Below are 72,089 nucleotides of genomic sequence, written 5' to 3' on the forward strand. Positions count from 1 at the left end.
TCCTCCTTCATTTACTTTCTGCGTGACTCTGTGCAACTCATTTAGCAAGGCATTGCCTTTAAAGAGGAGCAATTACATCCAATAAACTTACCAAATCAGCATATAGGTAAACAAAGTATAGTTAAATAAACATGCTGTGGGATTCAATAAACTCTGTGTAAGCTTGCGTGGTGCGCAGCAGCAGTTGTGATTACATATTCATGCCGCACACTGCATTTAAACATAAACAAGCACAGGTTCATGGCTGGCAACACTGTGACACAGTAAACACTTTTTTAAACTGTGTAAAGTAACACAAATAGCAAACTCGTTTGCAGTAGAACAAACTAGTTTAGCAGGATTGCACAGAATGCCACAATGATTACCAGGATTTATCATATACTAATGTATATGGTCCAAACACAGTACAGAACAGTGAATACAGTGTATACAATACAGAGTACTGTAGAATCCCATTTCAGACATTCTGCACAAGTGGCAAAAATGATCTGTAAGGGTACATGGATTGCCATTTAAAATAAACAGTCAGGGGAAGTGTGTGTATTGAATAGGGACACACAGGTGAATTGTAGGAATGAATACAGGGAATGACGACAGGTGAAACATAGTAATGTAAAGCAGATGATGGCATGTAAATGGAAGACAGTTGCAGCAGGAACACTAAGCACATATCAACATGGTACAGTATGGACTGCACAGTGAAAATGTATATTATGTGACTGTCAGACAAGGTGACATAACAAAGGAGCAGATGTCTTTGTGAGATAAGCATCCTGACATGAACAATGGAGAAGAAATCTATCAGGGATATTATATGCAATCGTGGGTGGGTGCATATTGTGAAGCTGTACAAACTGTTTTTTCCTGAATATGGGTGTAATGTCAGTAGAGGTCTCCAACAAGTGGGACACAGTTACAGGCTTATGGACAACAGTAAAAGAAACATGCACAATCATGGACAATATCAGAATAACACACCATTAATCCCATGTCTCTGACACAACATGTGTGATTCTGAGTGATCATAGATGATTATGCATGAACACATGTGTACAACTAATATGACATGTCAGAAATCTATGAGGGTAATCAAGCACACCCTCCTGACACTGTAACATCTGCTGGAAGTGTTAGGAGAGACACTGCTATACCTGTATGTGAAGGCCAGTTGACTGGTGTGCATGGCATACATATATATATATATATATATATATATATATATATATATATATATATATATCTATATAGATAGATAGCGCAATCCACACTGTCATGAATGAATGCAACCCATGCCATCAATGTTGTCAAACAGCTATGTATGTACTGTGTGCATCATCAGAACAGGTATCACACATGCATCTAGTGTAAAACCTGGATGAGTGTTCTGCACCATCAGACAGCAATGTTTATGCAACAAAAAGCTACCTAGTTATGATGTAATTTGAATGTGACATTGTCTTGACAAAAAATGCTATCAAATATTCAAGCTCACTGTAGATACACACACACACACACACACACACACACACACACACACACACACACACACACACACACACACGCACACACACACACACACACACACACACACACACACACACACACACACACACACACACACACACACCAGTTGACTGTAGTGAGATTAAAACTCCCACCTAAGGACACAGACTAGAGAACTCAGTATTTTGCACAACCGACACAGCACAAGTCTGACTTTTACAAGGCTGCAGGACAACTTATAATGGATGACATCAGCACTGGATGTTGTGAAGATGTTGACAGGTGGATATGCATGAAATGGATACATAAGCATTTGAAAGTGTCAAATATTGGCAAGCTATGGGATTGGAGTAGCAGCTGCAGGATACACACATACTGTTTTGACCTCCCAGTTGACTACAGTGAAAACAGAACCTCAAGCTATCTAAGTACACAGACTGCAGAACACAGTACTTTCTGCCTTTCACAAGGCTGCAGAACAACTTATAGTGGATAACATCAGCAGTGAATGCTGGAGTGAAGATTTTGGCAGGCCAGCATGAAATGGATGTGCAGGTATGTTCAACTGTCAAAACATTTCAAGCTCTGTGTGTGACCAGATTGATGAGTGTGCAATGCGCATTATGTGGTGGTTGTGTTCCTTTATGCAGGTATACTTTAGATGACAGCTTTACTAACTATATGCAAACAGGTGTCCACATTACTACAAGTCTGAATGAAAATCCTAATGTGTATTGTTATTCTAAAGATGTGCATGGTATATCACACAACATTTCTTATTAATTTATGTAGTGTAGTTGATATACTTGTGAGAAACCAGGGTTGCAGTGCATGGGGGGGGGGGTAACACATAGCTGCATTGCAATTTGTGATGTATTCTTAGATAAGGCCATCATTTTTTTATGTTTCCACATGTAGTTTCATGGCATGAAGACTAAATGGACAGTAAACAAAACTAATATATGCTATTATTTACTTTGCAGAGTGCAACGACAAGCTGTGGGTTTGCATAATGGCTGGCAAAGTGCTTGCACATGCAGGATACACATTTCAACTGCTTTCCCTGTTTATGTGTAGTTCAGCAGTGTGCAAACATGAGGTTCATTGCTAAAATTGTGAGAGTTAGTACTGAGTGTATGAAACACACCTGCTGCTTAGCTGACCCTGTGACAGTAGGTGTAAATGCATTATCACATTCCTTTTCAGCCCAGATGATAGAGGGCTCAAATCCAGTGTATGTACATCACCAGACACCTGCAGCAGCTGAAGAGACCTCAAAGGTTTCTCATCAAGAAAAATCAGGGGCACCAACACATGACCTACATGGACAAAATGAAGGCTTTGTCACTGTACTCTGTATTGTATAGGTTGCTGAGGCAACTTGTGCCTTGTCTACAGAGTAGTCGGACCCTGCCCTAATGAAAATGCTGTACATCTGCAAGTCAAATGGGATAAGATTCACTCACTCTAGGGATCTTACTCTAGCCTGCTACATTAACAGGACATGCTGGAGAGACAGATATATTTAACAAAACCAGTACTCAAGAATGAAGGAATCAGGCTGTAAACACTGAAAAGAATTTTAATAACCAATAGTTTAAGCACTTTCATCAGAACAAGACTGACTTCTTCAGAATCTGGTTACAACATACAAATGCAGGCTCATAACCCCCCCCCCCCAATTAATTACATGACATTAACTCAATCAAACAATACACATTTAAAGCAAAATAAATCAAATACTTTATTTCAAAAAAATAATAATAAAAATATTTAAAAACATTCTACCTAAAATGTCTAACTTATATGACAAAAGCATCGAAGTACTGATTATTGAAATAGATTAATTAAGCCCAGAGAACTCATTTGCCCATAATTTGAGGTGCCACAAAGTCTCCATCTCCTCAATTAGATCTTCCCAACGCCCACCTCTAGGGTTCCTAGTTATATTGTCAATCCCAAAAAAAGACAAAACTGTGCTCAGGATTTTAATCTGTGTTTAAACAGGGACGTATTTCTGTCCTTCTTTCTAATACATGCCATATGCTCATAAATTCTTGCTCTAAGTTTATGATGGGTTTTTCCCACATAAAAATGTTGACACTGTTGGCATTTAGCCAAATATTTCACTCCCCTGAAGTTACAGCTGCAATGAAAAGAAGCATAAATGTTGATTCCATTAACTTGAACTTTGTCACCCACTAGAATGTATCTGCATTGTCCACAGCAATTACATTTAAAGGTGCCCCCTCTTCCTGTTAGTAGAAACCTGACAATCTTCTTTCCCCTCAAGCAATTTTTTAAGGGATCTACCCCTCCTATATACAATAACCGGTCTTGATCTAATAACCAGACAGGTTCCCTCAAAACAAAAAAATACTTCCTAGTACTTTCTCAATATACTTGTTATAAGGTCATGCTCTCTGGTAAAAGTGGCAATGAAAGAACAAGAATATTCCTCAGTTCCAGCTGTAACAATCCACTTGTGCCTGGGTTTGAGAAGTACTTAAAAGGGGAAACACCTCACCACTCTCTATCTTGTGTAAAACCTCTTATTATACTTCAAAAATTAAAGACTTAGGGTATCCCCTAGCAATAAACATAGCTTTCAATTTATTAAACTCTCCAACCAATAACAAGTCACCAGATATCATACAGGCCAACCTAATATATTGTCCCTTAACTATGCCCCTCTTTTGTTTGTCAGGATGATTACAATCAAAATGCAAAAGGCTGTTAGAATATGTAGGTTTTCTGTAAATATTACTAACCAACCTATGCTTAAAATAATCCTTGCTCAAACAAACATCCAAATAATTAGTTACATCCCTATTATAGCTGTAAATAAATTCCAAAAACTGTAGTGTTGTTTAAATATTCAACAAACTGTAGGCATCAATTTCATTGCAATCCCATGCTATAAAAATTTCATCCAAAAATCGAAAATATAATTTCTAGGGGACAGGTGCAAATTGTTCAAAAAGATATTTCTTCTCCCATTGTAATAGTACCACATTAGCAAATAACAGGGTACAAGAGGCCCCCATGGCCACACCTTTTCTTTGATGAAAATACTGCCCACCAATGTACACAAAATTATTGGCTACCACAATTTCCTTGAGAGTAGATAGAATGTTAACATCATTGTTGCTAAACAAACCTGTTTCATACAAAAAAATCACTAAACCATTCTAACCCCACATCATGGGAAATTACATTAAACAGGTTCAATGCATCAATTTTTATAAAACTTAAATTGTCAGAAAACTCCACTCCCAGCAGTTTGAAAAGAAAATCCCAGGAGTCTCGAGACAAATGTTCATATTGTTCTTAAACACCTTTTACCTTAAGGTTGATGTATTTAGCCAAATAAAGAGTTTTTAAAGTACTTGAATTAACAATGGGTCTCATAGGTGGATCAATAATTGATTTGTGGATTTTTGGGATTCCAAAAATTGAGGAATACAGGGAAACCTAGTATATAAATATGTATGCAAAGCAACATCAATTTGCCACTGGTCAAACATATCCTGTAACCAAATATCAATCCTTCTATAAGCTATATTAATATAGTTAAGGAAAGTCTCCTCGTAGAATTTGTTATTATTAAAAAATTCAAACATATTGTTAAAATAATCAACTCTATTCATGACAATGACCACCCCCACCCTTATCAGGTTTCATGACCCGAATATTCCTATAATTTACCAGTTTATTTAATAATAACCTTTCACTGGCATTTAAATTACCACACATCTTAATATCAGAACCATTCACCATTCTCCTTAGGTCAAACTCACATAGTTGTTCAAATAAAATTAAAGGCAGAGGCAGGGGAAGAATAAAAATACTGTTCCTCCTAATACAGTCACCGTAGTTCTCCCAGTCCTTACCATTGAACAATATTTTCAAATTAAGTCTCCACACAAACAACTTTAAAACCAGCAAAATACTTTAAATTTTGGTACCAAATCTGGAACAAAGTTCATACCTTTACTCAACAAATCCGTGTAACCTGTCCCAAAGTTCTTGGAAGCATAATTAAATAACTTAAAATCACCAGTGGTATTGAAAACAGTAACGTACACATGATTCACAGTTGTTCTCCAAGTGGGCAATACTCACATAGTCCTCACAGTTCAATAATTCCTGCTCCGTTGCTGATTCTGTTTGTGTGTAGTAAAGCAGTGTGCAAATGTGAGGCTCATTGCTAAAATTATGACAGTTACTACTGAGTGTATGAAACACACATGCTGCTTAGCTGACCCTGTGAGAGCAGGTGTAAATGCATTATCACATTCCTTTTCAGCCCAGATGATAGAGGATTCAAATCCAGGTCTATGTACCTCACCAGACACCTGAAGCAGCTTCAGACACCTCAGAGGTTTCTCACTAAGAAAATTCAAGACCTCCAGCACATGACCTACTGGACAGAATGAAGGCTCTGTCACTGTACTCTGTATCTTATAGGCTGCTGAGAGGAAACTTGTGCCTGGGCCTACAGAGCAGTCTCAGACCCCGCCTTAATGAAAATGCTGCACATCTGCAAATCAAATGGGACAAGATTCACTCACTCTAGGATCTTAACCTAGCCTGTGACATTACCAGGACATGTTGGAGAGACAGATACATCTCCCAGAGATTGCCACTCCTCTGGAACAAACTCCCAATTCACGTAAAACAGAGGTCCACAATGACCTTATTTAACTTAGACAACTGAAAAGGAGACCATACATTTATCCTGGGGGGTGTCATCTATGTCCCTCTTGGATAAGGGCAGTTAGTGCTGATCATAGACTTATGCTGCAAATATAGACCATACAACTTGATCAATAAGGGAACAAGGGTATAACATGGCTAGGCTTATAAAGGCCCTAGAGCCAATAGCCTAGTAACCTCCTATGAATCTATGAACCAAAACGTTTAAATAAGTATTGATAATGCAATTAAATTTTACTTTACTCTATCTTCACTATGTGTTGCTGCATTTTGACATAGGGAACTGTGTTTAAGCAGCATTGAGCAGACTTAACTGCACCACAGAAGAGCCACTGGCTATCATTTGGCATTGGTGCTCGATGCCAAACTCCACACAAACATAGAGGCCAAAAAGTGAAGGGTCCATTGGTTTGCTTGGTACTTATGTGTGTTGGTGTGATTCTATTTTTCAACCAGATTATGGGTGTTAACATGGGGTCAATAGGAAAGTGGTGAAATGGGAGGCAAGCAGGGAGAAGAACAAAGGGAAAGCAATATAAGAATGTGCAGGAAGGAAGAAGAAAAGAACCACGGCTATCCAGTAATTCAACAGCGTAAAATGAAAATATGTGCAGAATATTTATTTATTTATTTATTTATTTTACATTTGTTTACCGGGCTAGTCTAACTGGATACATGTCCATTTTCAGTAGAGGCCCGGGGAGAAATGCTCCTAGGTAAATACAGCTAAATTAACAAATTTCTGTGAGTTAAGCATATAAACAAAATCAATACAAAAAATACAAGCAAAAACAGACTGATTTACAGGATAAATTCTAACAATTCAAAGTAAATTGTCATTATAGAATTCACTCTTAACAGTAGATGCAGTTCATATGGCAGAACCAAAAAACAATTGTTTTTTTTTTTTTTTTTCTGAAGGAAAAGAAGGGAAGATCAGAGTTTAGGGTGACTATAGAGCTAGTCAGGTTTGGAACAGTAACATAGCCAGTGAGATTTGAGATATACTTTCAGATTGTTTTTGAAAATGGATAGTGAGGGAAGTGTAGAAATGTCATTTGGTAGAAGATTCCAGGCTTTCCCTACTGTATTTGAAAAAAGAGAGTCACCGGCCTTGTTGTTTGTTTTGGTAGAACTAGCTAAGAGTTTATGTGAAGACCTAAGGGAATCTAGGTTCTTGTAGGGAGTGATTAGTGTGGATAGAGCTGGTGTTTTGGATGGTGTGTAAAGGGTTTTGTGAGCTATAGTTAGTTGATTGAATTTGATTAGGTTCTGTAGTTCAAGCCAGCCTAGCTGTTTTAAATTGAGGCAATTGTGGAGCTGAAGTTGGACTGTCACCTCCACAAAGAGGGATGACAACAACACAATCATGTTGTGTAGCCAATTGGACCAATCAAGTATGCAAAGTACACACGTGTGAAATGGAGGGTCATGTACGGGATGATGTATATATATATATATATATATATATATATATATATATATATATATATATACATCTGGAGTAGGCATACACCAATGGTGCAGTGCATGATCCTACACACCAACCCTGGCATTTCCTGGTGGGTGATGAAATTACTACATCTGCCACTACTCCCAGAAGGTAACACAGCACCAGCTGTGAGGGTAGTACTACCTGAGGGTGCAGGTAGTACAGGACCAGCAGAAGCAGTACTGCCAGGTTAAGTCCCACATGTGCTGGGCGTCAGTGCTGGAGGTTGTAGAGTGGAGGCAGGCTGACAGACTTGGGCTGGCCTAACTCACTCTACTGTGAAGCATTTAGTGATTTAGGTTCATAGGTAGGTACTAGGCTATCTGCCTGAGGGCATTTATAAGCCTAGCCAGAGTGTGTCAGTTTTCGCCGCCCCATTGATTAATTAACTGAGCCTCTGTCAAGAAGATCCAATGGAGTGATCTCAGGGGGGTATTTTCTGTTACCCATCCACTCGTCAAGGTTTCTCTTGAAGAGTGTTAGTGAGGGACTCTGCCTAATGTAGTTAGGAATTTTGTTCCAAAGCATGGGGAGTCTCTGTGACAGGAATCTATCCCTCCAGCATGTTCTATTTATTGTTGTGGTGAGGCTTGGCTCCATAGAGCGAGTGGCTCACAGTGACTTGGATTTCTTTAGGTGGAGCATGTCCATCAACTCTGAGTTGGACATGGCTTTGTAAGTCAGGCAGAGATCACCTCTGAGTAAGCGATATGCCACTACGTACAGCCAGAGTTTTTCCAGTCGGGCTGCATAGGACATATGTTTGAGGCCAGTAATCCACTTGGTGATGCATTGTACTCTATGATGGGTCTGATGAGTGATGAGTAGAGGGGCACTATAACCTCTTTATTTCTAGATGTGAACCCTTTAGTAATTAGATGGGCTACATAGAAGGATTTCCTAACTACTTTGGCAATATGGTTGTCAAAGGAGAGATTACTATCTACCAGGGTCCCCAGATCTCTTATTACCTCTTCTGTATTAAGGGGGCTGCCACCTATGTAGTACTTCATGGGTGTTTTGTTTTTCCCAAACGGGATGACTATGCACTTTTTTGGCATTTAGCTTGAGACCATGACTTTGACACCAGGTGTCCATCTCAGTAAGGCCCTTTTGGAGAATGTCCGTGTCAGCTGGAGAGTCAATTATGGTTCCCAGTTTGCAGTCATCGGCGAACATGGTTAGCTATAGTCCTCCTGTGTTTGCCTGTACTTCTGAGAAGTATATGCTGAACAGTAGGGGTCCCAGGACCGAGACTTGCGGGACGCCAATTGTGACTGGTTTAGAGATGGACCTGGAGCCTGCTATTCTTACCGTGTGAGTTCTGTCTGTAAGTCATTTGGCAACCCATCTCATGACGTAGGGGTTTATGTCAGCCTAGTGAGATTTTCTATAATTCCCGAGTGGGGAATGGTGTCAAAAGCCTTGTCGAGGTCAAGGTAGGCTGTGTGAACCACCTTCCCCTCATCTATGGCCTTGGTGACTGTCTGGAAAAAGTCAACCAGGTTTAGTAGGCATGATCTGCCCTTAACAAAGTCGAACTGTGTCAGGTCAAGTGTTTGGAGGTTCCCAATGTCTTTGTTAATGAGTTCCACGATGATGCACTCCATAGCCTTGCAGACCAGGCTAGTCAGGCTTACGGGGCGATAGTTACCTGGGTCAGTTGTGGCACCTCCTTTGTGGAGCAGAATAACTGTTGCTGTGCACCATTCTACGAGCACATAGCGTGTGGAGAGGCTGAGGTTGAACAGTGTGTTTAGGTGAGGAGTTAGTTTGTTCTGTAGTTCGTGCAAGATGCAGCCTGGGACACTATCTGGCCCCATTGATGCTGTACTTTTGGCTTTTGAAAGGGCTGTTTTCACCTGTATGTCTATGATTTCTGGGACACTGCACTTTTTCGGTATTGTTGTGGGCCCTTTTGGGGGTGAGAGGGGGGTGAAGTTTGCACTGAATCTATCTGCCAGGATGTTGTCAATATCAGTAGGTTCAGTATATTTTGTGCTATTTTGCACTAGCTCAGAGCATATCTGTGAGTTGCCACTTCTTCTTGACATAGCTAAAGAAGGCTTTGTGGTTATCTTTTGAATCCTTGGCTATTTTTCTTTCGAAGTTAACCTTGGATTATTTTATGAGGGACCTTAGTTACTTACTGATACTGATTAGGGATGTCTTTCCTTCTTGGGATTTGCTTTTTTTTCTGAACTAGTTTCTTCCTTCTATTGTATAGCCTGTTTATGGCAGGGGGCCACCAGACTGGTTTCCTTCTCTTAGTGGAGTGAGTCTTGATTTTGTTAGGGATGGCACGATCCATGCATCCTTGTAGGTGCTCATAGAGTGCATTTGTAAAGGTTCTTGCATCTTGGAGGACACTGTTATCCTTTAGCTTGAGGGCTGAGAAACTTACCACCTCTGTCTTAAGTAAGGTGAAATTTGCTATAGAAAAGTTTTTCACTGTGGTTTCCTTGATTGGGGGTGGTAGTGTGGTCTGGACATCCAGAGTGATTAGTTTATGGTCTGATCTAACCAGTGACGGGTTGACCTTCAGTGTGGAACACCTGTCGCCCATGTTGGTGATGACCAGGTCCAATATGTTTTCACCTCTGGTAGTGGAGTTTAGCAGCTGATCCAGGGCATTTGAGTTGATAAATTCCAGGAAGTGCTGGACATAGGAGTTTATACTTGAGCAGTTTTCCCAGTTAATGGTAGGGTAATTGAAATCGCCCAATATCAGGGTGTTCAGTAGGACCTTCATGTTTTCTAGTGTCTCCAGAAAGGTGGAGTGGTGGTCCTGGGTCATGGAGGGTGATCTGTAGCAGGCCACAATTTGCCTTGCAGTTTTGCCCGATATTAGTTGCATGTGAATGATCTCAGAGGTATCATGCTGCGCCACTAACCTGGAAGTGTAGGTATCCTTGATGAATATAGATACACCCCCTTATTTTGTGTTTTGTTCCATGTTCTGTTGCTGAAATGTGTGGTATGAGTTGTAGCCCAGTAGTGCTGGGGTGCTGTATGGAGTCTTGAACCAGGTTTCAGTTACTGCACAGATATTGACGTTTTCAATACTGAGAAGTGCTTCAAGCATGTGCATTTTGAGATTTAAACTCCTGGCGTTGAGTAGCATAACCCTCATTGTTTTATTTGTGCTGTTTACGGAGGTGGGGTTGACTTTTGAGCCTTTCCTAAAAAGGCACTATGGGAGCAGCAAGAGCCTTGGTGAGTATTCGAAAGCCTAGGGGTGACAGGTGCAAGCCATCTCTTGTAAAGCAATGAGGCTTGTCAAGCATGTCATCCCAGGCTGACAGAAACTGGATCCCCTTTGAATGACACCAGAAGCTTAGCCAATTGTTGAAATTGATAATTTTTTCTTTATACTGCGGTATCGTTCTTGGTGAGGGCAGGATGCTACTCAGGATCAGGGTCATACCCATCTGGGCTACATGATCAGAGAGCTCTTCCATGTCTCTTTTCATGTAGTCCAGGGAGGTACGTCTCAGGTCATTCACATCAACATGAACAATGACAGAGTCATATTTGTACTTGTTCTGAAGTGACCTGTGTGCTTGTGTTATGTGGCAGATTCTGGCTCCCGATAGGCAGCTAACAGTAGCCTTCTCCTTGTCCAGCCTAGTGAGTGGGACATCAGAGTCCCTGACTATAGTCGCCTATTATTAGTGTGCTAGGTATGTTATTTCGCCTTAAGGGCTGTGATTGTGCGGCACACTGATTTTGTGTTTTATGTGTTGTCTGGTTTGTGATGGGAGGTGCAGGTTTTTTGGGGTGTCTGCTTTGAAGGTCTCTGATGCTTTTTCAGGTTTTTATTTAGATCCTCTGAGTATGATTTTGTGTATTTATGTGTATTTTTTGCCAGTACTGGTTTAGTATGTCTATGTGAGGCTGGAGGTGTGGTGCAAGTGTTAACCTTCTCCTCATGACTGTCTGTTCCAGTCTTGGGTGGAGAGAGCTTAGCCTCCAATTTAGCTATATAATTGCATATCTCGCATATGTTAATGTTTTGTGGTAGGAGGACAGGGTTGTCTGTGTACATGAGGCAGATGTAACATTGCCTCAGGATACCCAAGTTTACCAGCTGGACTGAAGAGTATACCTGAAATTGCCCTTGGGTCATGCCTGAATAGTAGGGTGAGCTGCGTAGTCGCTTGGTTGGTTAGGGGTGAATAATGAGCCTTGCCCTGCTGGGCAATCAAGTGTTGGGGTATATTAGTGCTTGCTATTAGGTCTGAGCAAGTGCTGGACTGTAGGATGCTTTTTAAGTGCTTAGGTTGAGAGTTAGACTACTTTCAAGGGAAAAACTGAAGAGGAGACTTGGTGGAGCCGGGAATAATTTAGCCTTAGCTAACCAGCGCTGCCGGACATGTAAAACCATGCAAACGTGGTTTTTACAGCAGGGAAATAAAAGAGATAGAAATTATCCCAAATTAGCCTATAAACTACTAACTTCTGGGCTAGAACCACTCCTCCAGGGACAGATGGCTGCTCAAAGCACCCTCTCTCACAGGTGAACAGAGAAACCTCCTTCTATCTAAGTAAGGTATGTAAGATTTGTTACGGATGGATGACATGGAGACATTTTGATAACATATAATAGAAAATAAAATAGGTATAAGGGTTGGGGTGAGAGAAAAAAAGATAAAATTAGTATCATCATATGTGACATAAAATGCATTATCACAATTATACCACTATTTTATCTGTAATATTTTATTTAAGTATATATCCTAACAACTGCAAACTGTAATTATGGATTGCTCAATGTAATCCTTGCAATATGCCTGTATTGCACAAAAGCTTAGTCCAATTATACAGATTACAGTTAACAGCAGGGCCTTTATGCCACTTGTACAGAGTTTAATTTATGTAATATTATTAAAGAAATGCAGTATTGTATAGTTGTTACTTGTGGTATTTGAACCCACAACCACTGACTACAGTCTTGCACTTGACTCCTAAAATTGGTTTCTGTTACAGACTTATGCACACATACTTGCTTTTACAGTTAGGATATGCATGCCATGCACACTTTACTACCACTGTATAGAAAACCAACAATCTATCTTTAACTTTTTAAGCTACAATAATATTCTTGTGCTACATAGATACTGCTTGCTTCCCTCAGTCTCTCCAAACAATCAGCAAGAGCCTGCTGATTCAACTCAATTTCACTATAAGCTGTGAAAAGAAAAGAAAACAACAGAAGAGCAGTGTGCATACCAGTTTTGCTTATATTTAGCTTTCTGTGTATTATACATTATCTTTATTAGCATACTTACACAACTATGGGATGTCACTAGTTTGAAACTCATCCAACCACTGGTTGATCATATCCCTCTAGCATATTTTTAGGTCATTGAAATTGTACCTACATTGTTCTTCAGTGAATGGGATGCCATTCACACTGGATACAAACTTGGCCAGATTATTCCAAGCCTCAGTCTTGTACTGGGAAACAGAACAGTCCCCCTCCAGAAGCCTTTGGCTATGGTGCTTTACCAGGAGTTCAATAAATATTCTGGACTCCTGACCACCCCACCTTTGTGCCCTAAATTGGGCATCTTCCCCTCTGACACTAGACATTTTTAATCCCAAAAGGAGAGCAATAGCAGATGATGATTTCCCACCTATTCCTGTTATCGCATTTATTAATAGTGTGCAAACCCGAGAAATGATGCCAACCACGTTTGTATGATGTTAAATGGAGAGCGACAGTGCTAAGTAGGTAGGAAAGCAATTTTTGAAATTGGGAGGTTAATCTGACACTTGACATTAGTTTGAGGGGGTGTCTGCTGCTGTACCTGTTAGGTGATTTAACTTTGCAGATATGTACTGGGGTCATAAATGTCATGACCTGACACATTTTTGGTTTGCTTTTATATACTGAGAAAATTGATTCTTATAGTGTGGGATTCAACCTAAGCATAAGGGACTAATACATTTTCTTCCACAGAGGTGATTTTCCATCTTTGCTACAGAAGAAGTGTTTCTCAGATGTAGTCATGAATCATTAATAAATACAGATGATAGTTTGAGGTGTTAACCATGTATGTGTCTGACCTGACAAGGTCCTTCTATATAGATTCATTTGTGTATGTGTCTTATTTAAATGTGAAGGCCATCCAAGTCCAGACTGCAGAATTATACGTATATAAACATAGTAGACATTATACCATCAGTCATACATTTGAACCTTCAAAACACAGTAAGGGTTTCTTATCCCTCGTACATATAATTCATTTCAGCTCCACAATTTATAATGATGTGTAAAGTGTTATAAGTGATATTTAATATTATGTAAAAAAGAACAACAGTAGAAATGTCTGGAATTTACTGTATTAGAATCCAAGACCATGTGTATGGCAGGCTTTCACTTACACCTGTTGCCACAGGAATATTGAAATAGCAGTTTTATATTTTCCTGTTCAGTACTATAAACTGGACTGCCACAACAGTAAAAATATATTGCACTTGCTGTATTAGATCCCAGGACCATCTGTATTGCAGCCATACATTTACAGCTATTGCCACAAAATGGTTATACAACAGTTGCCTAATTCCCTATTCATTCTTCACTTCTGTGTGATAACCACTGCACAACACAGCTCAACGTGTTTGTGCAGTGCCTAACAGCATTATTAGAATGTGTCCATTTTAAATTGTTGACTGTCTGCATTTTGTCTGTAGGTTTTTGATGGTTGTAGATGTTGGGGAAGCTTGCTAACTGATGCACAACGTTGCTTAGTGGTATTGCACAATGGAAAGCAAAAAAGGCAACAATGTATCCTTTATGAGATTAACATTGTCTATACCCTGTCTTCAGGTGTTCTGTCTGCTTCCTGTGTGGGCCGCTTGTCCAAGTTTGTGCACTGCTAAGCATCGTACAAATGAAATAAGCACAGCTAAAGCTGACATTCCTTGTGTTTCTCAATTTCCCTTGTTTGTGCTAAGCTGCTCACCATGCAAACACTGGAATGAAAAAAAAAGAAGAAAAACACAAAAAAAAGGGAAAATTAGGTGAAATGAAGAAAAGAAAGCTATTAAATAAGCCACACAGGTCTGGATTTGAACTCACACTCCAATGGACCTTATCCGTCTTTACCACATAAACAGCTTTGTAGCACATAATTAAAATCATTGTGCATACAATCAACTGCAGCATTATCCACAGCACTAACAAACCATATGCCTGTTGTTTGTACATGTATTACTTGAAGAAATGAACTGTGTGATCACACAACCATGTCTGACTATTGCTTACATAAATGCAGCTTCTGTCTTAGATTAGATGTTTGTTGCCCATGCTTGTCTTATCTAACCAGTAATCTATGATATGCAGTCTGTAAGGTATTTTATATAATTGTCCTTAAAATGTGTGTGGATATTAAATGGTGATATTATACAGCTGTCAACAAATGAAGGGAAGGTTGGATGTTACCGACGAGAAACTGAGAAATGTATACTGCTTACTTACACTTAAAACCTTGGTACAATTTCTTCTACACTTTGTAAGTCTAACCTGGCTAATACACCCACTGGAGGTAAGGAAATCTGAACTGTTGTTGTATTTTCCTTTTCTTTACTAGTAATCCTTCACAGTTACAACCCATTAGCAATAAACACTGAAGGAATGCCTGGACTATATTTATATCTGCTACACAGATCCATGTATTTGGGATTCAGCAATTCTAATGAGTTCACACCTCATTTGTATATTCACAGCCCTGAATCTACACCATAAAAAGGGAACCATGTAGCTTGGCAACCTGAAGATGAGGAGACTTGTTTAGGTTGATAACACAGAAGAAGATATTACTTTGGGAATTATCTGCACAGAAGACTACTGATGTTGATAAGGTATACTTGCATTCTTCAGGTATGTACGGCATATGCTGAAATCTCAGTAAGTAACATCTGTTAATATACATATATATATATATATATATATATATATATATATATATATATATATATATATATATATATACATACATACATTAGCAAATGCTACTTTATCTGTATGCATTTCTTAAAAGTGTGCTGATAGCACTGGCATGTTTGTTAGGACATTTCACTTTCTCAGATACACAGCCTTATTAACTCTCATCACAAGTGCTAATGTTACAATGGTTTTTCTCTGTACTATCTTCTATAGTTATTTCCATGAAATGTAAATTTTGTATATTGTCAATAACACAGGGGTGTTAGCCTTTTAGGATTGAACATAAATACCTCTAGCAGAGTGCTGGCCACAGGTAGACATGACTGGCAATAGCTTAAAATGGAATGTTCTGTGTTAAATCTATTCACATGTTTCAGGAGCAGCTTATTTGATAGCACTTTTAGCATTTCACTTATGGTTTGTTAGCAAAATGCATCACTTGTCTGCTGTTTTGTGGGAGCAAAGTTACATTTCTTTTTTTGGCACAAGCAAGATTTTTGCAATTATTGCTCTCTTTGTTTTGGATACAACCTTGCTTTGTGTGCAATTGCAATATGTTACAAACATGCAATTCCTTTTTTATATTTGAATATCTTGACTGTTTTATGATTCTCCAGTGTGTGATAGTGAAATTCTACCTTTTATGTGTTATATTGAAATAGGATACTTATGTGTATTATCCTTCTGTTGTGCTTTATGTCACCCAGGCAACCCAATCCCTGAAAACTCCTCTTCAGAGATCCTGAAAATTAAGTCATTATGCAAGCATTTAGGTGTCATAGTGCCTTTCTGCTTGAGATGGGACATGGTGATATGTCAAGCAGAATGCAAATTTGGCAACAGATAGTTGCTGATGTAAACACATTATTTTCCAGAGCAGGGCATATGATCAGGTATAACACAGGGCCACTGACATGATTTCATTGACATGGAGGAGATCAGTTGCAGTGGCCCGTGATCAGATGGATACTGGGGGGACCTGCTAAAGAGACACCACTCACAGCAAATTAAGAATTCCTGTCCACTGTCAGGGATCCAGACATCTTACTGGAAAGTGCACAATAGTATGTCATTGACAGTGGTGCTACTGTTTCAGGGAGGACATGTATGTCTCAGGAGGAGGTTGCAGGTAGGCTTACCTATCCCAATTGTTAAATATTTCTTGTATAGTAAATATTGACAGCAATACTTAAGTTCTGGAAGACCCATAAGAACACACATGCAACAGTTACATGGTTCTTCCATGAAGCGTAAAGCTCATTTTGTTATCACTGGCCATTTTTACTTCATCCAAATGTCTGCCTGCTTCTCTTTCTTACCCGCACTCATTGACGTTTTGTGTCAGCCTAGGCTTCCTGAACACCCCCACAACATACTGTGTAAGTGATGATAACTGTCTCATAAACTTGTATTCTATCTTTTGGATTCAGGGATAAATAACATTTGTGTCTGATGCTTAGGGTGCATAGCTGATATATTGCTTAGTCTATCTGCATTTGTGATGTTGTTTGAGAATTGTAGGTTTGACATAGTTATGATCTTAGAAAGTTCAAAACATTTTTTTGCATTAGTATTTTTAATAATTTTCTGAGGGTTGTGAAATCTGAAACTGAAATATGTCTCATTACTTTCTAACTTGCCTCTTTAATGATTTTCCAGTATAAAAGTATGAAGCCAAACTGAAGATGTCCGGTGACCATCAGTACTTTTGAGAGATATGAGTGTGTGAATCTTTGATGTCTGAGGCCCTCTACTTGGTAGAGGACACATGTATGCACATAAGTGTCTGCTGTCACATATTAAACTCATTGCTGTACAAACCACCCACATTTTACTTGTTTACAGTACCCAGTAACAACATGCAAGGATATGCCATTCATTCGTATTATTACACAATGCACGTAGGATTCAACACTTACCTTGTAAAGACAGCAGTTGCACCTGTTTTAGTTCAGGGCTGACTCTGTCTGATGCAATTAGGTAAAGGTTGTGAGCATTATCTGGCATCAATCTTACTATATCTGTGTGCATAGGATGAAGGTTTTAGTCCCTTAGGTGGCAAGTGAGTGTGCTATGCATTGCCTCTTAGTCACTGTGAATGCATATTGAGCATGCCTACGTCTGCCTAAACCCACAGCAGCTGCTGATTCCCCCGCTGTCTCTTCATCTGCATGTGGCTGTGGCAACCTTGCCATTGGTGGTGGGATGTGTGCCTCTTCCCCTCGTTGATCCTGCTGAAGCTGCTTTGTCAGGATGATGTTGTGAAGCATGGCAAAGATGGTGGAGATTTCAGTACATGTACATAGATTGTACTGCAGGGCATGTCCAGATGTATCTAGGCACTGGAACTATGCCTTCAGCAGCCCAAACACTTGATCTATGATATTTCTGGTTTGAGAGTGTGCCTCATTATGGCATTCTTCAATGGGTGGGTGTGCATTTTTGATGGGCATCATTAATCATGGTTCCAGTGCACAACCTGGATCCCCCAGTAAATGACCCTGTGGGACAGCACCCTTAGTGAACATCTGATACAGTTGGGAGGTGTGCCAGATATGTAAGTCATGTTAACTGTCTGGGTTGCCAGCAAACACATTCAAGATGATTCCCTTGCCATTACGTATCATCTGGCAGTTAATACAGAGTGGAAGCCCTTTGTATTTATGTTGAGCCTTCCCAGTTTCCCGAGTGGTGCCTTAATTTCTATATGTGTAAAATCTATGGCACCCAGTACTTCATGGTAGTGTACTACATGGTAGGACTCCTACATATTTGTATCCTTATCCTCAAGAGTACAGGGTAAATATATTTGGTCAATGGCATGTTGGAGCATAGCATTCAGGAACTGATGGAGGGTCCTGGATGCTGATGCCTGTGACACTTCCAGCATGTCCCCTGTTGGACTCTTAAAGGTTCCTGTAGCTAAAATTCTAAGTGCTACACATACCTTTGTCTCCACTATTATGTGTTGCCCTCAGTTTACCCTGGGTCTGAGTTGAGGATGACAGAGGTTATAGAGTTGCTGTAGTGTGTCTCTATCCACCCTGTAGTGCTCTACAATTTCCATCTCATGCACATTGTGGTAAGTTAACCGGGGTCTGAAAACTCTTCTCTTTCTTGGCTGTGGTCTATTAGCAGCAGCAGCACAGACATCAATCTGTTGCACATACACATTAATTAAAGCAACAGCATCCCCTAACATTCTTTCTGTATAGACTCCTTTCTGTGGCTGTATTCCATTAGGTTTTAGAATTCACAGGGAAGACCAGCACCGAGTCGACATGGTTGCTTTATAGATTGTTGAATAGCTACTCCAACTTTGATTGGTTGATTAACATACAATTCAGCTGCTTAGGTTGTAGTTAGCATGCCACGGTGTTTACCATGGTCGTGTGGCTCTACACACTGTGTACAGCCTTTTACTGAATACAAAACAGTGCACTACCATATGTGCATTGCACTGCTGCATGCACATGGAGCTAGTGGACCACATGGGCTTAATTGAAGCTGCCCTTTCATCTATCCTTGAGAAAGCCAAACTGCTTTGTCCAGTCGTACAATATTTTTAATAGCATAGTTTATGAAATTCAGTTATACAATCCACATCTGTACAAGCTGGATTACTTAGCCTGACGGGTCTGTTATTCCAACAGTCGGTTGACCATACCTCTCAACTGTTCAGATTGTTTGCAGAATGTCCAAATTTTGACTCATATTTTTGGTCTATTCCTCTTAAAATTTGGGTTTTCTGGCAAATCAGTGAGAATTGGCATCAGAAAATAATCACAGATGCTTGCATTTCAGACCTCATACTCCTCAGAAAATTCATACTAATGCAAAATCTGTCACTCTAGCAACTTTCTAAGTTTGTAAGACCAATATGTAAAAACTGCCTCTATCCCCCCATTAAATATGGCTTGTTCCACATTTATTGCTCTTAGAGGTTGAGAGGTTTGATGTTGCCAAAACAGTTTGGCTGGGGTATAATATTTTATGTTATTAGCCATAAATATTATCTCTAAGTAAAAATAAGCTGTCTCAACATTTATTTGTCCCTTTTCCAAACCTATTGTTCTAGGTCCTAATAAAGCTAAAAATAAAAATAGCTATCTTGCATCCAGTAGGATTTTGAATTTATTAGATTAGGTATGAGTTTTATAGTATGCATTAATGAATAAAAATAAAAACGCTGCACAACAATTGAAAATCAGAAAAAAAAAACAGTTACATAAGATCCAGGATGTGTAGTTACGTATGCAATGTAACACTGGTCAGTCCAAACAATCAAGTTCCTTTTATTTTTACCAATAGTCCATTTTTAGCAGATTCTTCTCGTTTAAGGGTCTTTGTTCCTTGATGAGAACTGGCAAATAGCCTTGTATTCAGTATCCACTCGCTTTGGGAACTCTAGAATATGAAGATAATTTCTTCCACATCAGTGTTGACTCCCCTGTAGGCAAAAAGTCCTATTCAGCTGCAAGCTGATTTTGTTGAATACCTTTCTGGCAAAGGTCCCTCTTCCTCACTGTAAATGGATCTTCCTCTGTGGGATGGTCAAGTCCTGAATTTATAAGATATAAAGTACAGTCTTTGGTTAGTTTTTCATTGAGTATGGAAGTATAACACATCTCCAACAAAGCTCTTTCAGTGACTGTCTGTGTGTGATAGGCAGTGAAAAGAAGTCCAAGTATGACTAGAAAAATAAGCATAGATGAATATCTGAAAATCTGTGCATGTCATAAGTATATAAATGTTTTCAGAAAGGGAAGGCTTTAGAATTTTCTTTGTTCTATATCTCCATTAATGGATTCCAGCTGTTACTACATAATTCTTTTCCAGTGTCAACCTTTGGCACAATTTGTTCATCTCTCCCAGGTTTATTTCTTTAGCTATGAATTTGAGGTTGGAGACAAGAGGAAGTACTGTTTCTGCAAACATTACACTTTCAGTCACATTTTGTGAGTTGTATTTCCCTTTCTGACCTCTTGACAATTTAATAGAGCAGAATTGTATCCAGTTTATATGACAGCTTTGAAAATACCATTCCATACTAAGCAGGTCTGTATGAATTTTGCTTATGCTGAAAGCAGATGTTAGGCAGACGTCTAAGAGATGAGGCTATTGTTTTCTGCTAAGAAACAAGTCTTAGGCTGCATGTTTCATGCACTCTGCCTTTCTGTGTCTCTGCTACACACTGACACATTATAGATCAGGGGATTAGCAAGACTAATTCACAGCAAATTATGAAGGCACAATCAATAAATGCAATCGATACAGAGTAGAAATGCCACAAAGCAAGCAAAGACATCTGGATATGGACAATCTTCACAATAGAAAAAAAAAATAAAGAAAACAAAGAGGAAAGTAGAAAAGAGGATTAGTAATGGAGATGTTAAAGAAATAGAAACTGAAGCTATGGATTACCTGCAAAGTGCAGGATTTAATGTAGAAAATCAAAATCCAACTCAGGAAAGATCACAGCATGATGAAACAATGAGTTTCCAAACTAATGAGAAACAGGTGGAATGGGAAGCATCTAATTACTTGTGACATGAAGATATTCTGGGCCATTCAACAGGAAATCATTATAAACATTCAGCTGTAGTTAGACAGCAAGGGACAAAGCAGCAAACAGTGGCAACTCTGATGCAGTCAATGTTGTGGAGCGATAGACAGGTGAGTTCCCATATGAAAGAGCAACGGATGACACAGGATACAGATGAAGAGAATATGTCACAGGAAGATGTTCTGGAACTTTCTGTAGAATGCCTGCAGGAAATGGAGAATAAAGAATTTGCTTTCAGTTTAGAAGAAAATGATCTAAGAGAAGAGTTGCTTGATTTAATAGACATAGATAGACATATTAAATTAATGAAAGAACTAGATTACAGAAAGTCAGTAAGACCTAAAATGTTAGAAGTCTGATAAAACAAAGGAACACAGTAATCAACACTATTAACAGAAATCCATGTTCATAGGTTCATAGGTAGGTACTAGGCTATTGGTCCTAGGGCCTATATAAGCCTAGCCAAAGGTACCCTGGCTTTTGCCACCCTGGCTTTCGCCACCCAAGAAAATTATTCTCCTGTGCCACTGTCGAGCAGATCCACAGAAGTGATCCCTGGGGTGAATTTCCTATCTCCCATCCAATCATCAAGATTTTTCTTGAAGAGTGCTAATGAGGAGCTTTGTTTGATATAGATAGGTAGATTGTTCCAGAGTATGGGAAGTCTCTGGGACAGGAATCTATCCCTCCAGCATGTTCTGTTTATTATGGTGATGAGGCTTAGGTCCCTAGAGCATGTAGCTCATAGGGATTGGGATTGCTTTAAGTGGAGCATGTCTAAAAGCTCTGGCTTTGACATAGCTTTGTGTGTTAGGCAGAGATCGCCTCTGAGTAGGCAATATGCAATGGAGTAAAGCTGCAGTTTTTTGAGACGGTCTGCATAGGGCATCTCTTTGTGGCCGGTAATCCTCTTTGTGAGGTATTTCTGTGGCCTTTCCAGTTGTTGTCGATGTCTTGTGAGGTACATACCAAAAGGGGCATTGTACTCTATAATGGGTCTAATGAGTGACGAGTAGAGAGGAACAATGACCTCTTTTTTCCTGGATGAGAAACCTTTTGTGATGAGGTGTGCCACATAGAAGGATTTCCTGACTACTGTGGTGATGTGATTATCAAAGGAGAGACTACTGTCCACCTGTGTCCCAAGGTCTCTTATCACACTCGGTGTTAAGTAGACTGCCACCTATGTGGTAGTTCATGGGTACTGAGTTTTTACCAAAAGGGATGACAATGCACTTTTTGGCAATGAGCTTGAGGCCATGGCTTTGACACCAGGCATCTGTCTCAGTGAGGCCCTTTTGTAGGATGTCCACATCTTTTGGAGTTTTGATTATGGCTCCTAGTTTGCAGTCATCTGCGAACTTCATTAGCCAAAGACCTTCTGTGTTGGCCTGTACTTCAGAGAAGTAGATACCAAACAGGAGAGGACCCAGGACTGAACCCTGTGGTACTCCACTTGTCACTGGTCTGAAGCTGGATTTGGAGTCTGTTACTTTCACAGTGTGGGTTCTGTCAGTGAGCCAGTTGGCAACCCATCTTGTGACATAGGGATTTATACCTACTTTAGTGAGTTTATCTATAATTCCAGAGTGGGGGATGGTGCCAAGAGCCTTGCCGAGATCTAGATAGGCTGTGTGAACCACCTTACCCTCATCTACGGCTTTGGTGACTGCTTCAAAGAAGTCTATCAGGTTTAGGAGACATGATCTGCCTTTTACAAACCGGAACTGGGTGGGGTCCTGAGTTTGAAGATTACCAATGTCATTGTTTATAAGTTCCATGATGATACGCTCCATAGCCTTGCAGACCAGGCTCATTAGGCTAATGGAGTGGTAGTTTCTGGGGTCTGTGGTGGCTCCCCCTTTGTGGAGTGGGATAACTGTTGCTGTGCACCATTCAGTGGGCAAATAGCCTGAGGTGAGGCTATGATTGATCATGGTACTTAGGTGGGATGCCAGTTCATTCTGTAGTTCATGTAGAACACAGCCTGGGATGTCATCAGGTCCCATGGATGCTGTGTTCTTGGCTTTGGATAGTGTGTTTTTTACCTGTGCAGCCGTGATTACAGGAACTTTGCATTCTTCTGGTATAGAGATGGGCCCTTTAGGGGATGACAGAGGGGTAAAGTTAGCACTGAACCTATCTGCCAGGATGTTGGCAATATCCGTTGGTTCTGTATATTTAGTGCCATTGTGCTGTAACTCAGAGCAGATCTGAGTGTTGCCATTGAGATTCTTGACATAGCTATAGAATGCTTTGTGGTTGTCTTTAGAGTCAGTGGCGATTTTGTTTTTATAACTAGCTTTGGAGGATTGTATGAGGGATCTCAGCTTCTTACTGAAGCTAACCAGGGAGTTTCTCCAATCATGGGATTTTACTCTTTTTTGCAACAGTTTCTTTCTTCTTTTGTAGAGTTTGTTTATGGCAGGGGACCACCAGATTGGCTTCCTTTTTTTGGAGGATAGCATCTTGGTTCTGTTAGGGATTGCACGATCCATGCACTCATGTAAGTGCTTATAAAGTGCATTTGTGTAGGATTCAGCAGTCATACCTCTATTGTCCGTCAGCAAGGGTGTCGTGAAGTTTGCCACTTCTTTCTTAAGAAGCGTGAAGTTGGCTTTGGAGAAATTTTTACTGTGGTTTCCCTAATGGGGGGTGGGGGAGGGATGTGGATGTCTAGGGTGATTAGCTTATGGTCGGATCTGACCAACAAGGAATTCACCTCTGGTGTGGATCACTGGTTGCCCATGTTGGTAATAACCAGGTGTAGGATATTGCTGCCCCTGGTGGGGGTGTGGATAAGTTGATCTATGGCATTGGAATTTATGAATTCCAGAAAACGTTGAGCACAAGAGTTGGTACATGAGTAGTTTTCCCAGTTAATGGTAGGGTAGTTGAAATTGCCCATTATTAGGGTGTTAGGTTGTACCCTAATATTTTCCAGTGTATTAAGAAATGAGGAGTGGGAATCCTGGGACATGGTGGGGGATCTGTAGCAAGCTACAATTTGGATTGCGGTCTTGCCCAGAGTTAGTTGCACTTGGATATGTGATATAACAGAAGTACATAGGATATATTACTGTGCAACTAAATTAATAACAGGTAAAGGTTTAACACAAACAAAAAAAACAGGGCAATAAGGGAAAAGAAGGGAAGAAATCGAATGCCATTATGAAAGCATCAAACACAGAAAATTATAAACCAATTAAGACAAGAAGTGTAATTTTTAGAACAGTACAGAAGAGAGAACAGATCAACCAAAATACTTAGAAAGATAGACATGATAAAACAATACGCAGTATCAGAACAGACCATGATCTATAATACACTATTGCAAATAATAAACTAAAGATATCAGCACAAGCAGAAAAAAAAATTAGAGGAAATGCCAATAAATATGAAGATATGAAGAAAAGTACAAATGTGCAATTAACTGATGACCAAAAAAAGTTTTATTGAGAATTGATAAAGCAAAAGGAATATAAGCACCACCAACAAAGAAGAAATATACACATTTTGTTTAAATATCTGTGAAGACCCTGTGGAATATAAAACAAATGCTGAATAGATAGAAGTAAAATAAACAGTAAGATGCTGAAAAATATGGGGCATGAAGTAATGACCAGAGAAATTGAAACAAAATTAAGAAAAGCTCCAAAGTGGAAAACCCAAGTCCAGATGCAATACCTAAGTTCTGGCTAAAGTATTAAAATCTTTACAAGAAAATTTAGCCCAGAGTAAGAACTACTTATATGCACTCTGAACAGACAACGAAATGGTTAACAACAGGAAAAATGATAGTCCTCCTTAAGAGTGAACTTACAAGCTATCCTAAATCTATAGACAAATAATTTGCCTTCTGACAATGTACACACTATGCACTGGAATTGATGCCAACAGAGTTTATAGCCATTTAGAACAAAGAGCTCAATCATGGCAATAGAACAAAAGGGTAACACAAGAAAAGTCATATGGAACAAAGTATCATTTGTGCGTTTTTTTAATAAAGTATTTATGGAGAACTGTAAAAAGGGAAAAAAATCTAAGTATGGCAGTTATAGATTACAAAAAGTTGACAGTTTCCCACATTCATGGATAAAATAATTCTTACAGATGTGCAAGATACACCCTACTTTGATCAATTACATTATAGTGAACATGAAACAGTGGCAAACCACTTTGCAGCTAAGCCATGATTAAGGGCAAACTATTATCACAGGGATAAAATGTCAAAGATGAATATTCCAGGGAGACTCTTGGTTACTGCTGCTCTTTTGTCTTGCCCTTAACCCATTAAGTTGCCTACGTAAAAGCTTAGGTCATGGTTATAATTTGACTTCTTGAAAACAACAAAGGGTAAAGACTTCTCATTTTCTTTTCTGGATGATTTAAAACTATATAGTTCATCAGATGACATGCTGAAAGCACAACATGATTAAAGCTTTCTAAGATGATGTAAGAATGACATTTGATCTTGATTAATCTACAAAAGCAACAGTTGATGCAGGAATGCTGCAGCACAAAGAAAATATCAGTCTGGGGAAAAAAAGGTGATCTAAAGGAACTTGAGCAGGAGGGAGTGTAAACATATTTGGGAACTGATGAAGGACTGATGATAAGACAAGAACAAATGCAAACAAAATTCAATAATGAATATTTTAGAAGAATAAAATTAATATTGAGAACAGTCCTGACTTAAAGGAATAAATACCAAGCTAAAAAATATTTTCCTCTTCATGTTCTAAGTTACAGTTTTGGGTTGATTGACTGGCCCCAAAATGTATTGGATCAGTCAGACAGAAAAACAAGAAAAATGCTTCACACTTATCAAATGATATATAAAAATCAGTGTATACAATATTATATATTCCTTATTCTGAAGGAGGCATGAGCCTCCTTGAAATTGATTACATGTGTAGATCTGCAGTCATAGGACTGCATACATATCAGCTGAATTCATCAGATCCAAACATAGTGAAAGTTTTGAAACACGAAGAGGGCAAGTCTAAGATGACTTTCGTGCTTAGTTTAGCAGAAGCATATTGGTATCAAGTGGAAATGGAAATTAAACCAAAAGGAAACAAAAATTAAGCAGCAACTGAATGTGCAAAAAAAAAAAAAAAAAGAAAAAAATATAAGGCGAAGGATCAGATGAGAAGGCAAGAAATGTTGAAAAGGCATAAGTATATTCAGGTAAGACAAACAGTCCTGGATGACGAGCCTCTTCAGAAGAAATACTCATAAAACCAAAAAACAGATGAGGCTCACCACGGCCAATAACACACTTTTATTCAACTGCAGTATAGTTAGCGCTTTCACGTTTTAACAACGCTTCTTCAGACTTTAAAACAGTTTATGACAAAAACATGGTTATAAATAAATTTAAAATCAAGCCAACCAATCAAAGTTGGAGAGCAATTAATCTATCATACATATTAAAGCAAAAGTTCACAAATATAGTCACACATAGTCTAAAAAACAGTTATTTAATGTTAATAATTGGAGACCATTGTATAAATAACTAGAATAATATAAATATATATAAAAGATTTAAAAACTATATGTTACTAATATATATGTATATTAAAAGTATATATATATATATATATATATATATATATATATATATGCATGAATATATGTAGATACTAATGTGTGTAAGGACGTGATATTAAAAAGGGCTTTAATGTAGCCCTTTCATTCAGCCCATGTCCTATATGTCCCTGTAACTTAATAATCCATCTATTTTCGCATTCTTCTGTGTAATTTTTTATATTACCTAATCTATTTGTTCTATATACTAACTGTAGTACATTGAACTTTAAAAGTGTGTGTTGTGCCTGTATTCAAAACGTGTCTGGCCAAAGCATTATGTTCATCTTCCCGGTTTATAGCATATATATGCTCCCTTACGCACTCTCTAAGACTTCTATTGGTTTTACCAACATAGAAGCAGGAGCATAGTTGACATACTGCCAGGTACACTAGATCCCTAGATCTACAATCAGCATAAAAGTTTAACGTATATTCAATATCTGTATCAGGATGTACAAAAACATTTTTACCAGACATATAATTACATTTGGTTACAGCCTCTACAGGGAAAGGTACCTTTCCTGTTGGATAAGCTGCTAACTTTTGTAATGTTGTCATAGCACAACAACCTTTTTAGGGATTTGGTGTTTCTATAAGTAAAACTTGGCCTATCACCCACTAGCTCAGAAATTCTTTCGTCAGGAGTTACAATATTCCAATTTTTACTAATCACTTCCTTAATTTTCGAGTTAACATTGCCATATGGAATGACAATTCTACTAACACTGGGAGTTGTATTCCTTTCTCTTATTCCAGAGGCATGTCCATGGTCTCTAAATAGATAGGGTTTACCATTCCCTCTTCTAACAGTACTATTTAAATGGTACACCTTATCTGCTTCTTTCCTATTATATCCCCTTTTTAGAAAATTGTCCATTAACATTTCTTGTTTGGAAAAAAAAGTCTCATCATCTGTTGTAAGACGAGATATCCTTAATGTCTGATTATCTACAATATTTCCATATATATGTCGGGGGTGCATGCTGGTATGATGTAAAATGTTGTTACGCCACCAGGATTTCCTATATACATCTGAATGTATCCTATCATCTTTTTTGATAATCTGAACATCTAGAAAATCTATCATATCCAAAGAATATTTGAAATCAAATCTTAAAAAATTTGTAGTACCATTTATATAATCAATGAACTCAATCAATTTCTCAACTGTATCATTCCATACAAAAAACACATCATCTACAAAACATTTATAGAATGTGATGTTATTGTTTTATAGAATATTGGTTGTTACATAAGTTTGTTCCCAATAGGGCAATACTAAGTTTGCATAGGAATTTGCACAGGGAGTACCCATTGCTACACCTTTCTTTTGTAGATAGTATGTATTATTGTAAGTAAATGCATTGTTGTGCAATACTAAATCAAGTAGGGTTAGGATCCTGATAACCATATCTCTTGACATCCCCTTTTCAATCAAATAAATCCTGATATATTTCATGCCAGTGTCATGTGGAATAGTAGTAAATAAAGATACTACATCTAAAGTAACTAATATCTCATTATTGGATGTTACATGGCTAGAGAGGTGTGTTCCATAACTTTCTAAAAATTGTTGGGTATCTTTTAGTATAATAGTAGATTAATTAACTATTGGTTTTAACTGTTTTTCAATAAAAATTGAAGCTGGTTCCGTGAGACACCCCCCACCTGAGACTATAGGTCTCAGAGGTGGGTTTTCCAACTCTTTATGAATCTTAGGAAGGCCCCTTATTGTTGGAATGAGGGGATGTTCAACTAATAAGTACTTATATAGATCTCCATCAACTAAACCACAAAGCAACATGTCATATAATTCCTGATGTACATTCTTGATCAATTTGTCAAGCATTACATTACTTAATACTGAATAAGTGTCAGTGTCATCAAGCAAAGTACTCATTGTATTAGAATACATGTCATGGTTTAAAATAACAACGGCACCACCTTTATCAGCTTGTTGAATTATTATATTATTGTTGTCTTGCAACTTCTTTATTGCTGAAAATCCATTGAATGTTAAGTTAAAGAATTCAGGTTTGATACTTGATCTATATAAGTCAAATAAATCGCGTTCACATGTTTTTTCAAAAGCTTCGAGTAAAGGATGACATGGAGGTATAAAGCTAGAGGGTTTTCTAGCATTACTATTAAATTCAGCTATGTTATTGCCAAACAAAATCTTTAGATTTATGTTTCTAATAAATTTCTTAATGTCCAATATAATATCAGTAATATCTACAGTTTTGGCAGGGATAAATGAAAGTCCACGATTCAACAGGGACATTTCACTATCAGATAGTACATAGTTAGAAATATTTACTACTAGTTCTGAGTGGACCTCAGTACTTTTCGTTGAAATTCGTACCTGTTGTCTGATATCTTTCTCTTCCTCATGTTCCCTTGAGGTGACCAATTCAGTTTGTCTGTTTGGCGAATCGGTAAAGGGAAGGAAACTGATGTTGTGGGGGCTCATTTGTCTTGAGATTGTCCCAATGGTCTTGTTTCGCTGTCTGTAACCCAGATGGGTCTCTCGCTATTTGCACTTTTCGCATATCCAGTGCTAGAAGCCTTGAAAGTCGTCGAGGAGTTTTCACCCATCTCATGTTGATTTCCTGTAATAATGGTATCACTAGATGCTAAGCCCAAGGATGGTTCTGCACGTGATGACGTCGTTGTGGTGGGCGTAGCAGCTTCCACGGTGATCGCTGTAGTTTCACTTCTATTGGTATTGGTGTTAACTGTATTGGCACCAATATTCAAGTTATTATCAACATTGTTAAAACGATTCGTAACTCTTGTGCCATGATCTCTCGGCCAAGAGAATACATGGCCATTCTGAAAATCCCTAAAATCATGTTCTAACTTCTTTTTCTTCTCAAGTAACTGCTTATTATCTACAACTGATAACCGGAGCGTAACATCAGCCATAAAAGTATTCTTTTCATCTGGATTCATATAATTGTGTAAGTCAGTTTCCATTTGTATTATTTCACCAGTTAATTTTGATTCTATCAATACATATTGTTCTATCAACAGTCTTATATAACCATAGCTGGTGTCTAAATTCAACTGCTGCCATTTGGTTAAGAGGTCAGGATAAGTGGTTCCAAAAGTCGGCATTTTAAGAACTCTTAAGCCTCTTGGTACTATTTTGAATTTTAAACAAGCTTCCATGTGTTGTCGTTGCCATTGAGTCATCCTTAGCTTTTGTAAATTATTCTCTATTTTCCGTGTTAATTGCATAACTTCTATATTTCTGTTTAAGTCCATAACAGCATCATCATTCTCAGTTAGTTCATGAGAAGTGAATTTTAACAATGGGTTCGCTGACATCACAATAACTCCCTTCAGCATGCTATTCTTGTTAGTAACACTTTGTAAAGGTTCAGCCATGTTCCAGAGACAGCAAGAAATAAAATTAATTCAGGTAAGACAAACAGTCCTGGATGAAGAGCCTCTTCAGAAGAAATACTCATAAAACCAAAAAACAGATGAGGCTCACCACGGCCGATAACACACTTTTATTCAACTGCAGTATAGTTAGCACTTTTACGTTTTAACAACGCTTCTTCAGACTTTAAAACAGTTTATGACAAAAACATGGTTATAAATAAATTTAAAATCAAGCCAACCAATCAAAGCTGGAGAGCAATGAATCTATCATACACATTAAAGCAACAGTTCACAAATATAGTCACACATAGTCTAAAAAACAGTTATTTAATGTTAATAATTGGAGACCATTGTATAAATAACTAGAATAGTATAAATATATATAAAAGATTTAAAAACTATATGTTACTAATATATATGTATATTAAAAGTATATATATATATATATATATATATATATATATATATATATATGCATGAATATATGTAGAGACTAATGTGTGTAAGGGCATGATATTAAAAAGGGCTTTAATGTAGCCCTTTCATTCAGCCCATGTCCTATATGTCCCTGTAACTTAATAATCCATCTATTTTCGCATTCTTCTGTGTAATTTTTTATATTACCTAATCTATTTGTTCTATATACTAACTGTAGTACATTGAACTTAAAAGTGTGTGTTGTGCCTGTATTCAAAATGTGTCTGGCCAAAGCATTATGTTCGTCTTCCCTGTTTATAGCATATATATGCTCCCTTACGCGCTCTCTAAGACTTTTATTGGTTTTACCAACATAGAAGCAGGAGCATAGTTGACATACTGCCAGGTACACTAGATCCCTAGATCTACAATCAGCATAAAAGTTTAACGTATATTCAATATCTGTATCAGGATGTACAAAAAACATTTTTACCAGACATATAATTACAGTGGTTACAGCCTCTACAGGGAAAGGTACCTTTCCTGTTGGATAAGCTGCTAACTTTTGTATTGTTGTCATAGCACAACAACCTTTTTAGGGATTTGGTGTTTCTATAAGTAAAACTTGGCCTATCACCCACTAGCTCAGAAATTCTTTCGTCAGTAGTTATAATATTCCAATTTTTACTAATCACTTCCTTACACACATTAGTCTCTACATATATTCATGCATATATATATATATATATATATATATATATATATATATATATATATATACTTTTAATATACATATATATTAGTAAAATATAGTTTTTAAATCTTTTATATATATTTATATTATTCTAGTTATTTATACAATGGTCTCCAATTATTAACATTAAATAACTGTTTTTTAGACTATGTGTGACTATATTTGTGAACTGTTGCTTTAATATGTATGATAGATTAATTGCTCTCCGACTTTGATTGGTTGGCTTGATTTTAAATTTATTTATAACCATGTTTTTGTCATAAACTGTTTTAAAGTCTGAAGAAGCATTGTTAAAACGTGAAAGCGCTAACTATACTGCAGTTGAATAAAAGTGTGTTATCGACCGTGGTGAGCCTCATCTGTTTTTTGGTTTTATGAGTATTTCTTCTGAAGAGGCTCTTCATCCAGGACTGTTTGTCTTACCTGAATTAATTTTATTTCTTGCTGTCTCTGGAACATGGCTGAACCTTTAAAAAGTGTTACTAACAAGAATAGCATGCTGAAGGGAGTTATTGTGATGTCAGCGAACCCATTGTTAAAATTCACTTCTCATGAACTAACTGAGAATGATGATGCTGTTATGGACATAAACAGAAATATAGAAGTTATGCAATTAACACGGAAAATAGAGAATAATTTACAAAAGCTAAGGATGACTCAATGGCAACGACAACACATGGAAGCTTGTTTAAAATTCAAAATAGTACCAAGAGGCTTAAGAGTTCTTAAAATGCCGACTTTTGGAACCACTTATTCTGACCTCTTAACCAAATGGCAGCAGTTGAATTTAAACACCAGGTATGGTTATATAAGACTGTTGATAGAACAATATGTATTGATAGAATCTAAATTAACTGGTGAAATAATACAAATGGAAACTGACTTAGACAATTATATGAATCCAGACGAAAAGAATACTTTTATGGCTGATGTCACGCTCCGGTTATCAGTTGTAGATAATAAGCAGTTACTTGAGAAGAAAAAGAAGTTAGAACATGATTTTAGGGATTTTCAGAATGGCCATGTCTTCTCTTGGCCGAGAGATCATGGCACAAGAGTTACGAATCGTTTTAACAATGTTGATAATAACTTGAATATTGGTGCCAATACTGTTAACACCAATACCAATAGAAGTGAAACTACAGCGATCACCATGGAAGCTGCCACGCCCACCACATCGACGTCATCACATGCAGAACCATCCTTGGGCTTAGCATCTAGTGATACCATTATTAGAGGAAATCAACATGAGATGGGTGAAAACTCCTCGACGACTTTCAAGGCTTCTAGTACTGGACATGTGAAAAGTGCAAATAGCGAGAGACCCATCTGGGTTACAGACAGCGAAACAAGACCATTGGGACTGTCTCAAGACAAACGAGCCCCCACAACATCAGTTTCCTTCCCTTTACCGATTCGCCAAACAGACAGACTGAATTGGTCACCTCAAGGGAACATGAGGAAGAGAAAGATATCAGACAACAGGTACGAATTTCAACGAAAAGTACTGAGGTCCACTCAGAACTAGTAGTAAATATTTCTAACTATGTACTATCTGATAGTGAAATGTCCCTGTTGAATCGTGGACTTTCATTTATCCCTGCCAAAACTGTACATATTACTGATATTATAGTGGACATTAAGAAATTTATTAGAAACGTAAATCTAAAGATTTTGTTTGGCAATAACATAGCTGAATTTAATAGTAATGCTAGAAAACCCTCTAGCTTTATACCTCCATGTCATCCTTTACTCGAAGCTTTTGAAAAAACATGTGAACGCGATTTATTTGACTTATATAGATCAAGTATCAAACCTGAATTCTTTAACTTAACATTCGATGAATTTTCAGCAATAAAGAAGTTGCAAGACAACAATAATATATTAATTCGACAAGCTGATAAAGGTGGTGCCGTTGTTATTTTAAACCATGACATGTATTCTAATACAATGAGTACTTTGCTTGATGACACTGACACTTATTCAGTATTAAGTAATGTGATGCTTGACAAATTGATCAAGAATGTACATCAGGAATTATATGACATGTTGCTTTGTGGTTTAGTTGATGGAGATCTATATAAGTACTTATTAGTTGAACATCCCCTCATTCCAACAATAAGGGGCCTTCCTAAGATTCATAAAGAGTTGGAAAACCCACCTCTGAGACCTATAGTCTCAGGTGGGGGGTGTCTCACGGAACCAGCTTCAATTTTTATTGAAAAACAGTTAAAACCAATAGTTAATTAATCTACTATTATACTAAAAGATACCCAACAATTTTTAGAAAGTTATGGAACACACCTCTCTAGCCATGTAACATCCAATAATGAGATATTAGTTACTTTAGATGTAGTATCTTTATTTACTACTATTCCACATGACACTGGCATGGAATATATCAGGCTTTATTTGATTGAAAGGGGGATGTCAAGAGATATGGTTATCAGGATCCTAACCCTACTTGATTTAGTATTGCACAACAATGCATTTACTTACAATAATACATACTATCTACAAAAGAAAGGTGTAGCAATGGGTACTCCCTGTGCAAATTCCTATGCAAACTTAGTATTGCCCTATTGGGAACAAACTTATGTAACAACTAATATTCTGTATAACAATAACATCACATTCTATAAATGTTTTGTAGATGATGTGTTTTTTGTATGGAATGATACAGTTGAGAAATTGATTGAGTTAATTGATTATATAAATGGTACTACAAATTTTTTAAGATTTGATTTCAAATATTCTTTGGATATGATAGATTTTCTAGATGTTCAGATTATCAAAAAAGATGATAGGATACATTCAGAGGTATATAGGAAATCCTGTTGGCGTACAACATTTTACATCATAACAGCATGCACCCCCCGACATATATATGGAAATATTGTAGATAATCAGACATTAAGGATATCTCATCTTACAAGAGATGATGAGACTTTTTTTTCCAAACAAGAAATGTTAGTGGACAATTTTCTAAAAAGGGGATATAATAGGAAAGAAGCAGATAAGGTGTACCATGTAAATAGTACTGTTAGAAGAGGGAATGGTAAACCCTATCTATTTAGAGACCATGGACATGCCTCTGGAATAAGAGAAAGGAATACAACTCCCAGTGTTAGTAGAATTGTCATTCCATATAGCAATGTTAACTCGAAAATTAAAGAAGTGATTAGTAAAAATTGGAATATTATAACTACTGACGAAAGAATTTCTGAGCTAGTGGGTGATAGGCCAAGTTTTACTTATAGAAACACCAAATCCCTGAAAAGGTTGTTGTGCTATGACCACAATACAAAAGTTAGCAGCTTATCCAACAGGAAAGGTACCTTTCCCTGTAGAGGCTGTAACCAATGTAATTATATGTCTGGTAAAAATGTTTTTGTACATCCTGATACAGATATTGAATATACGTTAAACTTTTCTGCTGATTGTAGATCTAGGGATCTAGTGTACCTGGCAGTATGTCAACTATGCTCCTGCTTCTATGTTGGTAAAACCAATAGAAGTCTTAGAGAGCACGTAAGGGAGCATATATATGCTATAAACCGGGAAGACGAACATAATGCTTTGACCAGACACGTTTTGAATACAGGCACAACACACACTTTTAAGTTCAATGTACTACAGTTAGTATATAGAACAACTAGATTAGGTAATATAAAAAATTACACAAAAGAATTTGAAAATAGATGGATTATTAAGTTACAGGGACATATAGGACATGGGCTGAATGAAAGGGCTACATTAAAGCCCTTTTTAATATCACGCCCTTACACACATTAGTCTCTACATATATTCATGCATATATATATATATATATATATATATATATATATATATATACTTTTAATATACATATATATTAGTAACATATAGTTTTTAAATCTTTTATATATATATATTTATATTATTCTAGTTGTTTATACAATGGTCTCCAGTTATTAACATTAAATAACTGGTTTTAGACTATGTGTGACTATATTTGTGAACTCTTGCTTTAATATGTATGATAGATTAATTGCTCTCCAACTTTGATTGGTTGGCTTGATTTTAAATTTATTTATAACCATGTTTTTGTCATAAACTGTTTTAAAGTCTGAAGAAGCGTTGTTAAAACGTGAAAGCACTAACTATACTGCAGTTAAATAAAAGTGTGTTATCGGCCGTGGTGAGCCTCATCTGTTTTTTGGTTTTAAGGCATAAGTATAGTCAATGTACAGAAAACTCCAGAAACAACCTCATGTCAATCAGGATCTGATGCAGGAAGGAAGGAGAAATGAATTTTAACCAAAAGATGAAAGGTCAACATTGGTGGCCCAGAATAGTGGATTACATCCATGTTGGTTACAAAGTCCATTGAGCGTGTGGGAGAAACAGAAAAATGCAGGTTCTGTAAAACAGAACTAGAAACAGTTGTGCATCTTGTTACTGGGTTTGATAGACTAATAGCAATGGACCTGTATACTGAAAGGCATAATAATGAGGCATGACTGTTGCATTTGGGATTGTGAAACATTACATTATTGAAGAGAAGCATTGGAAACGTATGCCACAAAGCATTGTAAAGAATGATGGTATTTAAATCACATGGGACTGACCATTATCAAGAGTTCAAAAAACTAGATGTGAGAAGAATACAGTAGTCCATAAAAGGAAGATAACATTAGCACATACATTGAAATTGCTACACCCAGTGATTACATTGTCTGACATATAAAGAGACACAAAGTCATAAAATGTTAGCATTTGCTGGCACAGACTAGGGCAATGTGGAAGAAGGATACTCAGACAATTCCAATAGTAGTAGTAGGACCAATAGGTCTCATAAAAATTTGAAGTCTTATTTAGACATGCTACTGATACATGTAAGTTTGTATGAATTGCAGAAGGAGTAAATTCTGGGCATGTTGCAGGTGCTGCAAAGAGCACTTTTGGCTAACCTCAAAGATTAAAACAATAGTACTCTCACAAACTTTAATCAGACTTAAAAATTGTGTCCATTCCTATCATGGTGTTAGAAATCCAAAAGAATTGGAGATATTAAACCAAGCAAAAACATAATATATCCGGAAGCATTATATATCAGGAGATTAGCAAGCCTAATACGCAATTTATAAAGGTTGCATTAATAAATGCAATCCATACACAGTAGCAATTGTACTGTGCAAAAATACAGAATAACAATAGCAACAGTAGTAAATATAGTAATAAAAGTAATGCTGATGATAATCAAGACTATATACAGTAGTGAGATAGTGGGTGGTGCAGTGGTTACTGTTGTTGCCTCACATCAAGCGGCTCTCTGGTTTGATTCTCAACTGGGATGCCTTCTGTGTGGAGTCTGCATGGATTTTCTATTGATTCTTCTCACATTCCAAAGACATGTATCTGTGGTGTATCTCCCTGTGCCTCTGCTGAAAATCTGTCCAAGCCAGACTTTCCTAATAAATAAATGATACATATGTATTTTTTTAAGGATTTTATTTCTCTACACTATGGTAGGACCACCTATTTGCATAGGCACCACAACAGCACTTTTCCAAACCTCAGGGGCATACTCTGTGGTGAGGTTGCTTAACTAAGGCTTAATGAGGGCATGTCTGCCACTATTAATGAGACATCAATGTAAATTGTTTGGACACATGGGAGTAGTTTTTTTTTTGTTTGTATTTTTTTAATAGAGTACACCCAGAACATGTTCCAAGATGATCTTTGGTTGAAAGTCATACTTGTAGAAATTCATTGATTGTTTCTGAAGTAAAGTCAGCACTAAATCCAGTAGCAAGTGTGTAAGCCATGTTTTTGGGGACCAAATGGATACTGTCATTTTGGGTTAGTTCCCCAAATTGCAAGGTATTATTTCTCAGTTTTCTAAGGAAACCAAAGAAGGATTTGCAATCCTTGGCTTCAGATTCCAGCTTAAGCCTTAGGTTCAGCGTTGTTCTTTCAGATGATCTTTTTGTTTGATTCTTTAATCTGGATAAGTTTGTTATTAGATTTAGAGCTTAGTAGTAGAAGTTGAACATCAACTTTTTCTTTTCATATTTAAATTGCCCATTATATTTAGTTGTAGAGGAGATTGCTAAATATATACATTTTTTATGTGGGAGTAGAGCTTGGATGAAAATAATAACACATGAGGCTTCATGTTGGGTGGCATCATTGTAAATAAAAATAGATATCTCATCACAGAATTTTAAACCAGTTTGTATGTTAACCATTGTGGAGCTGATGGTTTTAAATGAGAAGGATACTAATTTGTCATCTGACTTAACCAGAGATGGAAATATTAAAGACTTGGTATACTTGGGGGCAGTTTGGGAGAGGTGCAAATTCAGAATAATCTGTCTGAGTGTGGTTGATAACTATTTGTTATAATGAGTTATTGTTTTCTAGAGCTAGGAGACATTGGGTGTTGAACTAGTCCGTTATTTTAAAGTCTGAGGTTAATACAGGATTAGAAATGACACAGGACACCAAGGCTCAAACTTAACAATTATTAAACAAAAACTTACTAAATAAACAGAAAACCTAATAGATCACGTACTTACAAGCATATGCATAAACAAAATCATCTTTGCCACTGATAGGGAGACTTCAATCCTATCCAGTGCAGCTATCTGTTCAGTCAAGGCAAGGCCGACACTGGTGAAATGGCTCTAAGCTCAGTTCAGGCTGGTGCTGTGATCAAACCCGGATGATGATGATTTCCATTTTAGCCTTTGAGCTTTTTAGAGTCTTGAACAAACAACAGGGTAAACAGTTTCAACTAATGACATATTGATCACAGGCTCATCATGAGTTGATGGAATATTTTAGAAAATTACAGATCATTTCCTAATTTGTAAACAAGTCTCGTAATGTCTGGTCTTATGCCTTACTTCCCTTTTTCAAAGAACAGTTAGCTCACAAACTTGTGATATAGTTCCTCCTTGAAATCCCCATATTCTGGTAAACATCTTTTAAGCTGATAAACAACTTATAGGTTAACAAAAGTTCAGTAATACCAGTAATCAGTGAGCAAGGCCTACTCTTAAGCATATTGTATTGTTACAATATTAGCAGCATATAGTGAGGTAGTGGCATGTCAGATCTAGCAATAATCAATCCAGCAATAATTAAACATACACAGTGATATGTGGCTCGAGGCATAACAAAAACTGGTAGACTATGTGGATCTGTCACAGGCCACCCCTTGCATCAAGCAACATACGCTGTGTATCCCTTATAAGAGTTAAAACTGACAACATCATTTTGTACCTTCTCATCACTTTACAGTAAATGCAGATGATATTAAGCAAAATAACATTAAAACTATTGTGGTCAAAAGCAAAGGATGCAATAACAAATTAAACCACACTGAAGCCTTTGATGACCACATAAAATTATCATACCAATGCGAAACAGTTATATCCTGTATTTCATTTGCAATTTTTACAATGGTACCATTGTCTTTAATCATTTTAATCACTGTTTGATGAGCATCATTTAGTGTTTTATTTAAAAGTTGCAACACTGTTTGTCCTTCATGTTTAATCTGTTGAAAGTCCGGGTGGACTAGAGATGGCCATCTAAAAGTGTGTATTGGTCCTATGCTAGCATTAAATGTGACGTCCATCCATCTAGTCAATCTAATAAGTTCTCCAGTACAAAAATCAATAATTGCATGGACATTACTTTTACAGTATGCTCCACCAGTTGTGATTATCCCATCACTCCAGGCTAATTTACAGGAGGATATCACACAAATAGTGGTATCATTTAGTTGGTAGATGTCTGTACCATTTACTATATACCTGTGCCAGGTGCATTCCCCAGTTCCATTATGTAAACATGGGTGAGGCTTCCTTTTCACCATCATGCATACCCACCCCTGGGACCAGGTTTCACAACCTGCCACATCAATGGGTACATCATTATAATCAATCAATGTAGATTCAATTTGAGGTACCCACCAATTATTTCCAAATTGCAAGGGCAATGTAACAAATGGACAGACCTGCTTTGTCCCTTTTTTACTAGCAAGATAGTCACAAATCAGTATACAAGACTTATTTTCACATGCAAAATCTATCGGCTTTAACCAATGATATAGTTGCAGTTCCCTTTGCCAATAGGCTGCCTTTTTAGCCCCACAAGTTGGAGTGAATTGCAAATATTGCTGGTTGGCAGCCAACTGAGATAAGATACAAAAGGTCTGATTTACTTCTGCTGTGAGGTTATTTAAAATCTGTTCTGTATATGTATTTGCATGTTCAATCCACCACGACAAGACAATTTGAGTTAAAATACTGTCTACAGTTCTTTGTCCCAGTTCGGGATCATGATCTGCTAGTAGCTTAAAGGCCATATTTAGGTCAGTGCCAAAACGGCTCAATTTGCTACGTAGGGTATCTATGTCTACACTGTTTAGGAATCCAGTTCCTGTTCCGACTGTACCTAGTGCAGTACCAAGAATACCTGTAACATCATGTTTATTCCTTTTATATTTGTAATGTCTGTATTTGATATGCAAAGAATTAACTGGCCATAACTGTACGATTTTACAATGTGGAAACCTGGTAGTAATATCAACTGCTGACATGTTAACTATCATTTTAATATGTTGTATAACTGTAGCACTACTTACAGTTCTACATCCTCTTGTATACCTTACCACATGTCCCAAACCATCAAATACAGTTGAACTATTGTCCATGGCATATATTTCCAAACTCGGAGATAGGGTTTCTGCAGTGTCATTTTCCCTTTGAAATTCAGCTATGCAGGGGGAACCTAATGGAGACTTGGCTAGTGGAAATCCTGACTCATTTAGCCTTTGGTATAAACCTCCAAAAGGGTTGGAAACCCATTTTTCAGGATGTCTATCACAGTTCAGTCTACATACAGTTGTAATGTTCTCCGTCTGAGTGATGTTCCAAGTTAAGGCAGGTTTAGGTGTTACCGCATATAGATGATCTCCCAATTTCCAATAAAAGTCACAGTCTGCCATTAAATTTGCAACATCTTCTTCTTCAAATAGAGGGATAGGATCAAGACAGTCATATGGCCCATCTAAGTGCTGTCGTCGGAAAAGGTTGGCACCTTCCCAAACAGTGGCAATAATCTATGGAGAGGAAAGTACAACGGTTGTTTAGCAGAATCAAGTAATACTAAAACAGTATCACCAAGTCCATCACAAATCACAGCCCCATGTTCATTTGGCTGATTAGGTGTGGTCACTATAACTTTCATTCCCAGCCATTTGCTTGGTTTAGTATCACAGTCTTGTAGTAAAATAACAGCATCTTGATGCATACAAATTTCTACTAAAGGTTGTCCTTTTTGAATCATCTGTGTCTTGTTATCTAAATTGATAGCCTTTACTATCACTTCTTGTTCTGGCTCCCATAGCGTAAAAACCTCCCAACTTTCTCCTAATAGTCCTTTTTGCCCACAGTGTCAATTTTCTGGGAGAAAGAGTTTCCAACCTGTCTCAACTAATACTATATTTTGTGCTGGCACTCTTTGTTCAGTCAATGCACACAGCCAGAACCGAGTTTGATCAGTATTTGTCAAAAGAGGGCATATGGCATTTGGGTTCAGCTTTTCTAGTTTTAAAATACAACAGTTGGACCGAATGTCATTCATATGCATTTGCAAAGGGGATCCTTGATGCTTTCGAAGCCTATTATTCATCTGGCTCACAGCTAATTCTAATACCTTAGTCCAGCCTCATAACGTTCCATCATTTGTATTCTTTCGGATTTGTTCTTCAAGGAGCCCATTATACCTTTCAATCAAATCAACAGCTTGAGGATGATATGGGATATGCAGCACCCATCAAACTCCATTTTCCTTTGCCCATTCTTGAACCTCTGCTCCGATAAAGTGACTGCCTTGGTCACTTTGGATTTCACTGGGAATCCCATATGTCATACATAATTTATTCAATCCTTTTAACACTGCTTGCTGGTTTGCCTTTTTGCATGGAGACACCATTAGTAATCCTGAATAAGTGTCCACCATCGTTAGGCAAAATTGCTGATTTTGATCCAGTGGTAAAGGACCAATAAAGTCTATTTGCCAGATTTGTGCTGGAAGACTTCCACAGTGAATGTGTCCACATGCGTTTGTTTATTTCTTTGACAGATTTCACACTGCTTTATAACATCTATAGTTATTTCCTTATTCAACTGCATACCATGCCTTCATGCCCATTATATTGTTGCATCTCTTCCCAAGTGCCCACTCCAGTCATGGGCCCATCTTGCCATGCTAGCACTTTCGGCTTTCTCTTCAGCAACATGTACCGCGGTCATCTTATCAACCTGCTGGTTATTCCTCCTTTCATTTGTTACAAGTGATGCATGGGCATCTACATGTCCAACACTGATTTTGCATTGTTGATATTTTTCCCAAATCCGTTTCCATTCTTCTGAACCTCCCCATAGAGGTCTGCCATGGATCTTTCAATTCTGTTGTTGCCAGGCAGGTAACCAGGTTGTCAGTCCCTTAAAAACTGCCCAGCTGTCAGTATAGATGTACACTTCATCTCCAGGTAATAAACTATCGATGACCAGGGCAACAGCTCATAATTCTGCCTGATTATTTGAACCGGCAGTACCTTCATCAAATAACACAGTTTCTATTCATAGGCAATAAGCCACCGCAGTCCAGGTCCTACCATTTGATCCACTTTTAGAAGAACCATCAGTAAACCATGCATGTTTCTGTTTTTCTGCATCTAAATTATCAAATAGTAATGCTTCAGTGATTGGAGATTTTGGAAGCTCATGTCACTGTAGTTCTGTCGCATCAGCATCATCCAAAATTACTAGTCCAGCCAACTGTTTTTGTACTTGAGATACTCTAGGCATGATGTTGGCCCTTTCCTGTAAATACCACTTCCATTTCTGCACAGTCGAAGATTGTGCTATTAGAGTTTTCATTAAATTATTATCTCATAACCACCCCTGGATTGGGTAGTCTATCTTAACTGTCACTGTTTGTTGTTTAGTTATTCCTTCCACATGAATCAATGCTGTGTACACTGCTAGCACATGCTGCTCAAGGGGGCTATATCTCACCTGTGCTCCAGTCAGGGATTTGGACCAAAATCTCAAGGGTCTCTTTTTCCCAGTGTCATCCTTCTGCCACAGCCCCCAAGATATAACATTACTGGCAACTGTTACTTCAAGGATAAAAGGTTGCTGTGGATCAACTGGGCCCAGCCCCACACTCTGCTGTAGGGCCTTTTTTGCTTCTTTGAAAGCCGTTTGCTGCTTGGGACCCCACTGAAAGTCACATTTTTTTCTTTGTTACATAGTGAATGGGTCGCAAAATCAGTCCGAGGTGAGCTACAAATGCTCTCCAAAAGTCCATTGCTCCCAAGAAGGCCTGTGCCTGCTGTTTCATTTTTGGGACTGCAATTTTCTGAATACTCTTTAGTGCTGCTGCAGGAATTTCCCTTTTTGCTCCATTCCAAATCATACCAAGGAATTTTACTGATGCCCCTTGTTGTGTTTTATTCTCATTTATAGCCCACCCTCTGTTCTGAAGGTGCTGAATTACAGTTTTTAGTGCGATATCCACATCAGATTTTTCTCGAGTAATCATTATGTCATCAATGTAATGGAAAATAGTCACTTTGTCCAGCTGTAACTTGGCTAGGTCTCTAGCCACTAGTCCATGACACAGGGTAGGGCTGTGCAGATATCCCTGTGGTAACACTTGGAAGGTATACTGTCTCCCCTCCCAGGTAAAAGCAAATTGGGCTCTGCTTTCTTCTGCTATTGGAATGGAGAAGAAGGCATTTGCTTAGTCCAAAACTGCATGATATGGTCCAGCAGATGAAGACAATCTTTCCACGATCGTAACAATGTCTGGAAAAGCTGCCGCTAAGGGTGGAGCCACCCTGCTCAGACTTCGATAATCTACAGTCATTTGCCATGATCCATCAGGTTGGTTTCTTTACTGGTCATACCAGACTGTTGAATGAACTCACTGTTGGCTCAAGTATGCCAACCCAAAGCAGTTCTTGGATCATCTCAGTGATCTCTGCGTGCCCACCTGGAATACAATACTGTTTGATATTTACTATTGTTTTAGGTGTGGGAATATAAAGTGGTTCCCACTTAGCATTGCCTCAGACTACAGCCTTAACTGCATTGACTGAACAATGCAGCATTCCAAACATAATGGCCCTACAGTGGTTTCCAAGGTTCTACCCTTTAATGCATATATTCCTAAAATGTGCTCAGGTACTGGAGCTATTACTGCTTCAATGAAAATAGGAATACCATCCCCAAAAGCTATCTTAACCTTGGTTTTGATACCTAGTGTTTTTGCCCCTTCATAACCATCAATCTCTACATATTGTCCACGAAATTTACAGGGGTTGCCTGCAAAAATGGTTATTTCTGATCCTGTGTCTACCAGAGCCATTACATGCTGTGGCCCTCCCCTCCAAAAAATAGTAAGAGGTATGTAAGGGCATCGGTCCCCAGGTGTAATTGCTCTTACTGTACCCCTAACTACTGCGGACCCGCCTACTAGTCAATTTGTCTCCGTTTTTTCAACCGGGTTTTTCCATTTTTCTCCCCAGTCTCTCTCATCACTGAATTCCCCCTTTTGCCACTGTGCTAACTCCTCATCAGTAGAGATGTCAGGATATAATTGATTCCACCCTACCTTCCCTTCAGTGGTACTTCTGGTTGGACTTTTTGTAGGGGGTTGCTTTTTACCCGCAGAGCTTGATCCTTTCTCCTTTTGTTTTTGCTTCCACTTTTTATATAATTCCTAAGTAGCTATCCCATCAATTTCCACAACTTCTACCCCCCACCTTAATAGATCCAGAAACATTTGCTTTCTTGTAACTTTTTCACCAGATTTATCTTTTCATTTCTCTGCATTTGCTTTTTCTAGCTCTTCTCTGCTTCTTTTCTTCCACTAATTCTGCCATTTGATTTAGAGTGGCTATTACATCCCATATCTGTTGACCTACACAGCCTGCCAGGGCAGCCATCAGCTGCCCTTTCCACCACTGTGGCGCATTTCTGATCAAATTACTTCTCATATTGCTGGTCATCATTTGTGCATCTGGTCCTTTCAGAAGCACTAATGCCCCATTCCTTAATTCCAATGAATAAATGGTAGCCAACATAGCCATTTCTCTTAACTGTTGTATTGCTTCTGCTATTGTTTTCCAAGGCTTATGTTCATCAGCTACTGCTGTATCATCAGGCCAAGTAGCTCACAAAGCTGAGGCTAACCACACCACCAGTGTATTCACTTGGGGATCATCATAATTCACATTATTTACTATTTGTTTTAACCGTGGGTGAAACACCAAGCATGCACATTGGTGCATTTCTTCGGCATTTAGAGACACTGCTTCTCCCCCTGTATCCCAAACCTGAATAAACCATGCTAAAACAGTTTCACCTGCCTTTTGCTTATAGGTTTGAATTACATTTAATAATTCAGCTTTGGTATAACTCCACACCTCAACCCATTGTTATGACCCCAGCCCCCCAGTATACTGTCCCTTTCTCTCAATAACTGGTCGTGCCTCCACTGATGGGGAATTTACTATTTCAAAATCACTATCACCCTCATCAGTTGAGGGGAAATCACTCTCCCACTTCTCGGGGTCAAACTCTGCCTTAAACAGCAAAGCATGAACCCGAGGCCTTGAGGGCGGGTGACACTTTCTTCCATTCTGCTGTCTATGCTGCTGAATTATCCGAGTAGCTAAAATCACTGAATTAGATTTCCAGTGTTCAGCTTCCTCTCCTGCTTTGACAAGTGCCATATCTGCCTTTTCTAAGACATCTCTATCCATTCTGTGTGTATGAGCATGTTCTTTACATTGCTCTTCTAACTTTAAAACTTTTTCTTTTAGTTTCTCTACATCTCTGTCTAATTCCTGAATTGCCTCAAAAAACAGCCATCCGGCTGCTCCCACCCCTTCCTTCACCTTTTTCCCCTTATCATTTAATTTTAGTTCCGATAAAGCTTTAGCTAGACTATTGGGGTCTGCCTTAGGTCTTTCTTGTAAAGGTTTTGTGGAAGGAGGTGGTGAAACTTGACTTAACACCTTAGCAAGAGGATCCCATTTCCCAAACAATGCTGGCATCATAGTACCAACACCCAACTTATTTGGGGTGCCTGACACAGCATCCTTCTTACCTATGCCTATATGTTTTAAAGGAAAAAATATTGGTTGTTGTGACATTTCTACTGCTAACCTCAGACCCTGTTCGCTGCACCAAATGAACTAGCCCGTTACTTTAAAGTCTGAGGTTAATACAGGATTAGAAATGACACAAGACACCAAGGCTCAAACGTAACAATTTATTAAACAATAACTTACTAAATAAACAGAAAACCTAATAGATCACGTACTTACAAGCATATGCATAAACAAAATCATCTTTGCCACTGATAGGGAGACTTCAATCCTATCCAGTGCAGCTATCTGTTCAGTCAAGGCAAGGCCGACACAGGTGAAATGGCTCTAAGCTCAGTTCAGGCTGGTGCTGTGATCAAACCCGGATGATGATGATTTCCATTTTAGCCTTTGAGCTTTTTAGAGTCTTGAACAAACAACAGGGTCAACAGTTTCAACTAATGACATATTGATCACAGGCTCATCATGAGTTGATGGAATATTTTAGAAAATTACAGATCATTTCCTAATTTGTAAACAAGTCTCGTAGTGTCTGGTCTTATGCCTTACTTCCCTTTTTCAAAGAACAGTTAGCTCACAAACTTGTGATATAGTTCCTCCTTGAAATCCCCATATTCTGGCAAACATCTTTTAAGCTGATAAACAACTTATAGGTTAACAAAAGTTCAGTAATACCAGTAATCAGTGAGCAAGGCCTACTCTTAAGCATATTGTATTGTTACAATATTAGCAGCATATAGTGAGGTAGTGGCATATCAAGATCTAGCAATAATCAATCCAGCAATAATTAAACATACACAGTGATATGTGGCTCGAGGCATAACAAAAACTGGTAGACTGTGTGGATCTGTTACAGGCCACCCCTTGCATCAAGCAACATACGCTGTGTATCCCTTATAAGAGTTAAAACTGACAACATCATTTTGTACCTTCTCATCACTTTACAGTAAATGCAGATGATATTAAGCAAAATAACACTGAAACTATTGTGGTCAAAAGCAAAGGATGCAATAACAAATTAAACCACACTGAAGCCTTTGATGACCACATAAAATTATCATACCAATGCGAAACAGTTATATCCTGTATTTCATTTGCAATTTTTACAATGGTACCATTGTCTTTAATCATTTTAATCACTGTTTGATGAGCATCATTTAGTGTTTTATTTAAAAGTTGCAACACTTTGTCCTTTCTGTTTAATCTGTTGAAAGTCCGAGTGAACTAGAGATGGCCATCTAAAAGTGTATAATGGTCCTATGCTAGCATTAAATGTGACGTCCATCCATCTAGTCAATCTAATAAGTTCTCCAGTACAAAAATCAATAATTGCATGGACATTACTTTTACAGTATGCTCCACCAGTTGTGATTATCCCATCACTCCAGGCTAATTTACAGGAGGATATCACACAGATAGTTGTATCATTTAGTTGGTAGATGTCTGTACCATTTACTACATACCTGTGCCAGGTCCATTCCCCAGTCCCATTATGTAAACATGGGTGAGGCTTCCTTTTCACCATCATGCATACCCACCCCAGGGACCAGGTTTCACAACCAGCCACATCAATGGGTACATCATTATAATCAATCAATGTAGATTCAATTTGAGGTACCCACCAATTATTTCCAAATTGCAAGGGCAATGTAACAAATGGACAGACCTGCTTTGTCCCTTTTTTACTAGCAAGATAGTCAAAAATCAGTATACAAGACTTATTTTCACATGCAAAATCTATCGGCTTTAACCAATGATATAGTTGCAGTTCCCTTTGCCAATAGGCTGCCTTTTTAGCCCCACAAGTTGGAGTGAATTGCAAATATTGCTGGTTGCCAGCCAACTGAGATAAGATACAAAAGGTCTGATTTACTTCTGCTGTGAGGTTATTTAAAATCTGTTCTGTATATGTATTTGCATGTTCAATCCACCTCGACAAGACAATTTGAGTTAAAATACTGTCTACAGTTCTTTGTCCCAGTTCAGGATCATGATCTGCTAGTAGCTTAAAGGCCATATTTAGGTCAGTGCCAAAACGGCTCAATTTGCTACGTAGGGTATCTATGTCTACACTGTTTAAGAATCCAGTTCCTGTTCCGACTGTACCTAGTGCAGTACCAAGAATACCTGTAACATCATGTTTATTCCTTTTATATTTGTAATGTCTGTATTTGATATGCAAAGAATTAACTGGCCATAACTGTACGATTTTACAATGTGGATACCTGGTAGTAATATCAACTGCTGACATGTTAAGTATCATTTTAATAAGTTGTATAACTGTAGCACTACTTACAGTTTTACATCCTCTTGTATACCTTACCACATGTCCCAAACCATCAAATACAGTTGAACTATTGTCCATGGCATATATTTCCAAACTTGGAGATAGGGTTTCTGCAGTGTCATTTTCCCTTTGAAATTCAGCTATGCAGGGGGAACCTAATGGAGACTTGGCTAGTGGAAATCCTGACTCATTTAACCTTTGGTATAAACCTCCAAAAGGGTTGGAAACCCATTTTTCAGGATGTCTATCACAGTTCAGTCTACATACAGTTGTAATGTTCTCCGTCTGAGTGATGTTCCAAGTTAAGGCAGGTTTAGGTGTTACCGCATATAGATGATCTCCCAATTTCCAATAAAAGTCACAGTCTGCCGTTAAATTTGCAACATCTTCCTCTTCAAATAGAGGGATAGGATCAAGACAGTCATATGGCCCATCTAAGTGTTGTCATCGGAAAAGGTTGGCACCTTCCCAAACAGTGGCAATAATCTATGGAGAGGAAAGTACAATGGTTGTTTAGCAGAATCAAGTAATGCTAAAACAGTATCACCAGGTCCATCACAAATCACAGTCCCATGTTCATTTGGCTGATTGGGTGTAGTCACCATAACTTTCATTACCAGCCATTTGCTTGGTTTAGTATCACAGTCTTGTAGTAAAATAACAGCATCTTGATGCATACAAATTTCTACTAAAGGTTGTCCTTTTTGAATCATCTGTGTCTTGTTATCTAAATTGATAGCCTTCACTATCACTTCTCGTTCTGGCTCCCATAATGTAAAAACTTCCCAACTTTCTCCTAATAGTCCTTTTTGCCCCCAGTGCCAATTTTCTGGGAGAAAGAGTTTCCAACCTGTCTCAACTAATACTATATTTTGTGCTGGCACTCTTTGTTCAGTCAATGCACACAGCCAGAACCGAGTTTGATCAGTATTTGTCAAAAGAGGGTATATGGCATTTGGGTTCAGCTTTTCTAGTTTTAAAATACAACAGTCGGACCGAATGTCATTCATATGCATTTGCAAAGGGGATCCTTGATGCTTTCGAAGCCTATTATTCATCTGGCTCACAGCTAATTCTAATACCTTAGTCCAGCCTCATAACATTCCATCATTTGTATTCTTTCGGATTTGTTCATCAAGGAGCCCATTATACCTTTCAATCAAATCAACAGCTTGAGGTTGATATGGGATATGCAGCACCCATCAAACTCCATTTTCCTTTGCCCATTCTTGAACCTCTGCTCCGATAAAGTGACTTTCTTGGTCACTTTGGATTTCACTGGGAATCCCATATGTCATACATAATTTATTCAATCCTTTTAACACTGCTTGCTGGTTTGCCTTTTTGCATGGAGACACCATTAGTAATCCTGAATAAGTGTCCACCATCGTTAGGCAAAATTGCTGATTTTGATCCAGTGGTAAAGGACCAATAAAGTCTATTTGCCAGATTTGTGCTGAAAGACTTCCACAGTGAATGTGTCCACATGCGTTTGTTTATTTCTTTGACAGATTTCACACTGCTTTATAACATCTGTAGTTATTTCCTTATTCAACTGCATACCATGCCTTCATGTCCATTATATTGTTGCATCTCTTCCCAAGTGCCCACTCCAGTCATGGGCCCATCTTGCCATGCTAGCACTTTCGGCTTTCTTTTCAGCAACATGTACCGTGGTCATCTTATCAACCTGCTGGTTATTCCTCCTTTCATTTGTTACAAGTGATGCATGGGCATCTACATGTCCAACACTGATTTTGCATCGTTGATCTTTTTCCCAAATCCGTTTCCAATCTTCTGAACCTCCCCATAGAGGTCTGTCATGGATCTTTCAATTCTGTTGTTGCCAGGCAGGTAACCAGGTTGTCAGTCCCTTAAAAACTGCCCAGCTGTCAGTATAGATGTACACTTCATCTCCAGGTAATAAACTATCGATGACCAGGGCAACAGCTCGTAATTCTGCCTGATTATTTGAACCGGCAGTACCTTCATCAAATAACACAGTTTCTATTCATAGGCAATAAGCCACCACAGTCCAGATCCTACCATTTGATCCACTTTTAGAAGAACCATCAGTAAACCATGCAAGTTTCTGTTTTTCTGCATCTAAATTATCAAATAGTAATGCTTCAGTGATTGGAGATTTTGGAAGCTCATGTCACTGTTCTGTCGCATCAGCATCATCCAAAATTACTAGTCCAGCCAACTGTTGTTGTACTTGAGATACTCCAGGCATGATGTTGGCCCTTTCCTGTAAATACCACTTCCATTTCTGCACAGTCGAAGATTGTGCTATTAGAGTTTTCATTAAATTATTATCTCATAACCACCCCTGGATTGGGTAGTATATCTTAACTATCACTGTTTGTTGTTTAGTTATTCCTTCCACATGAATCAATGCTGTGTACACTGCTAGCACATGCTGCTCAAGGGGGCTATATCTCACCTGTGCTCCAGTCAGGGATTTGGACCAAAATCCCAAGGGTCTCTTTTTCCCAGTGTCATTCTTCTGCCACAGCCCCCAAGGCATAACATTACTGGCAACTGTTACTTCAAGGATAAAAGGTTGCTGTGGATCAACTGGACCCTGCCCCACACTCTGCTGTAGGGCCTTTTTTGCTACTTTGAAAGCCGTTTGCTGCTTGGGACCCCACTGAAAGTCACATTTTTTTCTTTGTTACATAGTGAATGGGTCGCAAAATCAGTCCGAGGTGAGCTACAAATGCTCTCCAAAAGTCCATTGCTCCCAAGAAGGCCTGTGCCTGCTGTTTCATTTTTGGGACTGCAATTTTCTGAATACTCTTTAGTGCTGCTGCAGGAATTTCCCTTTTTGCTCCATTCCAAATCATACAAAGGAATTTTACTGATGCCCCTTGTTGTGTTTTATTCTCATTTATAGCCCACCCTCTGTTCTGAAGGTGCTGAATTACAGTTTTTAGTGCGATATCCTCATCAGATTTTTCTCCAGTAATCATTATGTCATCAATGTAATGGAAAATAGTCACTTTGTCCAGCTGTAACTTGGCTAGGTCTCTAGCCACTAGTCCATGACACGGGGTAGGGCTGTGCAGATATCCCTGTGGTAACACTTGGAAGGTATACTGTCTCCCCTCCCAGGTAAAAGCAAATTGGGCTCTGCTTTCTTCTGCTATTGGAATGGAGAAGAAGGCATTTGCTTAGTCCAAAACTGCATGATATGGCCCAGCAGATGAAGACAATCTTTCCACAATTGTAACAATGTCTGGAAAAGCTGCCGCTAAGGGTGGAGCCACCTTGTTCAGACTTCGATAATCTACAGTCATTTGCCATGATCCATCAGGTTGGTTTCTTTACTGGTCATACCAGATTGTTGAATGGACTCACTGTTGGCTCAAGTATGCCAACCCAAAGCAGTTCTTGGATAATCTCAGTGATCTCGGCGTGCCCACCTGGAATACAATACTGTTTGATATTTACTATTGTTTTAGGTGTGGGAATATAAAGTGGTTCCCACTTAGCATTGCCTCAGACTACAGCCTTAACTGCGTTGACTGAACAATGCAGCACTCCAAACCTAAATGGCCCTACAGTGGTTTCCAAGGTTCTACCCTTTAATGCATATATTCCTAAAATGTGCTCAGGTACTGGAGCTATTACTGCTTCAATGAAAATAGGAATACCATCCCCAAAAGCTATCTTAACCTTGGTTTTGATACCTAATGTTTTTGCCCCTCCATAACCATCAATCTCTACATATTGTCCACGAAATTTACAGGGGTTGCCTGCAAAAATGGTTATTTCTGATCCTGTGTCTACCAGAGCCATTACATGCTGTGGCCCTCCCCTCCAAAAAATAGTAAGAGGTATGTAAGGGCATCGGTCCCCAGGTGTAATTGCTCTTACTGTATCCCTAACTACTGGGGACCCGCCTACTAGTCAATTTGTCTCCGTTTTTTCAATCGGGGTTTTCCATTTTTCTCCCCAGTCTCTCTCATCACTGAATTCCCCCTTTTGCCACTGTGCTAACTCCTCATCAGTATGGATGTCAGGATATAATTGATTCCACCCTACCTTCCCTTCAGTGGTACTTCTGGTTGGACATTTTGTAGGGGGTTGCTTTTTACCCGCAGAGCTTGATCCTTTCTCCTTTTGTTTTTGCTTTTATATAATTCCTAAGTAGCTATCCCATCCATTTCCACAACTTCTACCCCCCACCTTAATAGATCCAGAAACATTTGCTTTCTTGTAACTTTTTCACCAGATTTATCTTTTCATTTCTCTGCATTTGCTTTTCTAGCTCTTTTCTGCTTCGTTTCTTCCACTAATTCTGCCATTTGATTTAGAGTGGCTATTACATCCCATATCTGTTGACCTACACAGCCTGCCAGGGCAGCCATCAGCTGCCCTTTCCACCACTGTGGCGCATTTCTGATCAATTTACTTCTCATATTGCTGGTCATCATTTGTGCATCTGGTCCTTTCAGAAGCACTAATGCCCCATTCCTTAATTCCAATGAATAAATGGTAGCCAACATAGCCATTTCTCTTAACTGTTGTATTGCCTCTGCTATTGTTTTCCAAGGCTTATGTTCATCAGCTACTGCTGTATCATCAGGCCAAGTAGCTCGGAAAGCTGAGGCTAACCACACCACCAGTGTATTCACTTGGGGATCATCATGATTCACATTATTTACTATTTGTTTTAACCGTGGGTGAAACACCAAGCATGCACATTGGTGCATTTCTTCGGCATTTAGAGACACTGCTTCTCCCCCTGTATCCCAAACCTGAATAAACCATGCTAAAACAGTTTCACCTGCCTTTTGCTTATAGGTTTGAATTACATTTAATAATTCAGCTTTGGTATAACTCCACACCTCAACCCATTGTTATGACCCCAGCCCCCCAGTATACTGTCCCTTTCTCTCAATAACTGGTCGTGCCTCCACTGATGGGGAATTTACTATTTCAAAATCACTATCACCCTCATCAGTTGAGGGGAAATCACTCTCCCACTTCTCGGGGTCAAACTCTGCCTTAAACAGCAAAGCATGAACCCGAGGCCTTGAGGGCGGGTGACGCTTTCTTCCATTCTGCTGTCTATGCTGCTGAATTATCCGAGTAGCTAAAATCACTGAATTAGATTTCCAGTGTTCAGCTTCCTCTCCTGCTTTGACAAGTGCCATATCTGCCTTTTCTAAGGCATCTCTATCCATTCTGTGTGTATGAGCATGTTCTTTACATTGCTCTTCTAACATTAAAACTTTTTCTTTTAGTTTCTCTACATCTCTGTCCAATTCCTGAATTGCCTCAAAAAACAGCCATCTGGCTGCTCCCACCCCTTCCGTCACCTTTTTCCCCTTATCATTTAATTTTAGTTCCGATAAAGCTTTAGCTAGACTATTGGGGTCTGCCTTAGGTCTTTCTTGTAAAGGTTTTGTGGAAGGAGGTGGTGAAACTTGACTTAACACCTTAGCAAGAGGATCCCATTTCCCAAACAATGCTGGCATCATAGTACCAACACCCAACTTATTTGGGGTGCCTGACACAGCATCCTTCTTACCTATGCCTATATGTTTTAAAGGAAAAAATATTGGTTGTTGTGACATTTCTACTGCAAACCTCAGACCCTGTTCACTGCGCCAAATGAACTAGCCCGTTACTTTAAAGTCTGAGGTTAATACAGGATTAGAAATGACACAAGACACCAAGGCTCAAAAGTAACAATTTATTAAACAAAAACTTACTAAATAAACAGAAAAACGAATAGATCATGTACTTACAAGCATATGCATAAACAAAATCATCTTTGCCACTGATAGGGAGACTTCAATCCTATCCAGTGCAGCTATCTTTTCAGTCAAGGCAAGGCCAACACCGGCAAAATGGCTCTAAGCTCAGTTCAGGCTGGTGCTGTGATCAAATCCGGATGATGATGATTTCCATTTTAGCCTTTGAGCTTTTTATAGTCTTGAACAAACAACAGGGTCAACAGATTCAACTAATGACATATTGATCACAAGCTCATCATGAGTTGATGGAATATTGTAGAAAATATGACATTACAAGCTCATTATGAGTTGATGGAATATTTTAGAAAATTACAGATAATTTCCTAAGTTGTAAACAAGTCTCGTAATGTCTGGTCTTATGCCTTACTTCCCTTTTTCAAAGAACAGTTAGCTCACAAACTTGTAATATAGTTCCTCCATGAAATCCCCATATTCTGGTAAACATCTTTTAAGCTGATAAACAACTTATAGGTTAACAAAAGTTCAGTAATACCAGTAATCAGTGAGCAAGGCCTGCTCTTAAGCATATTGTATTGTTACAATATTAGCAGCATATAGTGAGGTAGTGGCATGTCAGACCTAGCAATAATCAATCTAGCAATAATTAAACATACACAGTGATATGTGGCTTGAGGCATAACAAAAACTGGTAGACTGTGTGGATCCGTCACAGGTGTGCACATTTTAAGAGAGGTAGGTACATCAATTAATGGAAGAATGATTGAAATCACTCAGTGTAAAGTTATTTTTGTTAAGGGTAGTTCACTAAGTACATTTTATAATCTGCAGTAAAAAACAAATGGTGCTGGCAAGAGTTACCTCCAACAACAATGAAATGAACAGTAAAAAACAAAGCAGGAGGTAGCAGCCACAGCTATGTAGAATAACAGCTTTATTATTAAAAGAGGTGAGCGCTTTCGTGGCTCCAGCCACTTCATCAGACAATCAAAGAAGAATAAAACACAGCATTTATACCAAGATTTTCATTGCCATCAACTACTCAATTAATCCTTAAAACCATATACCTAGTATAAAAAGTTTTATACCTAGTGTGAAAATTTTTAAAAGCTTAAAATTAAAAACAGCTTGACAATAGAAACAGCATATCATGTCATACAACTTAATACATACAATATAAAAGTATAAAAATATATAAAAGTATAAAAGGTCAAGGGGGTACTACCTACTATTTCCTTAAATCTCTATTTGGAAGAATGGGTTTAATATTAATTTTGTCATTCAGGCCTACCCCAGTGTTAGCTCGTAGCCTTATAATCCATTCTAGTTCCCTAGTTTCTACTCTATTCCTAACATCTCCACCTCTATTGTCGGTATAGACTTTATCTATTACTAAAAATAAAAATTTGTGTGTCTCATCATGGTCCCTCACATGCCTAGCTAAGGCATCCGTCCCTATTCCTCTGGTGATATCATATATATGCTCCCTCATCTGGTCTCTCAGCCTTTGCGTTGTCATTCCAACGTAGAAGGCAGGACAGACTGTGCAGTGTGCTAGGTATATAATATTCATACTGTCACAGTTAGCTAATATTCTGAAGGTAAGCTCCTTCTTTAGATCTGAATGTAGAAATCTACTTCCAGTGTCAACGAAGGTGCAGTAATTACATTTATTGCAGGGGAAGGTTCCATATCTGACTGCATTTTCTATTCTTGTTTCCATGGGTTGTGGTCCACATAATAATCTTTTTATAGATTTTTTATTCTTAAAAGCAAATCTCGGGGTCTCACAAACATTTTGGCAGATGTGGTCACAGAAGATCCACAGCTCCTCAGGGTGATTCGTATCTGATTAAAGAATACAGTAAAAATCCCAAAACATCCAGTAGACAGCTGCAATGGATGCTGGAACAATAGGGTGTTACAGGGAGTTCCAGAACTGTTTGATGGAGACTTCTGGATACTGAGCTTTGAGCTTGAAGACCTCTGAAGAAACAAAAATTGTTCAACCAAATGAAGGCAGAAAGACTGCATTGTGCAAAAGAGTTTTAAAACTGGTCAGAAGAAAATTGGGAATAGGTTGTTTTCAGTGACAACAGTATAATACAGTGTTTATATCAGCAAGTACAATATGTCAGACAACAATCTGGAGAGCAGATGAGGGACAATTGTATCATTCAGAGCATCAAGTACCCCACTCAAGTGATGGAGTGGGGTGTTATGAGCATCTTTGAAATAAGTCAGCTCTACAGTGTTCAGAGAAACATGAAACAGGAACAGTACATAACCATACTACAGCAGTGTCTGCTCCCTCAGCTGTTTGACTGAGCAAAGAAGAAGGGATCTACAAGGACAGGAGACTTCATGCATGATGGTTGCCTCATGTCACAACTGTTGACAAGTGACAAGATTCCTTGAGGTCCATGGTATTTGAAGTGTTACCATGGCCGGGTAACAGCCCAGATATGAATCTAGTAGAGAACTTGTGGGCTATTCTGAAGTCAGAGATGAAGATAAAGACCATAACAAACAAGCAGCAACTGACTGAACAACTCATTTCAGCTGGGGCGTGCAATGCTTCTATGACTGATCATTGCCATGAACTTGTTCATTCCATGCCTCAACAAGTTAAATCTTTAATAATGGCCAAAGTGTCATTCACAAAATATTAGAACATTGTATTAGAACATTTTCTCATATAACATAAATTACTGTTTGTCATTCCATATACTCGTATTAAGTTATATGGCAAAACAACAATAAAAACAAAAAAAAACACTGATTTCATTTAATTTGTCCAACACTGTAGATACAACAGATCCTCAAGATTAGGCAGTTTGCCTTTAAGACATCTGACATTGAGAAGAATCACTTTGATGTGGACAGAATTGGGATTTGCAGTCGCTCTCTTTATTAAGGTGGAATGTCCAGTAGTCAGAAATGTCCTAAAAAAAGTCAATACAGTGGTAGCAAGGGTCTTGCCCAGTAAGTGGAAATCATGGAATAGTGTAGACAGTATCCAGCAAAGCAGGTTAGTCTATCTTCTCTCACTTTCCATGCTGACATATACTGGACTTCCCTAGAACGATACTGTCATTTATTGAAGTCAGTTATCTTTTGTTTGAAAATAGGCATTATTCTGGGTGAAAGTAAAATTTTACAAAAGGACAGAGCCTTTCCCACATTCGACACATACATGGAGGAAGCCAACATGTCTCGATTCTTTCCCACAGGGTTGAGTACCGCAAGTCATTTCTACCCGCATTAACAAACACTAACACATTTTTATTTTTGCCCAGTATGAGGGACATAACTGTTACCCTGCCCTTATCCACTCTTGTGAGCTCATTGTCTTTGTGCCTGACAATGGAGTCACCAATTATTATAACATTTCTAATTGTATTATCTGAGTTTGTGGTAGTGCAAACATAATGGCCCACAGGCTGATGACTCTTGGATATGTGAGAAGGTGGTGAAGTTGTGGTACTGCATGAATACTAATCCTCCTGGATGTAGAAGGATTTGGAAGTTAATTTCTGCAACCTCTACATATTTTTGTTTATTGGGAACAGGTATACATGTGGATGGTGTTGTATAGTACTCACAGACATTGTTTTAAGTGAAAGTTTTTCCTCCAAGTTGAAAAGATGCTTGCACCTCTTGAAGACCATATTGTAAATAATTATAAGTTAATTGTCTGTAAACATTATATGTGTGTATTTACTGAGCTATTGCAGCTTACTATAAACACCCTTAGCTACTTTAATTCTGAGCACTTTTTGTTTGTAATCTTTTTGATGTGAATGGTCATGACAGATATATAAGGGGAATATTGAAAATTCAGTTCTCTGTTGAAGTAATTTATTGTTTCTGCTCACAAAAGGCATTGTTTAAAATAAAGCAAAGCAGACTGATTGTATGAAATGTATATTTATTTTTTTGGTACATAAAAATTTCTGAGAATAGTTTTTGCATTAAAACAGAAGTGAATCGATGAGATTGTGATTATGGGTGCCAGAACCATAGAGCAAAGGGGAAGGGGATTCCCCCACTTCTGCATCCATCCAACTTTATATACAAATTCCGACATCACACTACAGTGAAGGAAAGGGTAGATCTGTCGATCCCCACTATAGTGCAATCTCCGTTCAACTGACACACATGCACTAGTACAAAAGCAAACCTGAAGGTCGATATTACATACTGAAACATCTGCTATTTGTTTTTTGTTTTATTTGCACATATAAATCTGTACACTATCAATTGCTTTGGCAGTGGTATATTAACAGGGTTTATGTACAAAGCGACAATGATAGCAGCACTTGAATCAAAAGTGCTAAAAAGAAGTTATGTGTGTTAAAATTATGTAAAAGAAACTCACTTTCAGGCCAGGACAAAATTTTGAGGCACAACCATGACAGCTGCAGGAATAAATGAGCAAATGCGTAGCATAACCCAGTGCTCACAGTTCTACAATTTCTACTTTAGTCAAGTCAAAACAGCAGCAATTTCTGTTCTTTATTAAAACTGGATTAGGATCTGGTAGCTCGCACTGTTGTGCTCTGACTCTGCTGCTGCTTGGCTTCCTCGAGTCTTGACTAACTTCCACGTGTGTGTGTGTGTGTGTGTGTGTGTGTGTGGGTTCAACTTCAAATTCTGGGGACTGAGCTATACTGCAACTGCAAGCACCTGAAAGCACTAAGCAGGTGCATTGGTCTGCCTTCCCCCACCTGACGAACTTAATAGTTCAGTCTTATCAGGGTTCAGTGGCAGGTAACAGGTATAAAAATTACCAATTAAAGCTGTTGTGTTCTTTCTGTGGCCTTACAGGCTCCTGCTCTTTTTCTCTGCTTCTGCATGCTATATAATCATCTGCTGGCCAGACTCCTTCCACTCCTCAATCAATTTTGAGTGATTGAAGTGGTTTACCTTTATTTCGTTGATAGCCGTATGTGCGGCGTGCAAAACGTATGGCTGCAAAAATCCACAATGCCGATTCACCATGTGTTTGAAAGGCAAATAAGTGAATGCTTTTTTCCCATTCAAACACATGGATCAATGTCAGAAATGGTTTTCCAGCAAACCATTTTTGACATTTGATCCTTTGATATTGTACGTATTTCGGCATTACCGTTCGCGGAATCGACCATTCGCCTATATGCAATTCACTCATTCAAAGGTAAATTATTGAAGTTTGTTGTTTCTTTCTTTCTTGAAGAAGAGTAAAATAGTTTGAACTGAAGTTACAACTTACAAGAATTGAAGTCCATTGCTGTCAGTGGCATGGTGGTGGTTTGTTAAATATATTACTGTCTTCTTGCAGGCAGTTGCAGCCTCTGCAGCCAGTATTTTATCAATTGTATCTTCCATTTTTTTGTTTGGACTTTGGGCAGGAAAGGCACTGGGTGAGGGTTTGGGGTCTAAGGCAGTGAAGAGGTCATTGGTGAAACTTTTTGATTTCTGTGCTTGTACATACATAGAAAAGTACTGAAGGGGTCATTGAGAAAATGTTTAATTTTTGTGCTTGTGCAGACTCGGACAAAGTATGTAAGGGATCCTTGGGGGAAACAATTCATTTTGATGTAATTTTGCTTTTACTCTGAGCCAGTATTTATCTATTTTATCTTCTATTTTTTGTTTAGTAACTGGGCAGTAATGGCACTGGGTGAGGGTCTTGGTTCTAAGGTACTTGCATTTCAGTGCTTGACTGTGCATACATAGATGAAATACTGAGGGGGCTGTTGGGGAAAATGTTTAATTTTTGTGACTTGTGCATACTATACATGGACAAAGTACATAAGGGATCCTTGGGGGAAAGTATTAATTTGATGTAATTCTGTTTTTACTTATGAGGGAAATGTTTTATTTTTGTGCTTGTGCATACATGGAAAAGTAATTAAGGGAACCTTCGGGGAAATGATTCATTTTGATATCATTTGGTGGTGCTTGTGCATACATGGACAGACTTCTGAGGTTAGGAGAAATGTTTCATTTTTGGTGTTTGTGCATACATGATCAAACATGAATGAAGGGTCATTGGATAAAATGTTTCATTTTAGTGGTTGTGGATACATAGACAATGTACTGAAGGAGTCACTGGGGAAAATGTTTCATTTTTGTGCTTTTTCATACATGGACAAAGTACCAAGGGATCCTTGGGGGAAATGATTCATTTTGATGTAATTTTGTGCTTATCATGCTTGCAAACAGACTGCTGAAAAAGTACCTCAGGAAAATGGTTTATTTTTTCTGCTTGTGCATACATGGAAAAGTAATTAAGGGAACCCTGGGGGAAATGATTCATGCTGATGTCATTTGGTCATGCATGTGCATACATGGACAGACTACTGAGAGGGTTGTTAGGGAAATGTTTTATTTCTAGTGCTTGTGCATACATGGCCAAACCTGACTGAAAGGGTCATTGGAGAAAATGTTTAATTTGGTACTTGGGTCATTGCATTGGGAAAAATGTTTAATGTTTGTGCTTTTGCATACATGGACAAAGGACACCAGGGATCCTTGGGGGAAATTATTCATTTTGATGTAATTTTGTGATTACTATGCATACAAACAAACTATTGAAAAAGTCGATGGGGGAAATTATTTATTTTTGTGCTTCTGCATCCATGGAAAAGTAATTAAGGGAACCTTGGGGGAAATGATTCATGTTGATGTCATTTGCTCCTTACGTGCATACATGGACAGGCTATTGAATAGGTAATTCGGGAAAATATTTCATTTTGGTGTTTTTGCATACATGGACAAACTGCTTAAGGGAACCATGGGGAAATGATTCATTTTGATGCCATTTGCTTTTTATGCATACATGGACAGACTACTGAGGGGGTGGTCATTAAGGTAACTGCTTCATTTTGGTGGTTGTGCATACATGGGAAAGTACTGAAACAGTATTTGGGAGGATTTAACCCCACAGTACATTATGGTTTTCATTTATTACTTATTTCTAGAGTGTTTATAGTACTACTACATGGTTTTATAGATTTATGCTGGAAAGGAAAATGGCCTGTGGGAACATGGGTATAACATGGCTAGCCTGGTAAAAGTCCTATGGACATTAGCATAGTTAAGTCCTATAAATCTGTGGACCCTTGATCCTATAACTTTGTTTGGATATTAATTGCAGCTTGCTGAGTCTTGTTTTGGGGGCCTTTCTGTAAGAATGCTGTGAGAGAAGAGAGTAGTGTATTATAATATGTTAGCAGTTACGCAAAGTTTTTTTCTGTTGTGCACTTTTGTCTGTATTTTGTTGAACATTTCAGGGTTAGTGAACTTATTTCCAAGGAAGGCAATCCATCCAAGTTGGAAACTTCTGGTAGAAGCCTTATAGAGTTTTTAACTGATTGGCCAAAGGGATCAACTTTGTAAAAGTCTTTTATCCTGCTATGATAAAACTTGCATTTGTGCATTGTGCAAAGTCAGTTCCCGTGCCTATATACACACACACACACACACACACACACACACACACACACACACACACACACACACACACACACACACACACACACACACACATTTATTTATTAACATTTGTTGATTGGGAAAGTCGACTGGGTCTGAGACCCATTTTCAGTGCTGGCCTGGGGAGAAAAGCTCCACAAAACTTAAAAAGTATTACATGTTAAAGACGCAGAAGAAAACATATGTCAAAAATGCAATTTACAGGATTTACAGTATTCTACACAAGACGCAAGAGAAAAACATGTTTCAAAATACAATTCACAGGAATTTACTTTATTCTACACCAGAAAAGCACAGGCTTTGAAACAGTGCTTTCTATGGTACAAATATAGTATACTGTATAGTCAATTTCCAGTAGTTGTTGTGAAGACTGGGTTTTACAATGATTTGCCCACCCAGTATTTAGTGAAATGTGCTTTTTTAAGGAGGTTTGCTTCTGAGGCAGGTACAGGATGGATTATTTAGATAATGTGTTTTTAGAGCTACTTTAAATGTTTTTGTGCAGTCAATTTGGGATATTTCAGATGGTAGGTTATTCCATAGTTTGGCACTAGAGTGGGAGAACAGAAATTGTCCAGCTCTTTTGTTGGGTTTTGTTACCATATGCAAGAGTTTACAGGAAGATCTTAGAGTTCTTGTAGGGGTGAAAGTTCGTAGGATTGAGTCAAGGTCTGGGCATTCATTAGGTTTACTGATTAGTTTACGGGCTAAGGTTAGTTGGGTATATTTTAGATGGTGGGAAAATTCTAGCCATTTTAGTCCAGTGATTGCTTGACAGTGATGGAAACGGCGTGTTTTTTGGAGGGTAATTTGGCTATTTTATTGTAGCAGGATAGTATTTTTTTACTAAGGGTTGTGTGAAGATTGGTAAAAATGGCACTACCTTATAAAAGGGAAGGGATGAGTAGGGTATTAGCTAGTTTTTTTACAGTATATACATATATATATATATATATATATATATATATATATATATATATATATTATTGATTTATTTTTTTAATTTATTTACTTATTGTCATTTGTTAACCGGGTTGGTCCAACTGAGCCAAAGGCCCATTTTCAGTGGAGACCTAAGGAGAAAAGCTCCAATTACATAAAAAGGCTATCCAAAAACAAACAAAAAAAAAAGCACTAACTAATAGAAAGATAAAAAAATTACAATATTTCAATAGGACATTGATTATAACAGTAGTAATGACAAGAGGCAGTACAAAATATGAGATAAACAATGCAAAAAAAATATTGTATCTGTTTCACAAATTCCAAACACATGGTAGCAAATGTACGTCCTGAGTAGGAACATTTACATGAGGAGATTGTGATATTCTAAATTGCTGTGTTATAGTGAGAAAGGAAGAAAGTGGGTGGAAAAAGAGTGAGAGACACTGAAGTGATCATAAATAGAATATAGGAAGAAATAAGTCAGAAAGTCAGGAGTGGCTTGGCAAGGGCAGGGCCAGATGTTAAGAAAATAATACCAAGAACCAAGCACCAAACCTTTAATCCAGGCTGCAGAGAGCTGAATAAGCGACTTTTCTTGATACTAAGTATATTTTTTGTTGCTTTCCACATCTGAATACCTAGCAACTGTATTTCGCCTGCCTTTCTGTTACATTGAAGCTGTTTTTACTGCATTTAACTTAATATTGCACTTGGAATCCTTGTTTGTTACTATTTGACTGTATTTGTAGCAAATTCTTCTGTGTAAGCTGTAGTAGCTGATTCATAGCATTTATAAGTGTTTGCTGTACCTGTTTCTGCCTGTTTTGTGAAAAAAAAAAAAAAGAAAAAATATCTCTTGTTTTTCCTGCTTTACTAGTTTAGTCCAGTTTCAGAGTTGCTGATTCCTGGGCTTTGGTTGTAGTTCCTGTGTACTGTTTCCTTGCCTTATTTGGGGAAGGGAAGCTACCTTGCTTACCAGTGGGAGTGGGAAGCATTGAGCTGCCTTTGTCCAGTTTTGTGAGGTTTCAGCCAGTAACTAGTAGTTTATTGGTCGTTTTGGGCCAGTTTCTAGCTTTTTCCAGCCCCCTGGTATAAAACTTTCAGCTTGTACCTACTCAGCACAGACTCCATGTGGGCCAGCAGAGTAATCCAGGCTGCAGAGAGCTGAATAAGCGACTTTTCTTGATACTAAGTATATTTTTGTTGCTTTCCACATCTGAATACCTAGCAACTGTATTTCGCCTGCCTTTCTGTTACATTGAAGCTGTTTTTACTGCATTTAACTTAATATTGCACTTGGAATCCTTGTTTGTTACTATTTGATTGTATTTGTAGCAAATTCTTCTGTGTAAGCTGTAGTAGCTGATTCATAGCATTTATAAGTGTTTGCTGTACCTGTTTCTGCCTGTTTTGTGGCAAAAAAAGAAAAAAAGAAAAAATATCTCTTGTTTTTCCTGCTTTACTAGTTTAGTCCAGTTTCAGAGTTGCTGATTCCTGGGCTTTGGTTGTAGTTCCTGTGTACTGTTTCCTTGCCTTATTTGGGGGAAGGGAAGCTACCTTGCTTTCCTGCTTTAATAGTTTAGTCCAGTTTCAGAGTTGCTGATTCCTGGGCTTTGGTTGTAGTTCCTGTGTACTGTTTCCTTGCCTTATTTGGGGAAGGGAAGCTACCTTGCTTACCAGTGGGAGTGGGAAGCATTGAGCTGCCTTTTGTCCAGTTTTGTGAGGTTTCAGCCAGTAACTAGTAGTTTATTGGTCGTTTTGGGCCAGTTTCTAGCTTTTTCCAGCCCCCTGGTATAAAACTTTCAGCTTGTACCTACTCAGCACAGACTCCACGTGGGCCAGCAGAGTAATCCAGGCTGCAGGGAGCTGAATAAGCGACTTTTCTTGATACTAAGTATATTTTTTGTTGCTTTCCACATCTGAATACCTAGCAACTGTATTTCGCCTGCCTTTCTGTTACATTGAAGCTGTTTTTACTGCATTTAACTTAATATTGCACTTGGAATCCTTGTTTGTTACTATTTGACTGTATTTGTAGCAAATTCTTCTGTGTAAGCTGTAGTAGCTGATTCATAGCATTTATAAGTGTTTGCTGTACCTGTTTCTGCCTGTTTTGTGAAAAAAAAAGAAAAAAAAAAAATATCTCTTGTTTTTCCTGCTTTACTAGTTTAGTCCAGTTTCAGAGTTGCTGATTCCTGGGCTTTGGTTGTAGTTCCTGTGTACTGTTTCCTTGCCTTATTTGGGGGAAGGGAAGCTACCTTGCTTTCCTGCTTTACTAGTTTAGTCCAGTTTCAGAGTTGCTGATTCCTGGGCTTTGCATTGTAGTTCCTGTGTACTGTTTCCTTGCCTTATTTGGGGGAAGGGAAGCTACCTTGCTTACCAGTGGGAGTGGGAAGCATTGAGCTGCCTTTTGTCCAGTTTTGTGAGGTTTCAGCCAGGAACTAGTAGTTTATTGGTCGTTTTGGGCCAGTTTCTAGCTTTTTCCAGCCCCCTGGTATAAAACTTTCAGCTTGTACCTACTCAGCACAGACTCCACGTGGGCCAGCAGAGTAATCCAGCCTGCAGAGAGCTGAATAAGCGACTTTTCTTGATACTAAGTATATTTTTTGTTGCTTTCCACATCTGAATACCTAGCAACTGTATTTTGCCTGCCTTTCTGTTACATTGAAGCTGTTTTTATTGCATTTAACTTAATATTGCACTTGGAATCCTTGTTTGTTACTATTTGACTGTATTTGTAGCAAATTCTTCTGTGTAAGCTGTAGTAGCTGATTCATAGCATTTATAAGTGTTTGCTGTACCTGTTTCTGCCTGTTTTGTGAAAAAAAAGAAAAAAAAAAATATCTCTTGTTTTTCCTGCTTTACTAGTTTAGTCCAGTTTCAGAGTTGCTGATTCCTGGGCTTTGGTTGTAGTTCCTGTGTACTGTTTCCTTGCCTTATTTGGGGAAGGAAGCTACCTTGCTTACCAGTGGGAGTGGGAAGCATTGAGCTGCCTTTGTCCAGTTTTGTGAGGTTTCAGCCAGTAACTAGTAGTTTATTGGTCGTTTTGGGCCAGTTTCTAGCTTTTTCCAGGCCCCTGGTATAAAACTTTCAGCTTGTACCTACTCAGCACAGACTCCACGTGGGCCAGCAGAGTAATCCAGGCTGCAGAGAGCTGAATAAGCGACTTTTCTTGATACTAAGTATATTTTTGTTGCTTTCCACATCTGAATACCTAGCAACTGTATTTCGCCTGCCTTTCTGTTACATTGAAGCTGTTTTACTGCATTTAACTTAATATTGCACTTGGAATCCTTGTTTGTTACTATTTGACTGTATTTGTAGCAAATTCTTCTGTGTAAGCTGTAGTAGCTGATTCATAGCATTTATAAGTGTTTGCTGTACCTGTTTCTGCCTGTTTTGTGAAAAAAAGAAAAAAGAAAAAATATCTCTTGTTTTTCCTGCTTTACTAGTTTAGTCCAGTTTCAGAGTTGCTGATTCCTGGGCTTTGGTTGTAGTTCCTGTGTACTGTTTCCTTGCCTTATTTGGGGGAAGGGAAGCTACCTTGCTTTCCTGCTTTACTAGTTTAGTCCAGTTTCAGAGTTGCTGATTCCTGGGCTTTGGTTGTAGTTCCTGTGTACTGTTTCCTTGCCTTATTTGGGGGAAGGGAAGCTACCTTGCTTACCAGTGGGAGTGGGAAGCATTGAGCTGCCTTTTGTCCAGTTTTGTGAGGTTTCAGCCAGTAACTAGTAGTTTATTGGTCGTTTTGGGCCAGTTTCTAGCTTTTGCCAGCCCCCTGGTATAAAACGCGCTAAACGCGCGTTAGCGTGATTTAGAGTGATTTAGCACGGAGCTGCCACTGTTGCACACTAGGGCAGTGCCGGTTAAGCAGGCTTAAACTATTCGGGCTACCTAAAGTCCACTCTTCAAATTTTCCCTTAAAACTACCTTCCTCGAACTATACTACTGATCAAATCAGCGTATCCTATAACTAAAAAGATCAACTCTACTTGACTCCAAGTAGACTATTCTCTAGCTATTAAACCTAGCACTTGCTCCTACAGTACTTATTACCTTGATACGGCACTCTTGTCATAGATAGTACCCCAAAAAGGCAACCCCCCATTTCTCTGTCACCCACGTCCCCCGGAATCTTTTTTTAAAGTTTTACGTCTACCCTTCTAGCATGTCGAGGGATCAGTTGCTAGTGTCCTCCCCTGCTCAGCTGGTGAACCTGGGAATATTGAGGCAATGTTTCAATTGCCTCATGTACACAGACAACCCTTTCCTCCTCCCACAAAACACAAATACATGCGAGAGATGCAACTATACGGCCAAACTGGAGGCTGAGCTCTCTCAACATAGGACTGGCAAGACCAGTCAGGAGGAGAAGGTTACCACACACACTATAGACCCAGTCTCACATAGTACCATTACAACCTCAAATCATACACATAAACACACAAAGACATACTCGGAGGCTCTGATCAAAAATCTACCAAAACAGCAGAGGCCACCAAAGCAGACACCCAAACAACCACCACCTCAGAACACAACACCCGCAACACATAGACCTCACAGTCAGAGTGTCAAACAGTCACAGCCCTTAAGGCCAAACACAATGCCAGACACACTAGTCATTGGTGACTCCATAGTCAGACACACTGATGTCCCGCTCACCAGACTGAGTAAGGAGAAGGTCACAGTAAGCAGCCTGTCGGGCGCTAGAATCCGCCACATAACGCAAGCACTCAGGTCTCTCAACAGCAGGTACAAATATGACTCAGTCATTGTCCACGCTGGTGTAAACGACCTGAGATGTACCTCCTTGGACTACATGAAAAGAGACATTGAGGAGCTCTCTGATTATGTAGCCCAGGCAGGTATGACCCTGACCTTGAGCAGTATCCTACCTTCACCAAGAATGATGCCACAATACAGAGATAAGATGATCAGCTTTAACAATTGGCTTAAACACTGGTGTCATTCAAAGGGGATCCAGTATCTGTCTGCCTGGGATGACATGCTGGACAAGCCACGCTGCTTCGCAAGGGACGGCTTGCACCTGTCACCCCTGGGATTCCGGATATTGGCAAAGACTCTTGCCACCCCCATAGTGCCTTTTTTAGGCAAGGCTCAAATTCTAAACCTACCACTCTAGAACACCAAAAAGCAACAAAACTAAGGGTAATGCTGCTCAATGCCAGAAGTCTAAATCTCAAAATGCACACACTCGAGGCCCTTCTCAGTATGGAGAACATCGATGTCTGTGCTGTGACAGAAACCTGGTTCAAGGCTCCTGAGAGCACCCCAGCGCTATCAGGTTTTACCTCATATCATGCGTTCCGGCCCCAAAATCCGGACAATACCAAGAAAGGAGGGGGTATCCATATTCATCAAGGACACCCACACCTCAAGACTGGTGGCAATGCACGATGCATCGGAGACCATCCAGGTGCAATTAACCATAGGCAAGACTGCTCTGCAAATTGTAGCATGTTACAGGCCACCCTCACAAACTCAGGAAACTCACATGGCCTTCCTGAAAACACTAGAGGGGATAAATGTATCACCAAACACCATCATACTAGGTGACTTCAATTACCCTAATATAGACTGGGAACACTACTCAAGCCCAAACACCCTAGCCCAAAAGTTCCTGGAATTCATAAACTCAAATGCCATGGAACAACTAGTCACCATCCCCACAAGAGGAGATAACATACTTAATCTCATCATCACGAACATGGGAGCACAATGTTCAACATCGGAAGTATACCCCTCACTGGTGAGATCAGATCACAAACTAATCTCGCTGGAGGTCCTCATCCCACCCCCACCTGAAATAAAAAAGACCACAGTAAAGAACTTCTCAAAGCCGACTTCACACTTCTAAAGACTAGTGTGGTCTCCTTTCAGGCCCCCGAGCCGGCGGAAAACAATACTCAAGCCGCTGAATCACTTACAAACGCCTTCTACCAGCACCTGCAGGACTGCATGGATAAGGCAATCCCAAGCAAAACAAAGACTCTTTGTACCAAAGGCAAGCGTCCAGTCTGGTGGACCCCAGCCATAAACAAACTCTACAACAAAAGGAGGAAGCTACTACAAGATAGAGCAAAATCCTTAAAAGGTAAGACACCCTTGATCACTATAAGTAAAAACTAAGAGCTCTCATAAAATCATCCAAAGCAAATTTCGAGAGAAAATAGCTAAAGACTCAAAAGACAATCATAAGGCCTTCTTTAGCTATGTTAGAAACCTAGGAGGAAACTCCCAGATATGCTCAGAACTAGTTCAAAATGATGTGAAGATTACTGATCCTACAGACATTGCCAACATACTGGCTGACAGGTTCAGTGCAAACTTCTCCCCCCCCAAAAGGAGAGATATCTATACCAAATGTGTGCAGCCCCCCAAACATCTCCAGCGCCCAAGTGGGAACTGCTCTCTCCAAAGCAAAAACACAGCATCCATGGGACCCGATGGTGTCCCCGGCTGTGTGCTCCACGAACTCAATGAGGAATTAAACCCACAGCTAGGACAGCTGTTTAATCAAAGTCTTACCTCTGGATACGCACCCAGGAGTGGCGCACTGCAACTGTGGTCCCACTTCACAAAGGCGGTGCCTCCACAGACCCTGGAAATTACCGGCCCATTAGCTTGACAAGCCTTATCTGCAAAGCCATGGAGAGGATCATAATGGACCTCATAAATAAAGACATAGGGAATTTGCAGACTTTGGATCCAACCCAGTTTGGCTTTGTCAAAGGCAGATCATGCCTTTTAAACTTGGTTGACTTTTTTGAAACAGTCACCAAAGCCATTGATGAGGGAAAGGCAGTCCATACAGCCTACCTCGATCTGGCTAAGGCCTTCGATACAATACCCCACTTGGGTATCATTGAAAAACTCATCAGCTTAAATGTTAACCCATACATCACAAGATGGGTTGCAAACTGGCTGAGTGACAGAACCCACAGGGTCAGAGTTGCTGGCGCCATGTCAGACTCAAAGCCTGTCACAAGTGGTGTCCCACAGGGCTCAGTCCTGGGCCCACTCTTGTTTGGCATCTACTTTTCCGAAGTACAAGCAAACACAGGAGGGTTATGGCTGACAAAGTTTGCAGATGACTGCAAACTGGGCCATAGTAGAAAACACATCTGACACAGATATCCTTCAGAAGGGTCTCACAGAAACGGATAACTGGTGCCAGAGCCACGGCCTAAAGTTAAATGCCATAAAATGCATAGTCATACCCTTCGGGAAAAACAAGGTTACCCCTAGCTACCAAATAGGTGGCAATCCACTGAGCACAGAAGAAGTTATCAGGGACCTGGGGACCCAGGTTGATAGTAGTCTGTCATTCGACACCCATGTAGCTAAAGTAGTTAGGAAGTCCTTCTACATTGCCCACCTTATCATGAAGGGATTCTCATCTAGATCAAGGGAGGTCATAGTCTCCCTTTACTCATCACTCATCAGACCAATGATTGAGTACAATGCCCCATTCGGAATGTATCTGACCCGACACTTGCAGCAGCTGGAGAGGCCACAAAAGTTCCTCACCAAAAGGATAAAGGGTCTCAAAAATCTGTCCTATGCTGCCCGACTGAAAGAACTCCAGCTCTATTCAGTCGCTTACCGCTTGCTCAGAGGTGACCTTTGCCTAACATACAAGGCCATGTCAAACCCAGATTTGATGAATATGCTTCACCTCAAAAAATCTAGATCCATCAGAGCCACAAGGGCGGGAGACTTAAACCTCGACACAGCTATTAATAGGACGTGCTGGAGAGATAGATTCATCACCCAAAGACTCCCTATGCTGTGGAACAAAATCCCGGTACATGTGATGCAGAGCACCTCGCTGGCCTTGTTCAAGAGAAATCTTGACCAATGGATGGGAGATCGCAGATATACCCCAGGAATTACCTCAGTGTCACTGCTCGACAGAGGCACAGCAAAATAATGGGTATAGTTCCCCATACTAAAGGGGTGGCGTAAGCCACAAAACAATGGGCTAGGCTTATAAATGCCCTCGGGCAGATAGCCTAGTATGAACCTATGAACCTATGAAACTTCTCCCAGCACTAGTTACCACAGTCAAGTTTATAGAGCACTTTCGTCAGCATCAATCAGCTGACTTTGAAAAATTGGACTGTAGTAACTGGTGCTGGGAGAAGTTTCTTTACTGATTCGTTAAACAATGTTAAGAAGATAATGTTTGAGATCTTGTTTGAATTGAAGTTTATGAGGGATGGTTCTTATTTTCAGTGGAAGGGAATTATTGGTGTGGGCTACGGAGTACTTATACAGGGACTTACCGATATTTTTTGATGGCTTATAGATTTCAAGAAGGTGTTTGTCAGATTAGCCAAGTTGATGTTGGGGGTTTTAGAGGGACACAATGCTAAAGATGGAGGGCAGGATGTTGGATTATAAAGAACTGAGTATGTGATGTGCAGCTGAGAAAGAGATGATTGTTTAGGGAATTTGGGCTATTGTAATTATTTAATGGCAAGGCAGTGCTGGGATTTGTTAGATAGATTATAGGTGACTCTAGCTACTTTATTGTATGTTTGCTCTAGTTTAGAGAGAAGTGAAGACTGAAGTTTGGTAAAAACTGGAGAAGACAGGATAATAAGAAAGACAGGGTTAAGGAGTGCTAGGAGGAAGAAGGGAGCAGTTTGTGATTTTGATACAAGAGACCAAGTTTCTGGTGTGTTTTCTTTATGGAATGATGGCTGTGTATGTTGAATTTTAATTCAACATCAATTATAGCACCAAGTAATTTTGTAAAGGGGTCAGGTCTGATGGTGGTATTATTGTGGGACGTAACAGAGAAGGTAGAGTTGTGTGGTACCAGTGTTTTGGGAAGGAAAAGTAGAAGTTTTGTCATTTTAGGGTTTAGAATCAGTTGATTGTTGGTGAGCCTGTTTCAATGGATGTAAAAGTGTCTTGGGTGAGAGCAAGGAGTTCAGGGATGCTATGGGCAGTGGTAATATGGGTGGAGTCATTGATATATTGTAAGATTGTAGAGCAGTTGGAGGCATAAGATACTGTTAGTAAAAATATTGAAAAGAAGAGGTCCCAATATTGAGCCTTGAGGTACACCGGTGTTAACAAGGAATGGAGAGGTGTCAGTTTTCCAGCATATGGATGAGTTTCTATTAGATAAGTAGCTTGAGAACTAGCGTAAAGATGGGGTGGAGAGATGAAGGTCATAGAGCTTATTAATTAGTTTAGAGTGAGAGACAGTAGCCAAAGCTTTGGAGAGGTCAAGGAAAAGACAGGAAACTAATAGGTTATTGTCACGGGCTTCTGATACTGTTTGTATAAATGAGAGAAGGACTGTAGAAGTGCTATGGTGAGGTCTGAAGCTATGTTGGGTTGGAGTAAGGAGGTTATTAACTAGCAGGTGTTTAAGTAGGGGAGTGTGGACACACTTTTCAAGAATTTTGGAGAGGGGGGATATTATAGCACTAGGAGGATAGTTGGATGGGTCAGTGGAGTTACCTCCTTTATGAAAAGGGATTGTGTAAAAGGATTTCCATAGGTCTGGAATGAGAGATTCAGTAATAGAACAATTAATAAGAATAGAGACAGGGTAAGTGATAGCACTGGCAGCAATTTTAAGGAAGTAGGAAGGTAAATTGTCAGCAGAGGGTGAGCAGGGTTTAAGTTTATTTAGTTGTAATTTGATGAAAGCAGTGGGAATAGGTTGTAGGGAGAATGTATTAGGGGAAGGAGGTCAGGGATGAGAGGGTATAAAGGTGGCAGTATAGCCATTTGGAGTTCATTTTTGGATAGTTTCAATAAAGTAATTATTTAAGAGAACAGCTGTCTCTGAGGCAGTATTTAGAGGGAATGGGTTGGTGGTAGGAGGATTACCAGGGTGGAAGATTTTATTTATACTAGCCTAGAATTTATTGGAGTTGTTGTGTGGGCTACTTTGATCGGAGGCAAAGAAATTTTTTTGTCTCTGATACATTTTTTACACCTGTTTCTAAGTTCTTTGTAGTGTTGGAGTAAGAGAGGAGTTTTATTTCTAGCCCATATTTTCCAGGCAGCATCCATCTGATGCAT

Source organism: Protopterus annectens, chromosome 3.part1 (genome assembly GCF_019279795.1).
Source record: "Protopterus annectens isolate FY-2018-M chromosome 3.part1, PAN1.0, whole genome shotgun sequence".
NCBI lineage: Eukaryota > Metazoa > Chordata > Ceratodontiformes > Protopteridae > Protopterus > Protopterus annectens.